The following is a 62,183-nucleotide window of genomic DNA, read 5'->3' as shown; positions in this document are numbered from 1 at the left end:
CTCTAATGTGCTGAGATAAAGGGGTGCGCACCTCAGACACTCAGGTGCTGTGGGTAGGTTTGCTCAGTCACTCACCAAGTATGAATTGAGGCCCTAGAATGTGCCGGGCCTGTCATAAAACACCCCTTCAAGGAGCCATTTGGACTTGATTTCTCCTCCCCAGCTAATAATAAGGATGGCTACCATTTAGTTTACATACAGGAAGCTGAACTCTCAGAGAGGCAGAGTGACTTGTCCAAGATCATCCAGCGGGTAGCTACCGCCCATAGGCTTCATCGAGAGGCCAAGGCCTAGCTGAGCTCCAGAGGCATCCAGGTTGAAACGGGCCACTGCATCTGGGTTCCTGACCAGCAGGCCTGGGTGGGGGATGAGGACCTCAAGAGGAGCCCCCTGCTCCTAAGAGGGCTGTTGGGGGCAGCTGAGGTCGGTACAGTAGCGAATCAGCCACCACATCCGGGGGCTGGCTGGGGCTGGGGAAGGAAGTCTGAGGCTGGGGTGAAAACCACCACCTGGGGAAACAGCCCGGAGCCTGGAGGGATGAGGGGGGGATGAGGCCACGTGGCGCCCGAACAGGGCTCCTGTCAGCCTCACCTGACAGCCCTCTGCCCACCTGCGCCCTCTGTCCAGACAGGCGGGGGACTGCCACTGTGAAATCCTAACCGGAGTGTGTACTTCTCAGGGTTTCATCCTTCCTCAAGTGTTCACGGGGCCCTGACAGGAGGCAGGCTGTTCTGGGCATTGGGGTGTAGCCCTTGATAAGCCAGGAGGTGGGCATTACTGTCTGGCTTTCTTTTCTGGGGATGCTGAGGTCCAGAGAGGTGCCGGGACTGGCCCAAGGACTCCTGGCTGGTAGGGGTGGAGGCTTCCAAGCAAGCAGAGGGGGTCCCCAGAGACTGGATACAAATTCTGATGACCTGCTGGGCCCTGAACAACCTGCTGGGCTGCCTCGAGCCTGGCCTCCATCTCTCATCCTCTGTAACACGTGTCATGGTCTGTCCTCACTCTTTGAGGTTGTGAAGACCCAGCGCAATGGCACCTGAAGAGCTTAGTGCAGGGTCTGGCTCCCGCTGAGGGAATAGCCAGCCACCGTGACTCGGCCACCTCGAGCAGGGAGAGGAATCCCAGCAGGGTGGAGGTGTTCCAAGGGGGCAGGCCCCAGGCCCTAGGCAGGCCCTACACTCCATGCAGGCAGGGAGGGGAGGGGGATGTTTGGTACTCTGGGTCAGCACGTCGACTTCCTTACCAGCTTCGCTAACATGCTGGGGGTGGGCAGGGAACGAAGAGTCTTGAGATGAACTGTCATGTCTATCATCGGCCAGTCAGGGCTCTGCCCCCAGGCTGCTGCTGGAGCCCCTGGGAGGGAGCACTTAGGGACCAAAAGGAGGGGCACGGGGAGATTCGGTCCTGTGCCCCCACTTCCGTCCCTCCACCCACACCCCGCCCAAGCTCTGCCCCCCCAACCCTACCAGAAAACCCCAACCCATCGTATCTCCTCTCCAAGCTCCACCCACCCCTGGCGGAGCCAGTGACTCCTCCCTGAAAGTCCCCAGTCCCCTCGACAGTCAGCACTGCCACCCATCTTACTCCAAAGGGTTTATTGAGACAAGTTTCACGTACAAGTCAGGGCGGAGAGGATGGGGCTTATAAACAGGAACCTGGGAGGGGGGCCTGGGGGCACAGGGTGGAACCCAAAACAGAGTGAAATAAATAGAGGAAGAGAGTGAAGGGTCAGGAGCTGAGACGGACAGACTATCACACAGTGATAACAACATGGGGGGGGGCTCCGTTAAAATCCCATTTATTTATACAGATATACAGGGTGTTACGGGGGGCCCAGGGGACCCCACTCCACCCTCCATGCCCTGTGGAGGGACAAGAGGAGGCTCTCTCTCCCTCCATGGGGGTTTGGGGGGCTGCCCTTGGAGAAGTGTCGGGGGAGGTAGGGTCAGGCGCTCCCCCGAGGGCATCACCTGCTCCCCAGGCAGTTACTGGCCCTGGCGGCGCTGGGTAGTGTCTGGAAAGCTGTGCTGAGGGAACTGGAGGGGAAGGGGATTACTGGGCACGCTGGTGGAGAGGGAGGGAGGCCCCTGCAGGGAGGACGATCCCGGCCTGCAGCTGGCTCCAGGGCCCCAGCAGACCCAGAGCAGGGGCGTGGGGGGGCCTCCCACTCGGCTCCCACCCGGGGCCAGGGAGGTGGAGAGGAGCGGTCAGGGGTTCCAAAGAGAACTCGGCACCTTCTGGCGTCTTGGAAAAGTTGAGCCCCAAGGACACCCAGCCCTGGTTGTGCGGCCCCCAAGAAGGAGGCTCAGAGACCCGGAGTGGGTGTCAGGGTGAAGAGGAAATTCCCAGAGACCATGCTGGAGGGCGATTCCTGAAGGAGGCCGTGCCCAGCAGGAGGCCGGGGGAAGGGCCTCCTGGGGAGAGGGCGGTTAGCACCACCAGGCCCCAAGGCAGGCAGGAGGCGGCCGGGCCTCGGGGCCTCCAGACCAAGGCCAGGAGTCACCTGCGGGAGACAGAGGGGAGGGGAGACTGGACCATGATCCCCAGGGTGCCAGAGGTCAGGCAGTTCCAGCTCCTCCTCTGAATGCCTGGGGGCCACCCTGGCAATTCTCGCAGGGCATCCCAACTAGGGTGTCGGGATTTGGCACCCTCCGGAAATACCAGGCGGAGGGGTGAGGGCCCTGCGGGAGTGAGGGTGCTGGGGGCTTCTGCCCTCCCAACCCAAGCCTCCCTCCCGTCCATCCCCTCACCTCAGTCCCACTGCCCGGCCCTGCCCCCCAGCCAGCGTGGCAGCCTGGGCTGGGGGACCAGGTGGGCATCATACGAAGACCTTGGCCAGGGCGTCGGCACCTGCACTGGCAATGAGGGCCTTGCTGGGGTGGCAGGCGACTGCGTGGATGGCCTCCTCGTGCTTCTTGCGGTGGGCCGTGATCTCCTGAACGCACGTCTTGTTGTCCAGGCTCCATAGACGCAGCGAGCAGTCGTGGCCTGTGCGGGTGTGGGAGCAGGAGGGGCTGTCGCCCAGCAGCTCTGGGTCCCCCAGCTCCCCGCCCAGACCCACCTCCAGAACCCGGCCTCCCTGGAGATGGCTGTACTGCCCTGGGCCAGCCCGCCCTCCGCCACCACGGCTCGTGCCTCTGTGCGTGTACTCGTTTGCTGACATCCCAGGGCAAGGTGGGCTCTGGTCAGGCCAGCGCACCCCCTTTATCCCCCTGGGGAGTCTCAGCCCCTTCTCTATCCACCAGAGTCCCAGCCACGCCATCGACGAGCAGCCCCGCAGTCACTGGGGCTTGGTGTCCTTTATCCACAAATAGCAGGTGCCCCAACTGCTAACATGTCTTGTGGGGATTGAGAGTCAGATAGGCCTGAATATCAATTCCTGCAACCCGCTGGGCTGTGACCAAGTGAAATGACTTCTCTAGGCCCAGTTTCCACATGTGCGCAGTGGGGGCTGCAGTACCAACCTCATCCAAATGCAACGGGGCCATGTGGGAACACGCCTACGGTGGCTCTGCTGTTGTCCCCACTCCCCTGACCACTCTGACCAGCCACAGAGGGGCGCCTGACCCCCGCTCAGACAGCACTCCCACCAGTGCCCCGGCCTCAGGGAACCCCCGAGCACTCCTCTCCCCCTCCTGCCGGGAAGGGCACGCGCCCTCACTCCTGAGGGGCCAGGAGGCTCCCGACTTACTTCCTGACATCAGGAAGACACCATTGGGGTCCACGGCGAGGCAGGTGACCGCGTCCAGGTGGGCGACCATGGAGTGCACTGATTTCCCTGCAGGGAGACAGGGTGGGTGGCAGATTACTTTTCCACTCTGTGCCCAGCCTGGAAAGGTGCAGGGGCTAGTGGGGACATTGAGCCTCCAAGGTGGACCCTGGGAGGTCTCCATGTGAGCCGGGCTGACCCCCGCCCCCCACCAGCACAGGTGAGCGGGGGCCAGGGAGGCTGGGCCTCACCTGTGCGGTTGTCCAGGAAACGGATGCCTCTGTCGTCATGGGCGGTGATGGTGAGGGGCTGGCTGGGGTGACTTACCACCTGGTTGATCTGGGTTGGGCCTGAAAAGAAAAGGAGAGAAAGAGGAAGAAGTCAAGGGGAGGGCGTGGAATCAGGGAGACCAGGAGGGACAAAGACGAGAGGAGAACCACCATCCCATCCCTGTCCTCTGCCGAGACCTCGAGTAGGGCTGGGCGCCCCGGCAGCTCCCTCCCGGGCCCAGGGCTTCTTCACCTGTGCCATGAACACTGCGTGGCCCTGGGGCGAGCAGGAGGGGTGATGACCGTGAAGGCAGAGCTTCCGCTCCACCAAGCAGTCCCCCGGAATGTCTCTCCCCCCAGCCCTCTGGAGCTGCCCATACGGGCACAGTGACTGGGACTTGATCTCCATCCTGTTCAGAGGCCCGGAGAGGGCAGGGCAGCCACCATCCACTGGGCAACAAGTCACCAAAGCCCCAGGAGAAACTGGGGCCCTGGAGGCATTCAGACCTCAGCCCCTGGCCCTGGGCTCCCCCTTACCGCTGTTCGCCCGGGAGTCCAGCGTGAGGAGGGCACTGCCAGCCTCCAGATCATACAGGACAGTGTCGCCAGAACGGAAGGAGGCCACAATATGGGCAGGCTCGGTGCTGGTGAAGGCCACTGAGGTGGGGGTCCCGTGATCTGAAGGCGGAGGGGACAGAAGGCTGCCAACAGCTCCGCTCCTGCCCTGGGGCGGGAAGCCTGGGCCCTTGTCAGGAGTCACCCTCCTCTGGGGGCCTCCACCCCCAGGTGTCACGGCATTCCACGGCCCCACGCCTCGCCCCTCACCGCTGGCTGTGGAGAAGGTGCAGAGGCAGGTCGGGCTGCTGCTGCTGGGGTCCCAGATGCGGACGGTGCCATCGGCAGAGCAGGAGGCCAGGCGCTGGGAGGCGGGACTGAAAGCCAGGCCCCACACTGCGTCCCCATGGCCCTCCAGGACGTGGCTCAGCACGCTCGGGTCTGGACCCGCAGGAGGGAGAAAAGGGCTGTGTCAGGGCCGCCGGCCCCGCTCCAGCTTGGACAGCCCTGGAGCGCCAGCTTTGCCAAGTCACCCCCCAGTCCTCGTGCCCTCAGAGCTGCTCAGGCTCTGACCACGGGCCTGCTGTTCTGCGAAGGTTTCAGGCTTTCGGCGCCCTGACAGTAGAAGCTCCAGAGGTAGGGATTATCTAGCTCCCTGCCATTCCCCCAGGCCCGTGACACTGCGTGGCACGAAGCCCTGCTCGGGACGTACCTTTTAGGACTTAGTTAAGGGGACAAGGGCCAAGACTTCTGCAGCCTGGCCCCTGGAGTCAGCCCCACCCTCTGTCCCTGCGGTATTTTCTTGCCCACTCTCTCCTCCAAAGCCCTCTGGTCATTCCCACCATGGCCTCCCTGGTCACTCGGGTCCACGTGGGATGCTCTGGCTGGGCCCTGCTGACACCCAATGTGTGACAGCCTGCCAGGTGAAGAGCAGACACTGCCTGGGGCTGACCCCTGACTTTTGACAGGGTGACGATCATGAGAGGAGACACAGATCCCCAAACTCTGCCCCGACACGCTGCGGCATGGAGCCAAGTGTATGATCAAAACCATTATCAAAAGAGGTGTCAGAGGGCAGGGACATGGACAGTGAACAAAGGGGACGGTCTGCTCACCTCCACTTAATATTAAACCCTGCAGCCCGGCCCAGCTAGCGTCTCCACCTCCCTTGCCCTGCCTCCTCCGCTTGACCACGCAGATGCAGGCAGAGACCAGAGTGCTGCCAGGGCCCACCATGCCTTTGCCTGGCTTTGTCCCAAAGCTCCACCCCAATGAGCTTCTCTGAGCACCGCTCACCCATCACCCCCTCGCTGCCTTGTCCCATCTGACCATCGGTCATGTGCTGAATCACCTGGGCCCTGGCTTTACCAGAGTGGGAGCCCTTGGCGTTCCCTCCCGAGTTCTCGAAGTGCGAGGCCTGGGTGATGAGGAACCAAGAGGCCCTGGGGGGAAGGCGGGTAGGGGAAAGGAAGACGGGAGGGAACTGTCCTCACCGTAACCGTCGTAGGGGTCCATGTTGAGGTCTGGAATCTTCCAGCTGTGGATGCGGGCATCTGCCCCACCACTGTAACAGTATTCACTGTGGCTGCCCACGGCCACGGCCAACACAGGGCCCCTGGAGGATACCGAGGTGGGGTAAGGGGGGGACCAGACACTCTGGGCTCACCTCGTTCCCTCAACGGAACCTGAAGGTGCGCTGCTAGCATATTTCAAGGCTGCTGAAAAGGAACCCAGCATCTGGACCTCCAGTTGGGCCACCCAGGCTAGCTGCCCAGCCTCCCCGACTCCTCTAAAGGCTGTGCTGAGAACTGGCTGCGGGGCACTGGAAGTCTGCAGGGTGCCAGGAGCAGGTGGGGTGTGTGCAGAGGGCCACGGGGACCTGGAGCCTTTTGGCTGCCCTGCCATCTGCCCTGGCCCCCGGGATGGCAGTGAGTGAGCCGAGGGCAGGCTGCCAAGGGGGTGAGGGCACTTCCCTACCTGTGAGCCCGGAAGGCATGGATAGGCTCCACATCTAGCGCGGCGTTCCTGTGGGCAGGCAGAGGAGCCGGGGGTCACCCTGCACCCCCATGCCCAGACATCCCCACCCAGCCCTCCACCCTGGGGCTGCTGCTCTCACTTCTTGGCCGTGACCGCCTTCTGCAGGTTCCAGAGCTTGAGCGTGCCGTCCTCGGAAGCAGTGAGCAAAGCCGACTGACTGTGGTGGAAAGCCAGGGAGCGGATGCCGTCGTAGTGGGAGCGGAGGGTGAACTTGGGGTTCCAGGTCTTCTTGAAGGCATCTTTGCTGTCAGACAGCTGGGGTGGGGGAGCTGCCTCAGGGTCTGCCCGGCCCGGCCGGTGGTCCCCACACCCAGCCCCACGTGGAGTGGCGCGCGGCACACATGAGCTTCTGGCCTGGGCCAGGCCGCTTCCTTCCCGCCTGCCCACAGCGCCCCCTCACTCGCTCAGCGAGTTCCTGCAGTGCGCAGGGCCCATGCTAGCTTCTGAGGAGGCAACAGTGAGCCCAAGCCCTGGGGTGTCCCTGTTCAGAGGGAGCCTGGGGGAGATGGTCAGAGATCGTCTCCATTACAGTGACGATTAACAAGCAGTGCAAAGAATTTCAGATGCATTGAGAGGAGGTGCCAGGCAACCCGTCCTCATCTGTGGGGGTCAGTAAGGCTTTCCTGAGGAACTGACATGTGATCAGGACTTAACTAGGTATACGAAGGGGACAGAGGGCAGAAACCGAATGTGCGAAGTCCCTGAGGCAGAAGGAGCAAAGGCGAATCTTGAGCTGAGAGGAGGTCAGGGATGCAGCAAGTGAGGGAGAGCGGCAGGGGAGGAGGCCTAGAGGGCTGGCCCACACTCAGGAACCTGCTGCTCCTTCTCAGGGACGGGGCGGGGGGGCGGGGGGTGGTTTAGAACAGGGGAATGGCCCAGGTTTTTCTGGCCACTCCACGGCGGGGGTGCTGGACTGGGGAAGAGGAGAGTGGCTGCGTAGAGAGGCGGGAGGAGGTCCCCAGGGATGTCTCCCAGGGAGCGGTGAAGCAGACCCAACGCCGGGAGTGGAGAAGGGGACCAGCACATGCGGCAGGGAGACCAGGGAGCAGAGTCCACAGGCCTCTGGGGGAGAGTCCCTGAGACACCACAGAGGGCCTGCTGGACCGTGGTGTCACTCTCGAGGCGGGGGACCCGGGGAGGGCCCCTGGGGAAAGGCAAGCCTCAGTGTCCTGCCCTAAGACGGGGTGCACCTTGACAGACCCTTCATCAGGGCTCTGTCCCTTGAGGTCATCGCTTCTGCCACAGCTGTTCAGGACTAGAGGGCCTACCCCCTCATGAGCATGCAGCCCCGGGTTGGGGGGGGTGTCTTCATTTCATTTTCGGGGAGCAGAAGAACCCTGCATCTTCAAACTCAAACTCTCCCAACCCCCCCTGCCCTGCCCTCCCAGAGTGCCTAACCCCTGCCCTCCCAGAGTGCCTAACCTGGCTGAGATCACCAACCACCTGGAGTCTCGCTGGAAGCTGCGGTAAGTGTTCTACCACAGGAACAAGCTCACACGCGCCAGCTTCAGAGATGCCCGGAGAGCCAGCGGCCTGGCCACAGGTCTCAGGGCTCAGAACACTGGCCCTAAGGTCTCTCTGCGTTCCAGCCCCACTGCCCCGCCAGACTCCACTCATACCAGACGGGCCTGATTTGTTTTGTCTTGTGGCTGGAGGTCACCTTCCCGTCCACAATCCCCGCCTCCTGCACAGACTCCTACCTGCTCTGCCCCAGCCCAAAGGCACCTGCTGCTTCTGATGCTGTATTTGGACTCAGCACCCCCTTTGCCCCTGCTTCGCACCCATGGTGGGTCCTGGATTTGAAGTGCATGGAAGGCTGGGGTGGGAGGGAGCGTCGCTGAGAGAAGGAGCCTGGCAGCGTGACCGAAACCCAGGCTCCAGAGCCTGCTAGGCCAGGCACCTTGGTGACCCCGTCAAGTCCCAGCGCCTTTCTGCATCGGCACCCCTGTGACACAGGGTGAGCTGGCGAATGATCTCACATCGTCCTGCTGTGTGAGGGGCTGGGTGCAGGCGGGCACCCGGCCAGAACTCAGCCAGTCTCGGCACTGTGCCGGACGCCTGGGGGGGCCCGCGAGGGGTGGGGCACCCCAAGGACTTACATCACAGCTGAGGTCGTTGTCGTTGGTGACGGTGAGATCTGCCAAGTCCCCCAGGCTCACCTCCCCGCCCCCGATAGTGTCCATGATGAAAACGTCTGAGGAGAAGCCAAAGGAACCTGGTAGGGGGAGGGGAGGGAGGGGGCAGAGAGGGGCCGGGAGAGAGACAGAGAGACAGAGAGAGGCGGGGAGAGGTGAGAAGGGAGACAGAGAGACAGGGAGAGGACAAGATCAAGAATCACAGCTGGAAAGAAAGAGACAGGGAGAGTCAGACAGACAGACAGGGCAGGACAGACAAAAAGAGAGGGAGACAGAGATAGACAGACGAACTTTTGGGACAGGGAGGCTGCAGACCAGAGGCTGGGCCTCGACCCTGAGGACACAGAAGCCCGGGGCTTAGCTCTGCAGCCTCCCTCTGCCATGGGCCCCTCAGGACTGGGCCAGGGTGCGGGGACCGCTTACCTTCGTGGGATCGGGGCTGGGGGGTGCCGGGAGGCGGGCCAGTCACTTTAGGGGGCAGCCCATCCACATCCCGAAGGTCAGCCAAGATCCCCTGGAGTTTGACCCGCCGGCTTTCTGCAGGCACAGGGTGCAGGCGGGCATGCGTCACTGACCGGCCACTCAGCCACGTGGGGAGGGTGCTCTCCTGCCACTGTGGGGGGGCCTGGGAGCCCTGGGCTCCGAGTGGGGGTGGGGGACAGGCGGAGGAGACAGAGAGGGGACCCTCCATGGCCTCAGTCCCCCACCATTCTACGTGACCCCAGGGGCCTCGGAGCTCAGTCACAGGACAGGAAGCGCTGCCCCTCTGCCTCCCCCATGCTGGGTCTGCATCCTGTTCCCCCTCCCCTCCCCACCCTCCCAGGTTAGCCAACTGGTCGGGGGTGGAGGGCTGGAGGCCCTGCCTCAGGAAGAGCCGGGCCTGCCTGTGACTCCCTGAGATTTTTCCAGGGAAGGGAAGAGGGCCTGGCCACAGCGGTGCAGCCTCCGGCTCTCCAGGGCCACTCTCCCCTCAGGAAGTGTATCCCTCCGGTGGGGACCCTGGGGCAGGAAGCAGCTGCAGGCTGCAGGCTGCGGTGTGCGCCCGCGGTGAGGAAGGCCAGCCAGGAAACCCCCAACTCACCCAGTTCGTGGTGGGTCCCCTCTCCAGCGCATCGCCGCGGGTCCGGAGAGCCCTCCCCATCCTCTCCTGAGCCCAGGAAATCAAACTCGTTGATGGCGTCCTCTGAGTCGTCCTCCTCGTCTTCGTCCTCCATCTCAGGAACCAGGGCCTTGGATGGCAGCTGGGGTGTGGAGACCACCAGAGAGGGGTCAGGGGCTCTGGCCCAGGGCGCCAGCCCACTTGGTCTCCCAGAGCAGAGAAACCAGGGTTCCTGGCCGCGGCCCCAGTCCCACACCCTGACGCTGTGCTCCCCCTACTGGAAGCCCTCGGGGCTGCACCTCTCTAGGGCTCCGGGGCATGCCAGCCCCGCAGCCTGGCTCTGGAGACCCCTTTGGCTGCTGCCCGCCGCTGTGACCCCCACACAAGGCCCTCCTCCTTTCGCTCAGGCTGTTTCTGCTTCCCCGTGCCCTGCCTCCCAGCCCAGTACACTTCTCATGAAATAACGTCAGATAATATGACAACCTGTTCCGGGGGCGAGGGAAGCTATATTTGGGTGTACGGGCGTGGAAGGAGACACTACAGAGGGAGATCAGATCCGTGGGTACAACAGTAATGACGATGAACACTTAGCCCAGTGCCGGCCTCTCTGGGTTACTCAGTGCACTGAATCAGCTTCGCACATACGATTTCACAACCCCATGAACAGTTATCACTCTTCTAATTATTATTCCCATGTTACAGATTAAGGAAACTGAGGCTGAGCAGAGTGAAGCCCCTGCCCCAGGTCCAAGCCATTCCACATACATCAAAGACAAGTTTTGGGGTGTGAGGTTATCTGGGGGTCTCCAAGTCTTCCTGATAATTTCCTATACTGGCTGCATTTTTGTTTTCTTATGTAACAACCACGAGCTACTTTAGAATGAGAAAACACCCCAGTTCCTCCTTTCTGAGAAACAGAATGCTGGGCGAGTGAATACAGAGTCTTCTGAGTTTTCCCACAGTCGGTCGTAACCAGGGCTGAGAACCAAATCCTCTCGTTTTCCTCAGTCCACAAGCGTGGACCCCATCCCAGGCCTGTGAACTGAGGGGCAGCGTCGCGCCTGCGTTTCTCCACATGGACACCTTTGAGACACAGCCTCACGCAGTGACATCTCGCACGTAATCCTTCAGCCTCCCATTTCCTAACCGTCACTATGTGTTACATCAAGTGCCATCCGGGAGGGCGCTGCGTACTTGGCGCTTCACAGACTGTACCTACGTCGCTTGAAGAGAGTTTCACAGTTTTCAAAGACTGTTTGGATTATCTGAGTTCTGCTTTCAGTGCTGGCTTAGGACACAGCCCAAACTCAGCACTGGGACTCCAGGACCAGTGGGCTCAAACACCACCTCTTCCAGGAAGCCTTCCCCCTCCTCAGTGTCCCCAGCCTGGGCCCAGCTTCAGTCAGGCTGTGGATTCCTCCGGGGCACAGGTGACTCTGTCCCAGAGGCTCAGCACCCCAAGCTGGGTCTCGAGGGTATGAACGTGGAGGTGGTTGTGTTAGGGCATTTTGAGCGGCCAGCCTCCAGCCTGTGTGGGAGGAGGGGAATGGGATGTGACTGCCTTCCCCTTCCTTTCTGGGGGAAAATCTAGGGTCAGACGGCCTGCCCAGAGAGATGATGGTAGGGCTCGGTCCCTGAGAGGGGCCTTGCTTCTCTCTCACCGCCTGTGACCGTCAGTGCCACGCGCCTGCCTGGTGTGAACTCATTTACTTTATTTTTCAAATGTACAGACTTTATTTACTTATTCATTCATCTTTGGCCCTGCCATATGGTGGCTTATGGGATCGCAGTTCCCTGACCTGGGATTGAACCTGGGCCGCAGCAGTGAAAGCACTGGGTCCTTTAACCACTGGACCGCCAGGGAACTCCCAGGACTCATTTTAATGAATTCCTCAACAACTGAGAAACAGACGACCAGCCTCTGAGGCTGAAACCATGACAAAGAGAATCGCGTGCCCCCGGTCACAGAGCCAGGCCAGTGGCCACTCTGGGAGGCACTCATGGGCGGGTCTCCTGAATCTCGGTCTGGTCACTGAAGGCCAGCTGGTGCAGAGAGAGGGCCTGGGGAAGCGTGAGGTCCTGCCCAGCGAGCCGCCTGACAGGGCATGTGGGACAGACATGGGGACAGAGGTAGCCACCGCTACAGGGAGCACACGAGCATTTCTAACATGAGTGCAGGGGAAAGGGGAGGTTTCCCAGAGGGGGCTGAGGTAGACCTGAGAAAGGAGTGGAAATCCACCAGGGGGCAGGAGGGACCAGGCATTCTGGACTTGGAAAACTGCTCTTCCTGGAACCCCAGGGCCAGGGCTCCGGCTCCGGGTGTCCGTTCCTCTCAGCGTGGTCACTGAGTGCCTGACCTGCATGGGACCCTGCGCTGAGCCACGGTGGGCGCCCTGGATACAGAGTGGAGGCCAGGACAGGCCTGACACCAGACAGGGAGGACCCAGGGTGGTCCCGGTCAGGAAGGGGCAGCCCATAGGAGATTCCTGACCCTCTGGGGAGAAGGGGAGCAAGGGCAAGTCAGAGAAGGCTTCCTGGAGGAGGGGGTGTCTGAGGTGAGTCTGAGGAGGGAGGGCTGGAGTTCAGGTGGGAAGAGCCGGTCAAGGAAAGCCCCCGAGGCTGCCTTCCTCACAGGCACCCCCTCATGGGTATGTGTCCCTGCCCATGACTACCTATAAGCTCACTGCTGGCCACAAGTTCCTCCCTGCAGGGACCAGACCTCTGTGTCTCCATGTCCTTGCTGCCAGCACAGAGCCTGGCTCACGAGGCCTACACTGACAGGTGAGACCAGGCCCTGGCAGTTCAGGAGCAGGGGTGAAATGTGGTGGGAGCCCGACCTCCAGGCCAAGCTGAGAAGACCTGGACTCTACCCTGTGGGCAGTGTCCCTGGGCCTGGGTCCTGCCACCAACAGCAGACCAGACACTCACATCCTACGAAGTGCCCCTCAAAGCCCCCCAGCCTGACTCTAGGCTAAGTCCAGGGCCCAGCCACATCCCCTAAGGGTGCTGGGGAGGGAACAGAAAAGACCCACACAGCCCCTGGCTTGGGGAGCTCACAGTCTACTGCGGGAGACAGAGACAGGGGTGCGTCAGAACATTTCCAAGTCCAACTATGGTTGGGCTGGTGGGAAGGAGAACGCACCATGAGAGGGCGTCTCGGGGCTGGCCTGGCCTGGTGATTTAGGAAAGGCCTCTTGGAAATATCAGAGCCCAAGGAGGAAATGTGCAGAGAACGACGGGGGTACAGCTGGAGAAAGGGTTACCCTGATAAAAAAGACCGAGGAGCTTCAGAAGGGGCATGGCTGGGCAGGAGACGGGGATGTGGGGAAGGGATGGACCAGTCCTCAGAGGAGCCCGAGAACACCCCAGGAAGCCCTCTGCATAGAGTGGGGTCCTCCTGGGTAACGGGCCCCCCAGGCTCGCACGCTCACCTTCACACGCTGCTTCTTGTGCTGCACGCTGTCCAGCTCGTCGTCCTCGTCACTGTCCTCGTCCTCGCAGTTCTGCAGGAAGGGGATCTGCTCCAGCACCGAGCCGCCCAAGCGCTCTTTGCTGTCCTTGCCGGCTGCGTTCCTGCCCAGGACAGGGAGGCAGATGACAAAGCTCAGCTGGGAGCGCGCGGAGGCTGGGGGGCCGGAGCCTGACCCCAGAGGAGCCTTGACTCTGACCCCGCACAGGGCTTGGAGCCCAGTTTCGGCCAGACACACCCCAGTTGGACCCTCACTGAGCTCTGACCCTCCCCCCCAACCTTGACCACACGTCCCCGGCGTGTGCCGAGTCAGACAGAGAGCTGATCGAGAGATCACCACTGACTCCGCAGCCCGTGTCACCATGGCCGAACCACGAGCACACCCGGTAGAGAGTGGCAGGGACACACCCGGCAGGAAAGCGGAACCGGTCACCCTGGTCACCCGCTCGGGCCCCTCACAGCCTGCGCCCTCCCCAGCGACAGACGGTGCTGCCCGTCCACCTCCGGGCCTGCTGTTTAGTGGCTCCCTTGGGATGACCAGTTTTAGCCAAGGAAGTCATTTGCCACCAAATGTGACTCCAGGGCAGAATTCGAAGTTCAGATAAACGCGGCAGGAGGCTGCCACCGGGCTGGTGCTCCAGGCGTTCTTGTCCTGCCCAGGCGGACGGGTACCACTCGGTAGAGATGCCCCCACCCCTGGGCTGCCGGTCCAGCCCCCAGCCCTCACTTCCCGGCCTCCCTGCTCGGGGTTTCCTCCTCCACGCTAGCGCCTCCACCCAGCCCCCTGCTCCTCTGGGGGCCTCCACACATGGAAGGGGCTCCTTCCTCGGTGCCTCAGTGACTGCCCAGACCTGTGGGTTTCAAGCCTGCATGTGTGCTGGTGAACTGGAGATACATTTACGAGTCAAGTGCTGCCCCTACCCTCGCCACGGGGGCTCACACAGGCACTTCACACTCCACTCGTTCTGAATGGCCCCCTTGAAGCCCCCCACCCGTCTCCTCCATCTGAATCAGCGCTGCTCCCAGGTGCTCAGACCACACCCTCCAGTCACCAGTTTCTTTGTCTCTCCCCCCACAGCCAGTCCTGTCATTATCGTCGGCTCCCGCTAAAAACCCGCTGAGAAGCGGACCGGCTTCACCCCTCCATTGCTGACGTCCACTGTCCCTGGCCTGGACGTCTCCAGGAGTCTCCGACCCGCGCTCCCTGCTCCCAGCCCGGCCCTCAGTCAGCCTCTCCATCTCGAAGAAGACCAAGCCTATCAGATGATGTCACACCCTGGCTCGAAACTGCAAGCCTATCTCCAAGCTCCTTATCGTGGCCCGTGAGGCCCGCTGTGATCGGACTCCTGAGATTTCAGCCTCACCACAGACCACAGCACCACGTGCTGGCAGCACTGCCGCCACGCCGGCCTCTGCCTGCTCCTGGGCGTGCCTGCCCTCTCCTGTCCTGGACTCTTTACCAAGAACACTCCTCCCAGCTACTTGGCTGGCTCGGCCTCCACTCCATGCAGTTCTCTGCCCAAACATCATCCTGTCCTAAGCAGTACTGCTTCTCCCATGACTCTTTTTTTCTTTTTTGATGTAGATCATTTTAAAAGTCTTTACTGACTTTGTTATAATACTACTTCTGTTTTGTTTGGGCTTTTGGCTGTGAGTCATGCGGGATCTTAGCTCTTGACCTGGGAAAGCCTTAACCACTGGACCACAGGGAAGTCCCCTCCCATCGCTTTCTCACTCCTCAAATCATCAGCAATTTATTTTCTGACCAACAACAGTTACCGATGAGAGAATGAACACAAGAGAGCTCCCTGGGGGGCAGCGACCACGTGTCGTGCTATGCCCCCCAGGTCCTGCCTTCAGCAGGGACTCGGCGTTTGCTGGGGAGCACGGAGGCCAGAGCCTCAGGCGGAGCCGGGCTGGAGGGGAGCTGTGGAGCACAGCAGCAAGGAGGTGAAGCCAGCGGAGGGTCACCCAGGGGGACCTGCACATCTCATAAGGAAGGGACAGTGGGTTCCGGAGCAGAGGAACCCACGATATATTTCAGGAAGGACGCAAACCCCAGATTATGGACTGGCCTCATGGTTGAGCTCCTCCAGACCTCAGGGCTCACCTCTTGATCTGCTCCTCGATCTGTTTCACCAGCAGCGACTCCCCACCGCTGAGTCCCCCGGGGGCTGGCGGGGCCCTGAGGCCCCCTTCGCTGGGCTCCGCGGCCCCGTTGAGCTCTAACGAGCGGCCCAGGAGAGAGCGCACACGCTTGGACCGCATGTCCAGGATGGTGTCGGTGTAGCCAACCTCTTCCAGGTACCTGCGGCGAGGCGGAACCGGGCGGGGGTTGGGGGGAGGGTCAGGCACCACATGGCTTCTTTCTATACCGCAGGGGCAGATGCAAACTGGGCCAGCCTTTTTGGAGAAGCAACTGAAGACAACACACCGAACTCTCACATAAGCATTCCCCTGACCCTGCTGCTTCCCCTTCAAGACGACTCCTGGTGCAAGCCTTTCTACGTGGGCATCACGCTGTTGCAAACGCTCACAGAGACAATGTACATTTGGGGAACCTACAGGCAGGGGCCGATCCACACGTTTGCTGACAAGGACTGTGGAAGTAGACGGCTGATGGGACATTAGGCACAGGATAAACGAGGCAGAGTGCCAAATGCTCAGTGCGTGCTCAGTCGCGTCCGACCCCTTGCGAGCCCATGGACTGTAGCCTGCCAGACTTCTCTGTCCAATACTGAAGCAGGGTGCCGTCCCTTCTCCAGGGGATCGTCCCAACCCAGGGATCAAACCCATGTCTCTTAACGCCTCGTGCACTGCAGGCGGATTCTTTTTTTTTTTTTTTTTTTTTTTTTTTTTTTTTTTTTTTTTTTTTGCAGGCGGATTCTTTACCACTGAGCCACCTGGGAAGCCCAAAGAGGAGAGGGCCATGCTAAATAAATAATAGCACAACGAAAATTGTAAGTTAAGCGTTCCTTACAGTTCAAGTGTAAGAAAAAAAAAGAACGTGCCTCTAAGGATAGACCACACACAAACACACATGTGTATCATGCCCTGCACCAGGCCTAGAACGAAACACACTGAACTTCAGAGCAGTGACCTCCTCTGCAGAGTGAAATTAGGGATGTCAGTAGGAACTTCTGTCATTTACTCTACACACGAGCATTTATTACCCCCGCGATTACAAAACCTGAAGCCAGGTGAGATTGGCCTAAAGGCTAAAACAACGGAAAAAAATTCAACTACGGGTATCTGTGGCTTCAAAACACTGGAGACAGGAGTCCCTGGCTGGTCCTCAGGGGGCGCCCGCAGAGCCTTTTCTGTTGACCGTGACACTGGCCCTTGGACAACAGCAGACACAGCATCTTGGGCGTGTGCGTGTGTGTGTCTGAGGCTCCCCTGCCCCCACCACCAGGGAGAGGCGAGGAGGTGGGGTGGAGGGAGCTGGGCTCTGGGGACGGGTTCCTAAGATCACACATCAGACCCTCCGCTTATTAGCTGGGACCTTCTGCAGCTCTCTCCGCACCTCGTTTTTTTCACCTGTGAAAATGAGGGGAACGCTAGCAGTTACACTGCCTGAGGATTTATGTAAGGAATCCTTGGGTACCACGCATTTAGCTCAGCGCCGGGCATGTAACAGGTACCTGGCAGGCGTTGCCTGGGACAAGCCTTCTGTCATCACTGTTCACATGCCCTTTAAGCTAGCAACTATGCTCTCTGACGTTCAGCGTAAGGAAATCAAGGATACGGACCAATAACTTCCTGGTGTTTGTCACACTGTCTATTAAAAAAATGCCTTCAACAAAATACACAAGAGGAGACTGGCTACAGGAAGTTATGATTACCCACATAACAGACGATTACATAGATCCTGAAATGATGCAACATAACTAACTTACGTGGAGAAACGTTCACAACACTTAACAAAAGCAATGCCTTATGAAACAATGCAAAGGGGGAACCCCTGCTTTTATAAAACACACACACACACGCACAAATACATATATACAGAAGAGAAAGCCTGTGTGTCAAAATGTTTACAGGGGCATGAAATTCCCTGGGTGGTGGAATTATGGGTGATTTTCGTTCTTTTCTGTGTTTTCCTGTTTCCCAAGTTTTCTAAAACACACATATCTCTTTAATTAAAAACAAAAAAAATTTGACATTACCCCTTGTGGGGGGAAAGGCACTTGGGATTGCTTTCCAAGCGTGGGGGTCCCCCAGGGCTCCCTCCTGCCAGGAGTCTTCCCGCGCTCCGCCCCCACAGGGTGACGAGCCCTCTCGGCTGTGGCCAGCAGGGATCCTGAGAGCTCACGGTCCCCATTGGGGACAGGAAGGACTGTGGCGTCCCCAGGCTTATCTCCCTGGCCCAGCCTCTGCCCTGGCCCGGTGCACACTCACTGTCGGAGAAGCTGCCGCCCCTCCTTCCACACCAGCGGGCTGTTCTCCAGGGTGACTGACTCCACGGGGCCATTGGAGACTGCAGGGTGGAGAGAAAGGAGGCGGGCTGTCTCGAGGGCATCACCCAGGCGCCCACCACCTCCTCCACTGGCCCTGTCCTCACCCTCAAACCCGTCCTCACCCTCAAACCCAAGTTGGTCACTGCAGAGCCGCTTGCTGAGAGGGCCTAGAGCCTCCCTCTCCCCCTGCCCTCCTCCTCTTTAGTCTCTTTGGGGAGGTCTTCAGACTCTGTTCTGCTATTTCCCCACACAGGAAACGGGCTGGGCTCTGAGCGAACAGGCAGACTCGAGTGTGTCCCAGTCCGCCCCGGCCGCTTCCTGGCTATGTGGCCTTGAGCAGGTCAGTTTACCTCTCTGAGCCTCAGTTTCCTCATCTGAGAACGAAGTTAACAATCACAGCACCCACCTCTTGGGACTGCTGTGAGGACTGAATGAGGCAGCCTGTTTACTTTCCTCATCGAATATTTATTGGGCATCTATTATGTGTCTGGCTAGGTGCCTGGACTGTATCAGTCAACACAGACCCCATGCTTGTGGAAGGCACTCTGGTCAGCGTCCCACGTGAAGAACAACGGTCACCTTCAGCCTCACCTTGTGAACACACCAGGCTCTTCCACATCTCCACACTCCTGTACCCTCCTCCCTCCACCTGGAACACCCTCCCTACATCCCCGATGGTGGACTAATGCCTCTTTCTAGGAGCTCTGACTCTCAGGGGCCTCGTGTGTCTGTCTGCCTCCAAGAGGGACAGCGGGCAGGACTCCCCGGCCTTCCCCGTCCCCTGCCCCCTGCTCCCCCAGCACAGCCTACGGGGAGGGCACCAAGAGTGAGACCCACTCCAGCCCCCCACCCCGGTCCCGGCCAGGCCTGCTCTCCGTGGAGCATGGGAGACTCAGGGGTCCATCTCTGCTCTGTCACGCTCGGTTTGCAGGGTGCAGGCATGTGGGGAGGATCAGGCTGGCGGTGGGTACCTGGTTCCGACAGTTCTGGCTTCTTCTCCCCCTGGTTCAGGTCTGTCCCGAATTTCAATTTATGGTATTTGGCCCTAAAAGGTCAAATGATGAACGAATGAGAGGCACCGAAGAGTCGACAGGGCCAGCCCTTACCTCCAGAATCCCAGAGCCCGGGTTCTCGCCCTCATCCGCCCTCCGCCCTGCCCGACTGGGAAGCAGCTGTGGCGGAGGCGGTGGCACAGATGGCAGTGTGGCGAGCCCACCGCTGGGAGTTGCGCACACTGGGCTGCTGTCCCAGCTCTAGAGTCCTGGAAGAAGTCCTCTCCCTCCAGAAGCCTCACCTGAACCCATCGAGCCCCTGGAAGGGAGGGATGAGATGAGGACTGTGTGGCGTCTGCCACGCGGTGGGCCACCGCCATGATGAAGCCGTTGCCCACTGTCTGCCCCGAACCCCACCCACGAAGTCCTGTTCTGCCCCCTTCTCCTGGACCGTGCGGTACTGAGTGATGGAGGAGTGGATGCTGATCCCAGGGGCTGGATCCCTGAAGGCAGGCAGGCCGGGGCGTGGCAGGGCTCACCTCTCCTGCTTCAGTGCATACTCCAGCATCTTGATCCGCCGCACCAGGTCTGTCTTGAGATTCTCCTGCCCCTTCCTTTCTCCCTGGAGGAAGGCCACCTGAGCCTGCGAGCAGACAGAAGGGAACGGGGGACGGCAGGGCTCAGGCTCACTGACCTGTGCCCCTCACTCGCTCAGGGACAAGCAGCTCCAGCCCCCCCCAACACCAGCCCCCCAGGGACTAGCAGCAGCCACTTCTTCAAGCGTGGAGACCCTGAGCCAGGGTTCAGCGGAGCAGTGAGAGGGCAGCTGGATCTGTTTCCCTGTCACCTGCGATGCAACGACTGAAGAAAGACTAAATGGGGACAGCTTGGGGCTCCCTTGGCCCCCACCTTTGGGAAGAAGGTGGGGGTGGTAGGTATTAAGAGCCCTGGGCGCTTCCTCCCCCACCCCGGGCAGGTGCCGTCCCTGAGGTTGTTGGGGGAGGTGGCGTGGCACTGTTTAACCAGAGCTTCTGTCTCTGGGGGGTGCGGGAAGCTGCTTCTGGAGTTTAGGGACAGGAGTGGGCGGCTCGGCTCGGCTCCCGCTGCAATGCAACAGCTTCGCCACCCGACCTCCGTCCTGCTGGAGTCAGCCCAGAGGAAGGGAGACATGCCACAGACACGACCCCGGGTCCCTGCCAACCACTTCACACCGTCTGCTGGCCCAGGCTGCTCCCATCTTCTCTGGCCTGTCCACAGGCCTTTTGGAGACACAAACGGTCTTCGAGGCAGGCTCCTGGCCCCCGATCGTGTTCCCAGAAGCCCAGTGCCAGGGCCCTGAGCGCGGTGCTCCTCTCTGTCTTCCCCTCAAGCGCTCCTCTGACCCAGGCTGGGACCGCCTGAGCTTCAGTCCTGGCTCAGCCACTTCCGCGAGGCACCATCTTAGGCAGGTCAGTGGCCCTGAGCCTCCACTTCCCCTTCCAGAAGATGGGGCTCGGGAGAGTGCCTGCCCCTCACGTATTAAGCTGTTCTCAGTCCAAAGCCTGGCACAGACAAAGGGCTAACAAATGCCAGCTCCCACCTCTTGCTATTTTTATTCTCTCAAAATACTTATTTATTTGGCTGCGTTGGGTCTTAGTTGTGGCATGCAGGCATGCGGGATCTTTCCTTGTGGTCCACAGGCTCCTCCTGTGGGCTTAGCTGCCTCGCTGCATAGAGAATCTTAGTTCCCCGACCAGCGATCAAACCCACATCCTCTGCTTTGGAAGGCAGATTCTTAATCACTGGACCACCAGGGAAGTCCCAGGGCCCAGTTCTTCACGGGAGCTAGGATCCCTGAGACCTGAGACCATGGAGCAGAGGTGTCCGTGGCTGACAGGCCTCTTGCCCCCCCAGAAGCTGCGTCATCCTAGAGCCGACCCTCACACATCACGTGCTTGCTGAAGAACTTCTGCAGCTCCCTCAGGAGCCCCCAGACACCTTTGCCAGGTGGTGAACATTCCCAAAGCCTTATTCCAGGGCTGTCCGTGGTTGGCGGCCTCTCAGATGCCCATGAACATGCTTTCTCCTCGCCCTGGGGCTCGAAGCACCCTGACCTCTGTGCCCCTGGCACTTGTGCCCAACACGGCCCTGTGCTCAAATGCCTCCTATCAGCCGCCTCCTGCTCCAGGGACCAGATCTCTCCCTCATGTCAGCAGAGAATCAAATGTGGGCTGAGTACTGCCGAGCACTGGCCTGAGCGCAGGGCCAGGGAAAAGGCACACTCAGACACCGCCGGTGGGGCCACAAGTTCACAAACCCCTCCGGCAGGCAATCTGGCCACATCCACAAACATGTTAAATACACATTCCTCTTATCCTAGCAGTTCCACTTCTAAGGAGTTTACCCCATGAGTATAATCGCAAGGGTAGACTTCCTTCCTTTGCATATATTAACGCACAACAAAAGTATCTTTTATTCACTCCACAAATATTTACGATGTATCAGATACAATCGTGGACACAGAACTGAACAAGATCAAGTTCATATTTTAGAGGAGGGTGTGGGACAAGCAGTGAACAAATAAATACCTGTCGCAGGTGTGCTACGGAAAATAAACCTCACCTGTCCACTGAGAGAAAAGGACTCCTCCCAAAACTTCTTTGCCCTACACTTTAAATCAACACGTATATACATAAATACCTAAGGCCAGACAGGCAGACACATACGTGATCAGCATCTCGGGACTTTGAATTTATGTCCTTTGTGGATCTTCTCAGCCACCTAAATCAATGCTGTTTGTGAGTTTTAGAAGGTGAGGGGAGTGGTGGAGAAGACGAGGTTGATCACCAAACACAAGCCCCAGGTCCCCGTCTCCCTGTGCCCTCGCCCCTCTGGAGTTCCATCCACAAGTTTCTGCTGCCGGGTGCCTGCCCCGCCTGCTGAGGCCACAGGCGTTCCCCACCTGTGCCCGCCCGTGACGGGACAGGTTCAGGGTGCGGGGCTGGCGGAGTAACAGAGAAGATGAGCGCCTCCTGCCCCCACAGAGCCCTCAGTCCAGGGCACGGGCAGGGCACAAGCAGCCACAGCTAACACACGACTCGACTCGGACCCCAGGAGGGAGCACAGGAGGCTGGGGAGGAGGGACACCTATGTGAAGAAGTGACACTTCAGCTGAGACCTGAGCCTGGTTAGCAGGCAGCCAGGGGTGGAGCGCGCAGCTGGTAGAGAATGGCAAACTCTATAAAGGCCGGTATGGCTCCATCCAAGAATGCGTAAAAGGGTTAGTGAGGGAAGTCAGAGAAGCTTGTCAGCCTTACAAAGAATCACAGACCATGCAAACAAGTTTGAAATTCACCCTAAGAGCACACGGGAAGCTATAGAAGGGCTTTTTCAGCAGACGAGAGATATCAGCAAACCTGCATCATCTGAAGGTAATTCTGCAAGCTGCGATGTGGAGAAATTATAGCTCAGGGGGCAGGGGGCAGGGAGAGGGCCAAGCTAAAGGCCCAGAAACCAGTCACAGAAGGAGGCAGATCCCAGGGAGAAATGACGGGGGCTCAAACTAGGAACAGGCAGGGGGGTGAGGAGTGGGTTTAGGGTACTAAGAAGGTGACCCTCACCTGTGGGGGAAGAAAGTGGAGGGGGAGAAGCAGGGTCAGAGTCATGCCCAGACCTTGCACCTGCTCACCCCCCACGGCCCCCCTTGCTCCACAGCAAGCCCTGAGTGCCCATCAAATGACGATGCGAGAATATCACTCTGCTCTGTGGTCCTCTTCCCAGTTCCTCCGGCAAAGAAAGGAGAAGGAGAACCAGGAACACATGGGTGAAGTGTCCTGAGCTGGTGGAAAGCCACAGAGAGGGGAAGCGCTGGGCGCCAGGCCCTCCCACCCTGTGCACACCAGCTGTCACGGCCACGGCTGCCTGACCTGCTGGGGCCTGCGGCAGGCTGGCAGGTAAGGCTGGGACCTGGAAGTTCTCTACCCAACCACCACCTCCACCCACTGACACTGAGACAGGGCCGCTGCCTCTCCTCCAGCTGTTTCCTCCCCATCCAGGCGGCACCGGAGGAACCCAGCTATCTCAGTCCTTAGCCCTTGCTGACTCTCCCCATCCCAAGCTTTCTGTCCCACCCCTCCCGGTCCCTTCAGTCCCATCTGGCCCTGTGTTTCCTGCACTACTCCACTCCCCTCTCCCCAGGCTCTGGCAGGGTTGAGTCCCTGTGGATCCCTCAGAACCCCTTGTGAGGCTGCCAGTGGGGGGGGGAGGGACCAGCTCCCCATCTTCTCCACCTGCAGCAGTCTACTCACTGCCCCTGCTTGTCCCTGAATGTCCAGTCAGACGCCCCCCCTACCCCCTCGAGGTTCCTCTTGTCCTCAAAAAAGCTCACTGCCCTTTGCAGAAGTGCCACAGCCACACCACTGAAACCTCAACTGTGTGCAAACCTCTGTAACCCCCTGCGCAAACCAGTCTTCTCCGTTAGCCTAGAAGTTTCTGAAGGGCAGAAACCTCACCACCTGCTTCTCAGAATCCCCCCACGATGCCAGCTCCCTGCTCCCATCTTCTGGGTGCCTCCTGGCAGGACCTCCCAAGAAGCTGCCTTTTCTGCCATTCCCCCACACTGATTGTCTAGTGCCAGGAGCAGCTGCACGAAGAAGCTATTTGGAGAAGAGGTATTCAGGGTTTATGGGGAAAATCTGACGCAGTCCAGGCCTTGAAGGCTCTCGCGGGAGAAGTCACACCTCTCTAAGTGATAAATGCTCAAGTAAAAGTGTATAAAAAGAGGTGCTGCTGCAGGGAGTGTAAATGTGGGATAACTTGGCAGAACCAATCACCAGCTTATAAACATGTCTATTCTACCACCCCACCTGTTTATTCCGCCGTACACTCACACAGGAGGGAATACAAGGACAGTCCCTGCAGCCACTTCCAATGGGCAAAAACTGGAAACTACCTAAAAATCCATTAAGGGGCAAAAACTAAATGAGCGATGGTGCAGACACTCGCAGAATGTAGTTTTCAAAAATAATAAGCGCTCTGTGTGCTTGTATGAAAGAAACACAAAGATATACAAGTATGTGAAAATAAGTCACAAAATGATGCCTGAAATAGGATGCAAAAGGCGGGAGGAAAACAGGACGACAGAGAATGACGTGGTTGGATGGCATCATCGACTCGATGGACATGAGTTTGAGTAAGCTCCAGGAGTTGGTGATGGACAGGGAAGCCTGGCATGCTGCAGTCCGTGGGGTCACAAAGAGTCAGACACGACTGAGCGACTGAACTGAACTGAACAGGATTTCATATATTACACACACAGAGCTGAATTCCTTTTATAGCAATAATAGGGTTTGGGGGAGTGGATCTTTCCCTTCTCACTCACTTGGGTGTGTGTGTACATCTATACACACAGGCACTTCTGAGATCCTTGAAATTTACTAATGTAACAGAACAATAACAACAACAAGAGTACAAAGTAACTGATGCTGGAGCCTGGACAAAGGACAGCCCAACTGGGCACAAACCACAACTTTCACTCAGACTCCAAGAAGGATCACTAAGTGTGAGAGCACACGCATCTTTCCTCTTGCTAGTCTCAAAGATGAGGCAGCGCAGTGGTGCGTGCTGTAGGGTACGATGGCCTGCTATAACCGCGTGGATGATCCTGGGAAGGTCACTGAGCTTCCCCGAAACAAGCTTGTCATCTGTCCTGGGCGTATAAGCCATGGGCTTGAAAGCCCACAGACCACCCCTGCCACCCATAGGCTGTGACCCTCGATATATTACTGATCTTGTCAAAGTCTCCACTTCCTCTTTTGATTATTTTTGAAAAGGAAAGGAAGGGGAATAACATCCTTCACCCTCCCAGAATGCTGCAAGCATTAAATGATACCACGTATCTGCCGTGCCTCATACAGTGTCTGGCCCATAATATGTACTCAATAAACAGCAGCTGCTATTATAATTGCTAAATAAGGGCAATGTCCTTGGCCCTGTCTCCACAATGGGGGTATTGAGAAGATCTAATAAGACGTACCCTGGGCAAGCATTTGGGAAGTGGAGATGGGATACCATAGCAAGGGGTACTTACATAAGGCTTTCTCTCCCACCCTAACCCCAAGCCTCAGCCACCACAGAGCGAAGATCCCTACCGGGGTGGGAGAAGTGTGGGATGCTCTCTTTAGTCATCCTAGGGAGAAAATTCTAATCTGGTTATTTACTTGGGTCCCCACCTCAACCAGATACGAAACAGCAACTCAGAAGGGGAAAGACCAGCTGCTAGAAGGAGATACTGACTTCTGCTAACAATGCTCCAGCCCTCCAAATCCTCCCCACTGGGATACCCAGGCTCCTCAGGACACTCGGCCAATCGACCCACACTTCTCAAGGTCACAAAACCCAGCCCAGCTCCTCAGCCTATTCCAAACATTTCAGGACACCTCTCTCCCAGAATCTACTCCACAAACCATAGGATCCCTTCCCAGAAACTTCCACAAACACCTCCCACCCCAGGATCCTTCTGAAATGTTTCCTCTGGCTGTCTTCCTGCTCTACAAAAAGGCTCCCCCTTCCATGCCCCACGTCCACCCCCCGCAATCCTCCTCACTCTCTCCATCCCATCGCCCCTCTCCACTGCAGGCCAAGTTTGACCCTCCCCTACTCCAGTTCGGGGGTTCTCCATCTGACATCCCACACACCTCCCATCTCACGGCGGGGGCCCCCACCCCTCCACATCCCCAAAGAGTTTCGGCTCTCCCTTGTTTTCCAACACAGGCTCCTGGCTCACGTCCTGGCTCCATCCGTGCTTCCAACCCTGGGACCCGTCTCCTGCACTCGGAAGGCAGGCCTGCCAGGGCTCCCCAAAGTTTCCTCCTCAGAGGAGAGGACACACACCTTCATGCCCCCCACCTCCCGCCCGGAGACCTTGCTCGCATCCTTGGAGTCCTCAACACAGCCGTCATTCAGTCCCTCCAGTCCAAACGCTCCGAAAAACACACCCGTCCCGGGCTCCCTGACTTCCTCTCTCGACTCACACGGGTTCCCCGCCCCGCTCTCGCCCCGGCTGATCCCAAGTCACCCTCGACGCCCCCTCTCACCCACCCGGGGTCCATCGGGCTCCACTTCGAACGCGCACCTGGTCGGGGAAGGAATGGGGAGTCCCTCGTGCGGCACCCTGGGAGTTTTTTGCTCACTCGTATACAAGGCCCCTCCATCCTCTCCCAACACCCTTTGCTGAGTTCTCCTGGGGTCCCCTTGGGGCCCCTCGGCCACTCTCTCAGGAACCTTTCTGCCGGTCGGTTCACTCCCACTTCCACTTCCAGCAGGTTCGGGTCCTCCGCGCCGCCTTCTCCGGGCGACGGCGCCGGGTCCCCCTCCCGCCGCCAGCCGCCCGGGTGCCCTCCGGACGCCCCTCGGCCGGCCCCTCACTCCTGCTCCCGGCCGGTCGGCGTCCCCTCCCGCCCCCCCGGCCGTCCCGGCGGCCATTGCTCCAAGATGGCGGCGGCGGCGGCGGCGGCGGCGGCGGCGGGTGAGGCCGGGCCGGGTTGGGCGCCGGGCCGGGCGGGCGGGGGTCGGGGGTCCCGGGGCGGTGCTCACCTGCAACTCGGCGCGCTCGGCCTCCCAACGGGCCTTCTCCGCTTCGAAGCGCGCCCACTCGTGCTGGATAAAGTGTAGGATCCCGGGCAGGCTCAGGGGCTCCGGTCCCGCCGCGGGACCGGGGCTGCCTCCGCCGCCGCCGCCTCCCTTGGCAGCCGGGCCGGGCCCGGGGGCGGGGGCGGAGACCAAGGCCGCCCCCGTCGGGCCGGGGCCCGCGCCGGAGCCCAGCGGGCGGCAGGAGGAGGCGGCGGCGGCGACGGCGGCGGCCGCTCGCTCCTCCATCATGGAGGCCCCGGGGCCGGCCCGCGCGCCCGCTGTGCCTCGCGCGCCTGCGCGGCCGCGCCAGCCCTCGCGCGCGCGCTCGGTGGGGCCAGGGGGGCGGGTGACGGGAACGAAGTCGGGCGCGCGCCTCGCCCACCCGGGTCGACCCCGAAGGCGCGCGCGTGGGAGGGGGGCGGGGCGGAAAGGGGGCGCGAGTCCGGAGGAGGGCAAACGAGACCCAGGCTCCGCGAGAGGGTCGCCTCTGGGAAACGCGGTACTTGGGGAGGGGCCGCTTTCTACCAGCCTCCTCCCGTTTCACCCCAAAGAAAGATTCTAACTCTCTCCACACCGTAATAGCACTCTCCTCCACAATCACTGTCACGCTTTGAGGGAAAGAACGACCACCAGGGGTGGTTTCAGCAATGGCCCCATCCTGATTTCTGACCCAGGTCGGTTGTCATGGTAACTCCTCCCAGTCTGGAACACCCTTAGCCTCCCCTCCCTTCCACCTCTGTGGTTATGAAGCTCCAACTCTCTCCTGGCCCTGCACCAGGAAGAGGTTGCTAAGGTAACCCAAGTCTCTGGTGGTCCTTATGCCCCCACCCTCATCGGTTACTATGCAACCTCACCTAGCACTCAGGTAGAAAGGACCCCAGCCCCAAGGACACTGCTGAGGGAAGCAGCTCTTTCCCAGCCCCTCCCCCAGCCACCCAGTTGGCATTACCATGGTAACCATCTCCCCCTTTCCCATCGTGGGAGGTCTATGGACCAAACCAACCAGGTGTTTTTATTTAGAGGAGGAGATGCTCTGCTGCGAAGTAGTTGCTATGGTTACAAGGCCTGGCCCATCCCCAGAGAGGTGAGAAACAAGCAAAGCCAAGTCCTGGTTACTGTGTTAATGGGGGCAGTCCCCCTTCCAGTGACCCTAAGGCCCACCAAGGTAAAGGACATTTTAAGTGTCTCTCAGGATGGAATGGGTCTAGGGAAGGGGTTGTCATGGTAACACCTGCTGTCACTTCTAGCTTTACCTTTCTAAACACATTTATGAAAGAAGGGGTGGTTATATGTTGCTATGACATCCTTCCCATCTCACTTTTGTAGGTAAGATGAAATTGTGTTCTATTGTGTGAAATTGACTGATTTGGGGTCTCCTGGTTTCTCCTTCCCTCAGCGGTGCAGCTGAGCTGGGCTGGAACCGGACCCCTGGAGCGCCCTCATCCTGCAACCTAAGAGGTAAGACACCCCTCAGTGTCACCAGCACTCATGTGGAAACTGCCCTTGTCCCCACAGGTTTCTCCACACATCAGATGTTTTCTTTATCCATCACATTACCATTCTACAGATGTAGCCATTGAGACTATTGAGTATAGATCCCCTTAGACTATTTTGTGGGCAATGGCAGGACAGTCTCAGCCTAACAATCCTCTCCTCACCTGACCACCTTTTCTCTCTCATGCCCCCTTTTGTTTTCCTGCTCTGTCTGTAAGTTGTTTGCAGGGGTTTTGCCTGTCTTCCAACCTCTGGAAGGACCTGCCCAACAACTGTCTGGTTCATCCCGTGTCTCCAGAACACAGAGGACACTTAATAAATACCTGTTTGTTGAGTAACGAGTTAATTAATTAACGGGCCATATTCAGCATTGAAAGCACCTGTTAGGTGAGGACTGGGGAAAGAGGGTTGTCTCACTGAAAATGGGCTGAGAGTCAGACTGTCTTTGTGGACCCAAAAGAGACAGCCAAGTTTATTGGCTAAAATCACAACTCTGAAGCCAGCTTCCCCATCCAATCCTGGGTTTGCCACTTCCCCGCTGTGTGACCTGGAGCAAGTGACTTCACCTTTCTGTGCCTCAGTTTCCTCATCTTTTAATGTGATCAAATGTGAAGATTAAATGAGTTAATATCGGTAAAATGCTTAGAATATGGTCTGGCATATCGTGAGTGGCTAGAATTGTTGATATTATTACAATCCTGTTATGATCTTTCAGAAGCCTCTTTTCATCCACTTTGCCCCGATGTTTTTGAGTCCTTACAGTTGGGGAAGCCAAGACCGATCTTGTCACGGTACTGGATGAGTCCTCTCTCTTTCTTCACTGGTCCCATCACCTCCTCGTTTGGCTCTCACACCCACTGGTCTCTGAGAAACCAGCTTCTGTCCTGTGTCCTATTGGGTGCCTCCTGGCCCAGAGTCAGGCAGACAGTGCCTGGTGAGAGTCAGGACCCGGGGATGGAGACCTGGATTCTGCTCCCTCTGGCCTTCCTCTCTCTGGGGCACAGGTTCCCCATTTGAATAACAGGAATCAGTCATTCTATCCACGCAAATTTATTGAGCACCTGCAGTGGGCAGGGTACTGAGCCATGTTCCGGGTATACAACATAAAACAGACAAAACAAGACACAAGATAAGTCACATCTACATGAGAACTACTAGGAGAGGAAAAAAGACATAGCAAGTATGGGGGTGATAGGGTGAGGTGTTTTAAGTAGGTTTGCCAAAGGAAGGGCCCAAGATCTGATGGCTGGCGGGCGGGGGTGGGGGGCACGCAGCTGCTGCCAGGCTGGGAGAGCGTCCAGGCAGAGGGAACATGTAGTGCTGCAGCTGCGGTCTCCCGGGTGTATTTGGAGAATGGTGGTCCACGTGACTGCAGCTGAGTGGGAGAGGTCAGGGACCACTTGGGGCCTTGTGGGTCCCAGCAAAGACTTTGGCCCTCCGTTTGAGTGAGTCTCCAGCCACAGAAGGTTTAAGAGCAGATGCAGGCAGGACAGGATCTAATTCAAGGTCGAACAGGATCCCTCTGGGCTCCGAGTGGGACCCAGACCATAGAGGACAAGGGTGCAGCAGCAGAATGGTCTCTTTATTTTTTTGTAAGTGAAGCCAAGCGGTCCTCAATTTTTAATTTTTACTTTTTGGCCACACAGCAGCATGTGGGATTCTCAGTTCCCTGACCAGAGATCGAACCTGCATTGGAAGCGCAGAGTCTTAACCACTGGACCACCAGGGAAGTCCCAGGATGGTCCCCTTAGAATTGTTAGAAGATTCTGAAACCACCTAAGGGTCCGTTCTGTGCTTCTGTGTACCTGAGTGCTAAAATTCGCAGGTTTTTAAGACCCCGAACATTCTGTGGTTTCAAAGTTTCCTCCCCCTACTGTAATGTGCGTTGTCCAAGCTCAGGAGTCTTATGTTGCATGTCCACGGCTGGGTCCCCAGTACCTAGGCCAGTGCCTCCTGTGTTGTAGACTTCCACAAATAAATGCTGAAGGGTGGAAGGAAGGAGGGGTCCATGGAAGGTCCAGAAGGCAGTTCCTAGGTCCTGAAGAATAACAAATCACTCTGAACGTGCAACTCAGATTCTTAAGCGCCATCTGAATTGGATCAGAGAAGGACAAGCAGGCCTGGATGGCTGAAAGGGATGGGAGGGTATTCCTAGTGGGTGAAAGAGAGGAGACAGGAAGACCAGGGCAGGGCCCTTGGTACATGGCCCCATTGCAGCCCTGAGGACCTGAGTGGGCTACACAGACACACAGGAACCGTGCCCCCGGTCATCATCTCTTCACCAAGTACATTTTCAGTGTCCAGCTGCATGCAAGGAACACAGCGGTGATCAAGACAGCCCTAGCCCTGGCTCTGTCCTCTTGGGGCTCACAGTCTAGTGGGGGCAGACAGACCCATTCCCAGACAGTGGCAAACCAGAACGGGCAGCCCAAGGGCTCTGGGAGCCTAGAGGGGATTTCTCGCCCAGCCAGTGGTTCAGGGAGGGCTTCCTGGAGGAGGGGGGCGTCTGAGCTGAAGCCTGAACATAAGCAGGAGTTCAGAAGAAGAGAGGCATGGGGAGAAGGTGTTCAAGAAGAGACTCTTCCAGGCGGGAGGAACAGGATATGCAAAGGCTTAGAAATAAGCCTGTTTGGGAATTCCCTGGTGTTCTAGTGGTTAGGGCTCTGAGCTTTCACGGCTGTGGGCCTGGGTTCAATCCCTGGTCGGGGTCTGTTTGAAGCAAAGTCCAAAATGGTTTAGGCACAGAATTTGAGGAAGTGTGGCAGGAGACGGGGCTGGGATGGTGGGCAGGCAGGCAGGTCACACCTTGTGGGACATTATGAGAAACTTAGACTTTCTCCCCAGAGCACTAGGGAGCCATGGCAGATTCTGAGCAAGAGAAGGAAAGGTCAGTGTGTGCTTTCTGCAGACCCCTGTGGCTGAGGGAGGCTGAGTGGGGATCTGGGTGAACCTGGATTAAAGCAGGAGCTGGGGGAATGGGGAGGAGGGGTCAGAAGTATTCAGGAGGGAGGAAGATTAGCTGGGTCTCTAATGTCCCCCTTTCTGGGAAGGATTCAACCTAAGACGATCCTTCAGTGGGGAAACTGTTTCTGAGTATCTGCTCAAAATGGGGCGAGTTAGTTATTCCTTCTATGCTGGAAACCTGCCCAAGCTTCAAGTTGTGATGGGGCTAGGGAGACAGCGCCACCTGGGGGTTACCTGGGAATGTGACCAGTGAGCAGACCGTAGGGGGTGCTTTATGGAGGACAGCCTTTCCTTTGATGCAGCGGACTCTACTATTTGGGGGTGGGGAGAGCAGCTTCCCAGGTGGCACTAGTAGTAAAGAACCTGCCTCCCAATGCAGGAGACGTAAGAGACGCAGGTTCAGTTCCTGGGTCGGGAAGTTCCCCTGGAGAAGGAAATGGCAACCGACTCCAGTATTCTTGCCTGGAGAATCCCAGGGACAGAGGAGCATGGCCAGCTACAGTCCATAGGGTCACAAAGAGTTGGACACGACTAAAGCAATTTAGCATGCACATACACTACTTTTTAAAAAATGATTTTTTAACTGTGACAAAAGACAGATAGCACGATTTGTCATCTTAACAGTTTTCAAGCATATGATTTAGTAGAGTTACGTATATTCATACTATTGGGGAAGCAATTTCCAGAACTTTTTCGTCTTGCAAAACTGGAATTCCATTCCCATTAACTAACAATTCCAACTTTCTCCTCCCCCCATGGTCCCTGGCAACCACCATCTACTTCCTGTTTCTGTGAGTTTGACCCATTCCATTAAAAAAAATTAATTAGTGGCCAACGTTACAAATTGAAATTTCTGACTTAGGAAAACTTCTAGCTTTTCTTGCAAAGCCAAAACCATCTGGCTGATCATCAGGAAAGAGATGGCCAGATGGCACAGGATTTGAGAAAGTGAGGAGACAGTAGGGCAGAGAGGCTGGGTGGCCACGGCTCTGACTCCAGGGCCACCGTGTGGGAGGGAAAGGAAGGAAAGATCTGGGGTGAGAGCAGGGAATGAAGGGGTCTGAGCATTTGTAACCGAACCCGAATCTGAAGAAGCTGACAATGAATAAAAGGGTGGGATTGAACAAGGAAGACGGGAAGGTGATTCATTTGATAAAAACTTCCTGAGCATCTGATGTGTCCCTAGCTCTGGGCTGGGTGGCCATGGGGACCCAACAGTGACCAAGACAGGCTCCAGACCTCCCTCACACAGCCTGGTTCCTACTCATAATGAATTAGAGTGGTAAGCTAGAGTAGGAGAACGCCAGGGAGGCTGAAGGAGACCAGAGGGGGTTGCATGACCCAGCCTGAGATCAGGGAGGGCTTCCTGGAGGAGGCAAAGTCAGACCTGAAGTCAAAGAAAGAAAGGGCTAGGAGAGGAAGACAAGGCTGAGGATGGGTGGGGGAGTTTCTGACAACCAGCTCCAGTCTCCCCTTTTATTCCTCCCACCCCAGGATACCCCGGAAGCCCAGCTAGGGCCTGACTTCAGCCCCATGCGGCTCACCCGCTGCCAGGCTGCCCTGGCAGCCGCCATCACCCTTAACCTTCTGGTCCTGTTCTACGTCTCATGGCTGCATCACCAGCCCAGGAGCTCCCGGACCAGGGGCTCCCGCCGTGGATCTGCCCCAGGGCCCCGCGTCACCATCTTGGTGCGCGAGTTCGAGGCCTTTGACAACGCGGTACCCGAGCTGGTGGACTCTTTTCTGCAGCAAGAGCCCGCCCAGCCGGTGGTGGTGGCTGCCGACACGCTCCCCTACCCGCCCCTGGCCCTGCCGCGCATTCCCAACGTTCGCCTGGCACTGCTCCAGCCCGCCCTGGACCGACCCGCCGCAGCCTCGCGCCCGGAGACCTACGTGGCCACCGAGTACGTGGCTCTGGTGCCCGACGGGGCGAGGGCTGAGGCACCGGGCCAGCTGGAGCGCATGGTCGAGGTGCTCCGAGCGGGTGGCGCACGCCTGGTGGCCGCTCCCGTCGCTTCGGCCAACCCGGCCCGGTGCCTGGCCCTGAACGTCAGCCTGCGGGAGTGGACCGCCCACTACGGCCCAGCACCGTCCGCACCGCGCTGCGACGCCCTGGACGGGGACGCCGTGGTGCTCCTGCGCGCCCGCGACCTCTTCAATCTCTCGGCGCCCCTGGCCCGGCCTGTGGGCACCGGCCTCTTCCTGCAGACCGCCCTCCGCGGCTGGACGGTGCAAATGCTGGACCTGCCCTTCGGCGCGGCGCGCCAGCCTCCCCTGGCAACGGCCCACGCGCGCTGGAAGGCGGAGCGCGAGGGGCGCGCGCGGAGGGCGGCGCTGCTGCGGGCGCTGGGCATCCGCCTGGTGAGCTGGGAGGGCGGGCGGCTCGAGTGGTTCGGATGCAACAAGGAGACCCCGCGCTGCTTCGGGACGGTGGTGGGCGACACGCCGGCCTACCTGTACGAGGAGCGCTGGACGCCTCCGTGCTGCCTGCGGGCGCTGCGCGAGACGGCCCGCTACGTGGTGGGCGTGCTGGAGGCGGCCGGCGTGCGCTACTGGCTGGAGGGCGGCTCACTGCTGGGGGCGGCCCGCCACGGGGACATCATCCCATGGGACTACGACGTGGACCTGGGCATCTACCTGGAGGACGTGGGCAACTGCGAGCAGCTGCGGGGCGCTGAGGCAGGCTCGGTGGTGGACGAGCGCGGCTTCGTGTGGGAGAAGGCGGTGGAGGGCGACTTCTTCCGCGTGCAGTACAGCGAGAGCAACCACCTGCATGTGGACCTGTGGCCCTTCTACCCCCGGAACGGGGTCATGACCAAGGACACGTGGCTGGACCACAGGCAGGATGTCGAGTTCCCCGAACACTTCCTGCAACCTCTCGTGCCCCTGCCCTTTGCCGGCTTCGTGGCGCAGGCGCCTAACAACTACCGCCGCTTCCTGGAGCTCAAGTTCGGCCCCGGGGTCATCGAGAACCCCGAATACCCCAACCCGGCGCTCCTGAGTTTGGGGGGAAGCAGTTGAAGCTGCCGCGCCTGCTCCCAGCGTCCGGAGAACATTCGGGCACATGGCGCTGTCCTCTGCTTGGTGCAGCTGGCGTTTGGTGGGCGGGCCAGGAATGCGAAACCGCCCAGCCCGGGATGTCAAGGATGCGCTCTACCCAAGAGTTCCAGAACCCGGGCTCCGGGGCTGGTACAGAGTTTTGGAAAGAGAAGAATATGAGTGTAGGTTCTAGAGCCAGACTGTCTTGTTGAACTTTTTCTGTGCCTCGGGTTTCCTTAGGTATTCCGCGCGAACCCTTGGGGTCTAGCGCAGAGCCCAGGACACTTGGCTGTCGGGTTGCTTTCGCCACTAGAGGGCGCCCTTGTCCTACCTTGGGACCAAGGCGCGTGTAAGCCCAGGACCTGTGTTCCACTGGCTTTCAGGTCTCTTGAGCCTTTGGTCTTCTCTCTGGTCTCTTGCGCCTGGCTGGACAGGATAACAAATCCGCAACACCGCCACCCCTCCCTTTTTTTTTTTTTTTTTCCAGAAAATGACCTCCTTCCCTTCTGGGCGAGCCCTGGGGGATGATGCATGCTGCTCTTCACTCCATCTTGCAGAGAAGGAAGCAGGCTCAGAGCTCAAAGGTGCAGATATGGTTCTGGATCCCAGACCCAGGCCCCTGAAATGTGTTACCTCATTATTTTGGCTCTCTGCACCTGTTCCCCCACTCACAATGCAGGGTGAACAGTCATAGCTCACATTTACTGAGCACTTACTGTATATCAGGCTTCGTTCTCAGCATTTCACACGGAGTAACTGACTTATCTCTCACCTCCACCGTCTGAGGTGACAGCTGCTATTATTTTGATTTTACAGAGAAGGAAACTGATGAAGTCACTCATTCAAGGTCAGACAGCTTGGGAAGTGTCAGAGTGGGGGACTCGAACCCAGGCTGTCAGTCTGGAGACTTCACTGCCGTGGCCCACATCATCTTTGCTGATGTGGTACCCCAAGCTGGGGGCTTGGGGAAGCCAAACCACTTAGCAGGTGATGCGGTGGCAGCCTTCCTCTGGTGACTGGGCGCCTCAGAGGAAATCCTGTTTGGGCGTGTACCTCCAATATGTGTATTTATTGCTAAATTATATCCAGGCACTACTGGCATTCTGTATATTAGTAATACAGCTCAAATTATTCCATTTTTAAAATTAAAAAATAAATAGAGAGGGCTTTGTTGACCAGCCTTATCCCAGTGACATGTCCTGCACACGCCTTGGGTATGTGCACTTGGCTTTGAGAGCACAGGCTCTGAAAAGGGAGAGGCCTGGGTTCAAATCCAAGGACGCTGCTTCCTCCCACTATGAACTTGGGCCACGAGGGACTCTGCTTCCCTGCACCTCAGTATGCACCTGAGAAATAGGTAACGGTGATCCTCAACCTGCAGAAGTAAAAGGGTTGTGAGTCAGGAGCAAGTGTGGCTCTTGTCTTTCTTTGTGACCTTAGACAAGTCACCGCTTCTCTGAATGGGTGGAGGGATGGGTGATCTTGCAGAAGTGTGAAGCCCTTGGAGGAGAAGGCTTCACCATCAAGAGAAGATAAATGCCACTTCAGCCCAATCTCCTGAGGCTCAGGCATCCCAAGCCTGACTTCTTATAATGCAGCCTCTGTTTCTAACCACTGAACCTGCCAACTGCTGGCAGTCAGTTGGGTTCCCAGGGAACATTCTGAAAACTTACAGGGCTGATTCAGGTTATCAGTGCAGTTGGATAGTGTTCTTGGCTCTCTGCACAGTCCAGGGAAATGTCTCATACACAGGGCACCTGCACACAACAAAGTAGGGGCCCTTGTCACATGCTCTTTCAAAATGTCCAATCAGGCATTCATGAAGGACTGGTGATATTCAAAATATTTTGCAACTGGTATGGTAATATAAATATATAAATCAATATATGCATCACATTTTAAAAATATTTTTTAATTCTAAAAATGATCAAAATTATCTATATATCCATACTTCTTGTTGCCAAGAACCTAACTTGAAGCTCAAATCACTTAAATTATTGTAATGGTTTTGTTTCATTTAGAAATTGTTAGTGCAACTTCTTGATTGACACAGCTGTATATGCATATATACATAAAATATATGTACATATATATATTTAAAACAACCTTTTCTTAGCTGTGGTTTGAGAAGGGAGCCACATCAAATGCTTCTAGCAACTTTCCATTAAATGAGAATCATTAGAAACTTGAGATCTCAGTAGATAAAGAATTTCTCTTAGACTCAAACTTAGTGTGTTGGTATTTTTTTTGAACTCTCTGCAGTTCCTGAACTAACAGCAATTACATATGAGACTTTTCTAGCCCTTAAAATATTGTGTAATCACTTTGTCTGTTCAATATCTTTATTATCAACTAAGTAATGGGATGACAGAAAACCCATCACAACAACTAACTTGAACTAATAAGTTTGTTGCAATATGTCTTTTTGAATTTTACTGCTTTCCCAATTACTCTTATACTGTTCACCAGCCAGAACAGAAGCTTTTTCAATATTTTAACAACCAGCCCATCCACACTAGCACAAATGAACGAAATTTTAGCCTTACTTGGAAAAACCTGGTTAAGAATTATCCAAGCCCAGAACTAGACTCTCCTTGGGCAAAACAAAGTCCTTTTTGGATGGTTTTAACTAGTTCTGAATTTTCCAGGAAGTGCAACTACCATGTAAGATGAGGGAAGCTTGTATCAGATTTTGTTCAAAGCTTGCCCAGGGATTGTCAACAATATAAAAAAATCATGTTCCACCTGGTTCTCAGTAACTTGACACCTACATTGCGTGTTTACAGCCGACTAGGGAGCTGCCTACTTTACAGGTGTAAATGTTTGGTTTCTCTCAGCTTCTGGGGAGGTGGCCCCACATATCCGCATATTGAAATACACATTATAAATTTTTATCCTTCTATTACAGTTTTTCTGTATTTGCTTATTTTGGCTGCACTGGGTCTTCCTTGTGATACACAGACTTCTGTTATTATGGAGCACGGGCTCTAGAGCGCTCGGGCTCAGTAATTGTGGGCTGGCCTAGAGTTAGTCACTTAGTTGTGTCCGACTCTTCGCAACCCCGTGGACTGTAGCCTGCCAGCCTTCTCTACCCATGGAATTCTCCAGGCAAGAAACCAAGGTAGCCATTCCCTTCTCCAGGGGATCTTCCTCACCCAGGGATCGAACCCGTGTCTCCTGCATTGCAAGCAGATTCTTTACTGTCTGAGCCACCAGGGAGGGAGGGTGGCCTACCGCAATGTAGGAGCTTAGTTCCCCAATCAGGGATCAAACCCATCTCCCCTGCATTGGAAGGTGGATTCTTAACCACTTGACAACCAGAAAAGTCCCAAATTCCTATTCTTTTATTTCTCCTTTTTCTTACAGTTTGTGCAATATGGGATTATTTTGTGTGTGTGAAAGGATTTGCTTTTTAAAATTTTTATTTCTGATCCAAATATAGTTGATTTACAATGTCATGTTAATCACTGCTGTGCAGCAAAGTGATTCAGTTGTACACACACACACACACACACACACACACGTTCATTTCCATTATGGCTTATTGTAGGATACTGAATCTAGTTCTCTGTGTTGCATAGCAGGACCTTGCTGCTTTTTGGAATCATTTTTAATATCAGGTGTGAGTGGGTTATATTACCTATGAACCTCATTTCAGGAGAATCAAGAGGACTTTCCCAGAGCTGACATGCAAGTCAGCACAAGCACTGGTGTGGCCATGCCTGTAGTTTAAACACAAAAGCATTAACTTACGGGTTATTAATTCACTGGTAAATGGTCCCTGCCAAGAGTCCCTCTTTTTTAATTTAATTTTTGTGTCCCTGTGTGGCATAGGGGATCTTATTTCCCAGACCAGGGATGGAACCTGTGCCTCCTGCAGTGGAAGTGCAGAGCCCCGACCACTGGACCACCAAGAGTCCCCTATTATCCTGGCTCTCCCTGGGGACCCCCTCCCTGGATCTCCCCCTGACCCAACAGCCCAGGGTTAACGATAGGCACGGTGGGAGGAAAGGGGGTCCATGTCTCACTGGCTGTCAGATAGGCCAATGCATTTACTAAGTTGCATCTTTTTTGTGTATCACCACTGGACATTATAGAATATTTGCTCTGAAAAGTGAACGGCACACAAAGACATGTTTACAAATGCACTTTTATGCACGGCAACTCCCAACTGGAAACTATGCAATGTCCTTGAACACGTGAAATAAGCTGTATACATCCAGACAATGGACAGCGGGAGGAATGAACTACTGATACCTGTGAAAACATGACTAAATCTCTAAAGCATTATGCTGAGTCAAAGGAGCCGATGCAAAAAGCTCCATACTGTACAATTCTGCTACTGTGAAATTCTAGAAGAGACAAAAGGAATCCTTAGGGATCAAAAGCAGATAAGTGGTGGCTGGACCCAGGGTGAAGGAAGGAGCATGAGGAAATCTGGGGAGGCAGTGGGAATACTGTGTTTTGTGGTGGTGGTTTTTCCTGAGTGTAAGTGTCTGTCAAAACTCATCCTTCAACTCCCCTGGTGGTCCTGAGGTTAGGACTTGGAGCTTCCACTGCACGGAGCACGGGTTCAATCCCTGGTCAGGGAACTAATATCCCACAAGCCTTGAGGCAAAATACAAACCTCCTCCCATTGTGTGCTTTGATTGATGCAGTTTATTGTATGTAAGTTATACTCAGTAATGTTGACCCCCCAGAAAGCAAAATTTGGCCATTACATATTCTTTATATGTACGTGTATTTTCTACATCGATTGTATACGCAATTTATTACATATGTAGGTGTTTATCTCTTTAAACAGCCATCCCTCATCACCCAAATCTAAGCCATTCCCCTAAAAGCACCAAATAGAAAATTGGGGAATAACTATTTCAAGTGAGGAAAATAAGACACCTCTATCTCCACCCCAAAACCCCAAATGATTTCCCTAAATATCATTCAACACTCTTATCAAACACTTCTATAACCATCCACTAAGGATTTTGGCATAATAGAAAACATTGAAAACAATTTTTCAACTCAATGGATTCATTAGTGGCTATGTTTGTGCGCAATACACAATTTTGCACAGAATCAGGTACGAATCTTTTTTCTGGGTCACACAGCAATGATCAGGAGATGTAACTAAATAACTTCCTAGAAAGGTCAAAGTTACAAGATAACATTTATAATTGGATCCATATTGGTGGTGCCTCCAGGCACCTGCAGAAGTCTACATAGCAACCCAGGGAGGGGAGGAGAATATCAGTCATGAGTAACACGCTTCAACAATGCACAAGACAGGATCCTGTTAGAACAGGTGAGTCTTGATTGCTGTCTTCGCATCACGGACTCAAACAGGACTGCCAACAGTTACACAGCAAGTTTTTTATTCAAACAGCAAATTGGGGTTTAAAAAAAAAAGAGCAAGCCATTATTTTAGGTAATGAGAGTTAAGATATCAAGAGGTAGGGACTTCCCTGGCAGTCCAGTGGTTAAGACTTTGCCTTTCAGTTCAGAGGATGTGGGTTCCATCCCTGTTGGGGAGATAAGATCCCACATGCCTCGGGGGCCAAAAAACCAAAACAGAGGCAGTATTGTTACAAATTCAGCAAAGACTTAAAAAAAAAAAAAAAAGATACCAAGAGACAACTGCGTTCTTATGGAGGTGGTTACAGTGGGAAAGGAATTTACCACTGGTGGTACATAACTTTTAAATAGACTATAACATACCTAGAGGAGATAATACCCACATATTGTGTACCAGTTAATGTTTTTCCAACTGTTTACATCTGTGTAACCATCAGTCATATCAAGATACACATTTGCTGTGTCATAGAAAGTTGCCCTCAACTTCCTTGGTGGTCCAGTGGTTACAACTCTGCGCTTCCAAGGCAGGGGGCACAATTTCAACTCGTGGTTGGGAACTAAGATGGCACATGCCCTACAGCTTGTTTAAAAAGAAAGTTCCTTTCTGCCCTCTCCAAATCGATAGATCCTCATGTGAAAGTGAAAGTTACTCAGTCGTGTCCTACTCTTTGGTCATGCCTTGCTCTTTGTGGGTCGCAGTCCATGGAATTCTCCAGGCCAGAATACTGGAATGGGTAGCCTTTCCCTTCTCCAGGGGATCTTCCCAACCCAGGGATCAAATCCAGGTCTCCAGCATTGCAGGCAGATTCACCAGTTGAGCCACAAGGGAAGCCCAAGAATACTGGAGTGGATAGCCTATCCCTTCTCCAGCGGATCTTCCTGATCCAGGAAATCAGTCACCACTGTTCTGAGTTCTCATTATAGACCAGTTTAGCTTGCTCTAGACTTTCATATGGGACTTCCCAGGTGGCACTAGTGGTAAAGAACCCACCTCAGGTTCGATCCAAGAAAATCCCCGGAGGAGGGCATGGCAATCCACTCCAGTATTCTTGCCTGGAGAATCCTATGAACAGAAATGCCTGGTGGGCTATAGTCTATAGGGTCGCACAGAGTCGGGCATGATTGAAGCAACTTAGCACGTAGACCTTCATATAAATGGAATTATAAGGCACTTACTACTTCCGGTTCCTTTCAAAATGTTATCTGTGAAATGCATTGCATTGAGTGTATCTATCTATCTATGTTTGCCCAGCAGCCTTCCGTCACATGATTGTACCCAGTAATCCAGCTGATGTTTCTAAGTTTTGGCAATTACGGAGAGCAACTCTAAACATGTGTGTACCAGTTTTTGCGTGACTAGGAGCTTTCCTTTCTCTTGGGTACATTCCCAGGACTGAGACTCACAAGCTCCCTAGTTAGGTAGATATTTTAATATATGCTTTGACATTAAAACACCCTGTTTTCACCATCACCCAGTGATTTTCCAAAATGACTAGACCATTTTGCATTCCCACCAGCAACAGCACGGGCTCTACCCACTTCCACATCCCCGTCAGCACTTGGTGGTGGTTTTGATTGCTGCCATGCCAATCAGTGTGAGGCAGTATCTCGTGGTGGTTTCCAGTGGTGTTTTTTGATAAGCAGATACTTCATTTCAATGAAGTCCTATTTGTCATGTGTTTTCTGTTGTTTTCTGCATGGCTAGCATTTTTAGTCAAATTCTTACAAACATCTGATGAGATATTCCTGACAATTTTATTGTTATAAATGTCCTCAGAGTAACAGCAATGTGTTATCAGTCTCCCTTCAGGGTTCCCAAGGAGTGTTTCCTATTGTGGAGGGAACAGAGAGCCTGGGGACAGGGTGGGATGTACCATGGAGAGTCACAGCCACACACACACACACACACACACACACACACAGACACACAGACACACACACACACACACAGCTACAGCCACCGCAATAACCAGCAACCTGTCAGAACATCCTTCCTCTCAGAGGGCAGAATTTCCCATGATGCCCTGTGCCCTGAGACAGGAAGGCCAGGCAGGCTGCCAGGATGGGGTGTGGAGACCATGCTACTTCTCCATCTTACATGGTTTCCTAGCCTTGGGTGGGGGCCAGGAGTTGAGGACTGGGCAGATTTGGAGACAGTCACAAACACACACACACATTCACACACAAGCAACATACACCCCAGCAGCAAGGCCTCCTGGATCTGAAGTCAGGGAGAGAAGCTGAGGCCCATGGCTCCCGAGTGTGTGGGCAGGGCCCTCCAAGAGGCCCTGTTTGTCCGTTCATCCATCCCCCATGATTCCGATGTCCAGAGTGTCCCCCATTGGGGCAGGGAAGGTCCCTACGGGGATTCACATGACTGATTCCTTCTCACAGGTGTCAGCATCCCCAGCAGGTCCCGGGCAGCCTTTGAGGAGAGGATTCCCCTCCTCGCTGGGGACCGGCAGCGCGGCCAGGGGCATCTCACTCTTCACCTGGATCAGCTCCGGCACGGAGTTGCGGTTCTCTGTGCGATCCAGGTAACTCTGGAGGAGTCCCGCCCCAAAGGCATCACCTTCCACGTTGAGGACGGTACAGGACCGGTCCCTGAAGGGGGAACAGTGACAGGGAAGTCAGTGGGAGGGGACAGGTCAGGCCCCAGCCCCGCCCCCCCCAATCTTCATAATCCCAGGTGCCCCAGCATGCAGTTCTCTGCCTTAGAACTTCAGAGATCTCCTCCATCCCCCCTGGATCCCCAGCGATCCTTCTTCCAGTAAAATATAAGATTTGTTCCTTCTGGAACCTCAAAAAGTCACCCTTCCCTTTCCTGGGGACCCCAGAAGACCCTTCAATGCTTCTTTCTCCTTTTGGAATACTACATTCTCCCTCAGGCCCCCTGAACTCCCTAGAACCCTAAGGATCTTCTTCCTTCCTCTTTTTATACATTTTGTGTAGGTGTGTATGCCATCAAAAAAAATTGATATAATTCAGATATCACAAAACTCACCCTTCAAAAGCATACAACTCAGTAGGTTTTAGTTTTTTTTCAAAGTTAGGCAATCACCACTATTTAATTCCGGATTATTTTCATCACAGCAGAAAGAAACCCTTGTATTCATTAAGCAATTATTCCCCATTTCCTCCCACCCGGCAGCCCTAGGCAACCACTAATCTTCTATAGATTTGCTTCTTCTGAACAGTTAATATAAATGGAATCATATACAATGTGGTCCTTTGTGTCTAGTTTCTTTCACTTAGCATAATATTTTCAAGGGTCATATGTTATAGTATGTATGTTTTTATCACTGCTTCATTCCATTGTAATGCTGGGTAATACTCCATTGTATGGACATATGACACTTTGCTTATCCATTTATCAACTGATCAGTATTCGGTTTGTTTCCACCTGTTTGCTATTATGAATGGTGCTGCCATGAACAATCATGTACAAGGTTTTGTGGCCATGTTTTCAATTCTCTTGGGTTTACACCTCAGAGTGGTATTGCTAAGATACATGCTAACTCTCTAAGTTTTGAAACCAAACTGTCTTCTAATCTTTTAGGTTCTTAATACTTCATCATGAGAGCTAACAATGATGTAACACTTACTCCTTACCGTTCTAAGAAAGCTGCTTGTATTAAGTTATCTAATCCTTCAGGAGAAACTATTCTCATTTTACAGATGGAGAAACTGAGACACAAGGAGATTAAGTTTTTATGTGTAACCTTATGTGTAATAATCTTACACATCTTATGTCCAAGGTAATAATAGCCAGCAACAGCTGATCTGGGAGCCTGGTTGAAGAGTCTGCTCTATTAACTACCAGGGCATGCTACTTTTGGGGGGTTCCTCTTGGAACCCCAAAGATCCCTTCCTTCCCTCTGGTGGGAACACTCCAGGTCCCTTACCCCTTTCTTCTAGAATTCCTTCCTTCCTCTCCTCTCCTGCTCAGAGGCTATCAATGACCCTCTTGCTCATTCCCTTCCACAGGAGTACCCCTGAGCAACTCCTGAAATCCCAAACCCACACTCACACTAGCCAGTCCACGGCCAAGATCAAGGAGATGTCATGAACCGGCAGGTTGACTGCCTCGAGGATGATGGCCAGAGTGAGCACCCCTCCAGCTGGGATCCCCGCTGCGCCCACACTGGATGCTGTGGCCGTTACCCTGGAGGAGGAGAAGGGAGGTCACGGGGAGGTCCCTCGGTAGTGGGAGAAGCTGCGGGGGTGCGGCGGCTCCGCCTAGGTTTTCTCTGTTGTCAAGGGAGGGGTCAGGTGGTTCGGGGGTCCTCGCCGCAGCCACCCCACACTCACAGGATAGTGATAATCTTCACGAAGTCCAAGGACCGGTGGTTGAGCTGTGCAATGAACACTGCAGCCACACACTGGAAGAGCGCGGCACCGTCCATGTTGACCGTGGCACCAATGGGCAGAATGAAGCGGCTGATATGTTTGGCCACTCCATTCTTTTCCTCCACACACTTCATCATCAGCGGCAGCGTGGCGGAGCTGCAAGGGACCACAGTTCAGAGTCAGCGCTGGCTCCTTGGGCGGGGCCAGCTGGGACCTGCCCACAGCCCAAGCCACGCCCCTGACCAGCCCCTGGGTCAGGCCCCGCCCACAGCACCTCAACTGGGGCACAAGCTCCGCCCACCAGCCTAGACCCCGCCCCTGCTTCCCACACCCCCAGCCCTCCCCCCACAGTCCTCAGCCCTCCCCAGCTCTCCATGCCCTTCTCTTCCCAGAGACGGAAGGCATTAGGGATCCCATAGAAGGAAAGCACTCCAAAATAGAGAGTCCAGGACCCGCAGGGAGAGTGCCGACCACTACTCACCAAATACACATAGACTCATACCTAAATTCTGAGTGCTCGCTGACTCACACCCCTTCCCTATCTACCTGTAACAGACCTCGACTAAGCTGCTGTAGGGAGGGTTGGGTTCCGAGGGGACAGGGCCAGCAGATGGACAAACTACCCAGGAGAGGTGGGAGGAGATTTTGAGAGGTTGGATCCAGGGTCCTAGAGTCCCTCAGGGGTGGGCTTGGGAGCGGGGAGGGCTTCTCAGAAAGGGAGGAATAAATCTCCAAGACAGTAGTTTCTTAAGAAGAGGGGTTTTCCCGGACCTTATGAGAAACATACCGAAGTATGGCCTCTGTGCCCAGATCCCACGTCCCACAAACAAAATTCCAGGGGTCTTTAGACAGCAGATGCCCACTCCAGATCCGCTACTCTTAAAAACTCTGCCCTGGTCCGCCCCAAGTTCACACCTGGAGGAGGTCCCGAAGGCAGTGGCCAGCGGCGTCATGATGCCCCACAGGAAGCGGTAGGGGTTCTTTCGGGCAAAGAGGAAGTAGATGAGGGGCAGTGTCAGGAGCCCATGGATGGCGTGACCGAGCAGGCAGCACAGGATGTATTTGCCGAGACTGGCAAACAGCAGCCCCACATCCTCCATCTCCACGATCTTGCCGGCCACCAGGAACAAGATGCCCACAGGGGCATACCTAATTACCCAAGAGACAGATTGCCACCTCTGATCACGTGCTCATCCAGCACCAGGCACTGTGCTGGGCACATCTCAGCCTTCCTCAAAGTCAGGAAGCGCCCACTGCATCGTGGGCTGACGTTCGGACACCTCCCCTGTCATCTGCCACTCTCTCCCCTTGAACATGGTGCCACTGGGATGTAAAAGAAGTTTGGGTGGTTCCATCACCACTTGGAGTAGTGTCACCCACCAGATCTGCACTTAACACGGGACCAGGAAAGAAACACCCACCACGCATACCATTTACATTTTCTGGGGTTTGTTACAGCAGCTGACATGACTTAAACCAATATACTGTCTCTCCATGAAAAATAAGGATCATGACTCGTGTCTTAATGACAGCTCCCAGGTATGAAGCATTTATGATGTGCTGAGCCCTTGAAGAGGGATGGAATCTTCACCACAACCCCATGAGGGAGCTTTTATTTTGAGACTCTTGCAGCTATCGTTGCATTAAACAAAATCAAATCGGTCTATAAAACAGGGACCCATAATGCTACCAACTTCACAAGACCTGTGGGAGGATTAAATAAGATGCCAGTTGAAATGAGTTGAAAGCTTTCTGTACCCAATAAGTGAAGTCTATAGACTTCAGCTAGGCTTCCCTGGTGGCTCGGTGGTAAAGAAGTTGCCTGCCAATGCAGGAGATGCAGGTTCGATCCCTGGGTCGGGAAGATCCCCTGGAGCAGGAAATAGCAACCTACTCCAGTATTCTTGCCTGGGAAATGCCATGGGACAGAGGAGCCTGGAGGGCTACAGTTCACGGGGTCTCAAGACTCAGACTCGACTTGGCAACTAAACAACAACAACTAGACTTCAGCTGGGATTTATTCTAACTCCTGGAGTGAAGATCCCAGGGGTTGCTCGTGCCTCCCCACCAGGAGGGCTCCCATCATCACCTCGACTGTCTGATCACAATGGCTATTTGTTTCCAAACCCCTTTTCCTCCACTTTTTTTTTTTTAACATTTATTTGGCTGTGCTGAGACTTAGTTGCAGCATGTGGGACCTAGTTCCCTGACCAGGGATGGAACCCAGGCCTCCTGCATTGGAAGTGTGGAGTCTTAACCACTGGACCACTAGGGAGGTGCCCCCCTTTCTCCTCTTTAGTAACAGAAAAAAAGCATCATTTCCCAGCCACCTGTGTACCACGGTTTGGCCAAATGCCCAAACTTTAGCCACCGGGATGCGCCCAGAAATTACACCATTACTTGACAAATATTAGCTAAGCTTATTTACTGTAGGCACGCTATGGATCAGGCACTGACCCAAGAACTTTACACATATTAACTCACTCATGCCCGGTACTATCAATTCCATTTTCCACATGGGGAAACTGAGGCACGGCAGGATAAGTAACACGTCATAGGGCACAGAGCTGGGAAGTGGCAGCACCAGGATGGGAACCAGGCTGTCCAGCTGCAGAGCCTACTCTGACCCGACTACCAAGTGTTTCTACTGGGTTTCCCAGGTGGCTCAGTGGTAAAAAGAAAAAAAAAACAACGGCTTGCCAGTGCAGGAGACACAGGTTCGAGACCTGGGTCAGGAAGATCCCCTGGAGTAGGAAATGGCAACCCACTCCAGTATTCTTGCTTGGAAAAATCCCGTGGACAGAGTTGCCTGGCAGGCTCCAGTCCATGGGGTTGCAAGGAGTCGGACACGACTGAACGACTAAACAACAAACTTTTTCTATTCGTTCCAACAGCAGCTTTGTAGATCTCAGCTACACTGGAATCAAGGTCGGGATGGGAGATTTGGTAAAAACGCAGCAGCCCTAACCCACCTCCTGATTTCTTTTTTTTTTTGGCCATGCTGCATGGCATGTGGGATTCTTGTTCCCCAACCAGGGATTGAACCCTCACCAGCCTGCAGTGGAAGCACAGAGTCAACCCACTGGACCGCCAGGGAAGTCCCCCACCTCTTGATTTCTGACCTTCTGATCCAGGAGGGGTGCTAAGAATCAATGTGACACCATGTGGGGACACGGCACAGGGAGGTGGCAAGGGTGAAGCCAAAAGCCTCAGCATGTGTTTTCTCCCCTCATTATCTGAGGCCATTTAACAAAAGCTCATACATATTAATGATAATCGTAGCTGACATTAAGTGGATGCTCAGTAGGTGTGAGATATTTACAACACTTTCTAAGGGCTTTACTTACGCCTCAGTCACTTGTTTCATCTTCATGATAACCCTATAAAGCAGGCACTATTTTCGATCATTGACCCAAAGGCAAACATTTGATGACATTGAAATCTGGAAAACTGAGATGTGTTAGCCAGGCTGTGGCCACAGCCCGGCTGTCTTTTTGACACCTTCCAGTGCCAGATCGCACTAGTGGTAAAGAACCCGCCTGCCAACGCAGGAGACATAGGAGACTCAGGTTCGATCCCTGGCTTGGGAAGATCCCCCTGGGAAGAAGGGAAAGGCTACCCACTCCAGTATTCTGGCCTGGAGAATTCCATGGACAGAGGAACCTGGTGGGCTGCAGTCCAAAGGGTTGCAAAGAGTTGGACACGACTGAAGTGACTTAGCAGTAGGGTCAAAAAGGTTCTGGGATCAGTCTTAGCTCCCATGGGATACAGCACTGTCATCTTATAGATAAGGAAACTGAGGCACAGAGAGAGTAAGTCACTTGTCCAAAGTCACACAGCCAAGGGAACCGTCAATGCGAGATTTGAATCTAGATCATCTGGTTTGAAGGAACAGATGTCCCCATTCCCATCACTTACCACATGATCCAGGAGACCAGCACCATGGTGGCATCATTGAAGGAGTTGAAGAAGCGAATGAGCAGCTCTCCCTCGGGCCCCAACTTCCGCAGGGCCACACCAAAGACGATGGCAAACACCACCAGGCCCAGAATGTTCATACCCTCCACCTCGCCCCCAGTAGGCACCTTTGGGCAAAAACAGATAGGGTCAGGAGGGGCCATTCAGTCAACCTGCACAGGGACTGGGGGCCTGTCCTGAGCACTGCTGGGACCCAGCAGAGACAAGACCATTCCCCGGGCCCCTTCCTCCAAAGGTTCATAGTCCAGGTCCAGGGACCACCCAGAGTGGGCAAAGGAGAACCCAGCGGAGTATGGGAACTGAGGAAGGTGGTGCTGCCAAGCTTGGAGGGGGATCAAGGAGGACTTCCTGGAGGAGAGGGCTAAGACCTGGAGACCAGGGGTGAACAAGGTAAAGCAGGGAAGGGGTAGAAGGTTCTAGAGAGGTAACAATATGCAACAACCTAGAAATGACTAACTCAGGCATTCAAAGAAGAGAAAGAAATTCACTGTGGCTGGAGTAGAATGGGCTGGGTGGGCGGATGGGCAGAGGTGGGCCCCACAGGGCCCCGTGGACTATGGCGAGGAGCCTGGACTTTCTTCCGAGGGCACTCAGGAGCATGAGAGGGCTTTAGGTGGAAGAGAGGAGAGGTCAGTTTCACACTTTGGAAAGTCAGGCTGAAGGGGGCTGGGGTGGGGGATGGTGGTGAGAAGAACCCAGACCAGAGCATGGCTGTAGGGAGGAAGAAGGGCAAAATGGAGATTCCAGGAAGGCAGAAAAGACAGAAATTGGGGAGGGGCTTCAGAGAATTTAAAACAGACTGCACCCCAAATGCTAGAAGACCCAGAGGGCAGACAAGACAGGGGTAAGAACAAAATGAAAAAACCCACAACGATGGGCCAAGGTGCACCCCCCCGCCCACCCCAGCCCTTCCCACCTCTCACCTTCACCGGGGTGCCGTTGAACAATCTCTCCTTATAGGAGGTAGCGTACTGCAGGTGGGGTTGGGAAGAATCAGGGTCAATTGTCATTGTCAGCTGTCATCGAGGCTCCCCCACCCCACCCTGGCTCTGTTAATACTCAAAGCCCGCCCTAGGCATCCCTTATACGTGATTTCATTCCATCCCACCAGCAACCCCACTGCAGTAGGACCATTCATACTCCCATTTTCCAGAGGTGGAAATTGTGAGGGTCACAGAGGTAAAGGCAGCTGCTCAGGGTCACCCAGCTAGAATTAGAACCCAGACAGGGCTCAGAACCCACATTCTCATGAGAGGCATGGATGGGTTTCATTCATAGGTCATCCGGGAGCCCCGCACTATGGCTATAAATAGGTAGGCATGTGTGTTTTTCCAGGCGCCACCCAAAATCAGGCATCCAGTGGCTGTGACTGCCTGTCTTCCTCCCTGCCCACCCACCCAACCCCAAGGGAAACCCCAGAGGACTCACTGAGCGGAAGGCTGCAGACACCAGGTTGGAGGGGAAGATATTTCTGCAGAGAGAAACGTGGGCGGGGTGGGGGGAGGGAGTATTAGATAAGGCAGGAGATCAGGGGGTATCAGGGTTACTGGGTTGGGTTCTTGGGGTGAAGGGAACCTTAGAGGCCCCATTTGTACCCAGACATGGTCCCCAACCATGCCTCAGCCAGGTTTAGCCACGCAGAGATGGACCTGGCCCTGCACATTTTTCCAGGGTGTGGGGAGTCTGAGCTGGACTCCTGGGGCCCCAAGAGACTGGTGTTCTAGCCCCAAGGGAGTGTTGATTGAGAATGATGAATGCCAGCTTCCCATGCTGGCTGGGGCAGGGTTGCAGGGCCTGGGCTCCACCCCTGTATCAGCCTCAATACCCTAGACATCTTGCATCAGCCACTTCCTCCTGCAGGCCTGAGGAAGGGCTGGCCCTGGGGGCTGGCTGGTGGGTTGCAGGGTGTGGGGAAGATCTGGGTGTGTTGGTGAGAAAGTGACAAGGATTGGCTGTGCTGTCGTGAAGGCATCTTTATGTGGCCATTTTTGTGTGAGGGTGTCTGGGTGTGCAGACAGCATGCATTAAACCCCACGTAGCGTGTGAGGGAGTCAGACAGCAGCCCCCTGTCTTTCAGGTTAAGACAAAAATAACAGCCAAGGTGACTATGGGCGTTGGACTAAGTGCTGTAAATAAATCAACTCATTTCATCCTCCCAACAGCCCTTGAGGCAGGGCCCTATTATCTCCATTTGACAGGAAAGAAAACTGAGGCACTGACAGGTGAAGAAACTTGCAGAAGTGGCAGAGCTGGGATTTGAGCCCTGCCGGCTGGCTTCACAGTCCTAACCACTCAGTAACCTCAAATCCTCCCTCTCACCAAAGCCAAGGGTATGCAGCTGTTGGTGGCGGTTGGTAAACAGTTTGTCAGGTGCTGGTCTTCAGCTGGGGGGCGGGGGCGCGCGGGTTAGTGTTTAGACATGTGTGACCCTGAAGGTGTATGTGAGTGTCTATGTGCTCTTGAGCTGTGTTTAGGCAGTGTTTCACTTGTTGGTGTGATCGGCAGCATCAGTGAGCGGCTGTTTGTGCTAAAAAGGTGGCAGTGGCCAGTGTGTGTGACAGTATAAGCCCATGTGTTGGTGAGATGGCACAGCCGCGAGTCTGCGTGCCTGTGTCCAGCTGCTTATAAAGCTGGGCGGTTCTGAGATGTTCCAGGTCAGGTGTCGAGTGACTGGCCAAGTGTGTTACGTGGATTTGGCACAACAGCAAAGCTTGTACACGTAAAAACAGCCTTCAGGTGGCTGTGCCTGTCTGCAGGTCAGCCCGTACTCACCCAGGCCAGCCAGGGCTGCGTCGGGATGCAGCTATCTGCCTGAGCCAGGAGGTGCTCACCCACGTTAACTTCTGGACACCAAGCCTTCCCCCAATATCAGCCTGCGCTGATGCCAAGAGGCCAGGGGGGGAACCCTGGTCCGTGACTCATCATTTCCTTCTGCCACATCCAGGAAGTCCCCAACCAACCTGGAGACACTGAATCAGCAGCCCTCAGAGGCAAGGCCACGCGGACCCAGCCCCGCCCGCCCTCCTTAAAAGGGAGACGAGCCATTCTTGAGGAGCGGGGAGCAAAAGCCCGAAGCAAAAGAATCTGCCCCCTCTCTGGGCAGCCTAGTGCCAGCGGAGGGCAGCCGGGGACCAGACAGAGCAGGAAATGGGATGGAAAGGCTGCGCAGGTGGCAGCACCAGGGTCCAGCACAGATGAACTGGGCGGGGAAGAGAGGCTCAGAAAAGGACCTGGCTTTATCTGGGTGCACATGGTGGGGGAACCACGTGGGAAGAGGACCTGGTTGCGGGGGGCAGTCCCTCCAATCTCAAGTCCTTCAGGGCCCCCTGATGCAGGGCTCCCCAAACTTTTATCCGGACAGGGGACTTAAATCTTTATCCAGAAATCTCATCCTGGGGCCCTCCAGCAAGCACTCAAAGATTCCCTTCCAGTATCCCCTCAGCATCCTCCCCCTTCACAGCAGAGACCTTCTTTGGCCCCTCCCTCAACACCCCCTCCCCACCACCCCAGCCGCCAAGCATCACTCCTAAAACTTCCACACCTATCACTCTCCTGTGGGGTCCTGTTTATTACCCAAGCCCTCACATTTAGAAACCTCCAGTGCATTCTCACCCTCCGTACCCTGACCCTCCCCAGAGCCCCCCCCAACTATTCCACCCCGTCTTCCTGAGGCCCTGGGGATGTTCCGGGCCCCCCACCCCAGGACCCCAAACTCCTCTTCCGTCCACGTGGCGACTCCCCTCCCCACCAGGCTGAAGCACCCCTACCCCCAACCCCTCCACCAGGTAGGGCGGGGTCTGACCTCACAAGATCCAGGAACGAATCGAGCACCTCCTTGCTGGGAGCCTCTTCCACCGGGCCCATGGCCCCGACCGACGTGTTGATGGCGGCGAAGGCGGCGCCCGGCTGCAGCGCGAGCGCCAAGCCCACGCCGAGCGCCGACGCTAGCAGTGTGGTGACAAGGAAAAAGAGCAGCGCCCAGGCGCCCAGGCGCCCGAGCGCGCTCGGATCCAGGCTCGCAGCGCCGCCGATCAGGCTGCACACCACCAGCGGCAAGATGATCATCTTTAACAGGCGCAGCAGCAGTTCTCCCGGAAAGGAGAAGGCTTCCAGGCGCGCGGGGCCCAGGGCAAGCGCGCCGCCGGCCCCCGAGACCCCCAGCCCCAGCGCCACGCCGGCCACCACGGCCACCACCGTCAGCAGCACCAGCAGGTTGGCGCGAAGGCAGCGACGCACCTGATCCCAGGAACCGCAACGGCCGCCTTTTACCGAGCCTGCGTCCTCTATGGGGACCAACGCCGAGACACCGTTGGCGGTGGGCTCCGCCGCCGCGTACCCTTTGGGGTCTCCCTTAGGCGGATCGGCCACCATGATGAACGCCCCAGGGGTCCTTAGCGCCTGCAAGCTGAGAGCGCTTGGGGTTCCTTCCCAGCACGCTGACGTTTCTTAAAACTTTAACAGAGCCCGGAGGCTAGAACTTTCAAGAATCCTTTGCAGTTGTGAGTTCACAGCGGTCAAGTTCCTTGGCTCTTAGAAGCTGAAGTGTTTGCGATTCCCTTGGCTGGGCGCTGGGGTTCCTCTGTTCTCGGTCTGTGCCCGGCGCTGAAAGCTGGGAGGTGGGAGCGCTGGCGTTCTTGACCGTAGGGGTTAAGAACACGGGAGTTTCTCGAAACGCGACCCTGGGGTCCTCGGCTCCGGAAGGGTTCAAGACGCCCGGGCGGCGGAGGTCTTCAAGAGGCTAGGTCCTGGTGGCTCAGATCCGGGACGCCTGGATCCGGGAGGCGGGGACCTGGCGGTTGGCGGGGTCCTGGAAACAGAAGGCTGGGGAGTCTGAGTCTGGGGGCCAGAAGACGGAGCTCCGGGAAGAGAGGGGGCCAGGTTCTTGGGTCCAAGAGGGAAGATTCGAACCCCCAGGTGCCGAAGGCGGCGGCCCGAGACCCCGGGAGTAAACAGCTGCCAGCCTACACCAAACCTCCCGCGTGCGCCGCGTGGCTCTGAGAGGGTTTGGCGGAAGCTGGTGGGACTAAGAATCCCGGGGCGAGGCCTGAGAGAGCGAGGGACCAGCGCGCCGCTGCCGATTGGCTCTCGCGCGTACAGGGCGGGACTTAAGACCGGGGTGGGGCCAAGTCCCCCCAAGGGAAAGCGAGGTGACAGAGTTTGCATTCAGGGGCGGGGTCTGGGTGGGGCGTGGGGGGTCCGCAGGGGCGGGGCGTTGGAAGGAGGTTTGTTTTTCCCGCCAAAGGCAAGAATTGGGGCCTTTAAACCACAAAAATCCCTGGAGCCAAATCACCTAGAAAGTGCCAGGTAATCCGCCGGGGGTTTATCGTGTAAATCTGTTTAGCTCCTTCCGCCCTAAATTCCGGTCTTTTGTTCCTCGTTGTCACTTCCTCGGTCTCAAAGTAAAATACAGATCCCTCACGTGATTGGTGTAAGATTTAAATAAAATGGAGTAACTGAATGATGTTAATAATTTTCAGAATAAAGGTTCTCAGTTCAGAGCTCCACACGTGTCGATTAATGGCAGTTATTAAGATTATAATCCACTTCCCCCTAGGTAGGTAATTTGCAATTATCTATTTTAAGTGGTAATTCAGTTTAATCTAAGGCTTTTGCTTTCACCAAATATTTTCTTCTTTTTATTATGAAAATGTTCAAGCATACAAAAAAGTTTAGAGGATTTTACAGTGAACATCCATATAGCCTAGACCTGGAGTCTAGAGTTATTTCACCATACTTGTATATACAATTTCTATCCATTTATCTTTCTCTAGCCATCTACCCATTCCAGTCCATCTTAGTTCGCTGATTCCTAGAATGTCGACGTTCACTCTTGCCATCTCCTGTTTGACCACTTCCAGTTTGCCTTGATTCATGGACCTAACATTCCAGGTTCCTATGCAATATTGCTCTTTACAGCATCGGACTTTGCGTCTATCACCAGTCACATCCACAGTTGGGTATCGTTTTTGCTTTGGCTCCATCCCATCATTCTTTCTGGAGTTATTTCTCCACTGATCTCCATTAGCATATTGGGCACCTACTGACCTGGGGAGTTCATCTTTCAGTGTCCTATCCTTTTGCCTTTTCATACTGTTCATGGGGTTCTCAAGGCAAGAATACTGAAGTGGTTTGCCATGCCCTTCTCCAGTGGACCACAATCTGTCAGACCTCTCCACCATGACCCATCCGTCTTGGGTGGCCCCACACGGCATGGCTTAGTTTCATTGAGATAGACAAGGCTGTGGTCCGTGTGATCAGATTAGCTAGTTTTCTGTAGTTTTAGTTTTAGTGTGTCTGCCCTCTGATGCCCTCTCGCAACACTTACCGTCTTACTTGGGTTTCTCTTACCTTGGGCCTTGGGTAATTCCTCTTGCCGCCACCACCGCTGCCGCCGGCCCCAGCCCCCGGCCTGGCCTAGCCCCTCTCGACTGTCGCCCCCGGCCCTTGGCCCCCAGCCCCCGGCCCCGCCTAGGCCCTGTCAGCCGCTGCCCCCAGCCCCCGGCCCTGCCTAGCCCCTGTTGGCCGCCGCCCCCAGCTCCCAGGCCCCGGCCCGCCCTAGGCCCTCTCGGCCGCCGCCGGCCTCCGGCCCGGCCTAGCCCCTCTCGGCCAAGTCTATGCCCCGACCAGTAACACCGAAGAAGCTGAAGTTGAACGATTCTATGAAGACCTACAAGACCTTCTAGAACTAACACCCAAAAAAGATGTCCTTTTCATTATAGGGGACTGGAATGCAAAAGTAGGAAGTCAAGACTAGAACTAACACCCAAAAAAGATGTCCTTTTCATTATAGGGGACTGGAATGCAAAAGTAGGAAGTCAAGACTAGAACTAACACCCAAAAAAGATGTCCTTTTCATTATAGGGGACTGGAATGCAAAAGTAGGAAGTCAAGAAACACCTGGCGTAACAGGCAGGTTTGGCCTTGGAGTACAGAATGAAGCAGGGCAAAGGCTAATAGAGTTTTGCCATGAGAACGCACTGGTAATAGCAAACACCCTATTCCAACAACACAAGAGAAGACTCTACACGTGGACATCACCAGATGGTCAACACCGAAATCAGATTGATTATATTCTTTGCAGCCAAAGATGGAGAAGCTCTATACAGTCAGCAAAAACAAGACCGGGAGCAGACTGTGGCTCAGATCATGAACTGCTTATTGCCAAATTCAGACTTAAATTGAAGAAAGTAGGGAAAACCACTAGACCATTCAGGTATGACCTAGATCAAATCCCTTATGAGTATACAGTGGAAGTGACAAATAGATTTAAGGGACTAGACCTGATAGACAGAATGCCTGATGAACTATGGACAGAGGTTCGTGACATTGTACAGAAGACAGGGATCAAGAAAATCCCCATGGAAAAGAAATGCAAAAAAGCAAAATGGCTGTCTGAGGAGGCCTTACAGATAGCTGGGAAGAGAAGAGAAGCGAAAAGCAAAGGAGAAAAGGAAAGATATTCTCATCTGAATGCAGAGTTCCAAAGAATAGCAAGGAGAGATAAGAAAGCCTTCCTCAGCGATCAGTGCAAACAAATAGAGGAAAACAACAGATTGGGAAAGACTAGAGACCTCTTCAAGAAAATTAGAGATACCAAGGGAACATTTCATGCAAAGATAGGCTCGATAAAGGACAGAAATGGTATGGACCTAACAGAAGCAGAAGATATTAAGAAGAGGTGGCAAGAATACACAGAAGAACTGTACAAAAAAGATCTTCACGACACAGATAATCACGATGGTGTGATCACTCACCTAGAGCCAGACATCCTGGAATGTGAAGTCAAGTGGGCCTTAGAAAGCATCACTACGAACAAAGCTAGTGGAGGTGATGGAATTCCATTTGAGCTATTTCAAATCCTCAAAGGTGATGCTGTGAAAGTGCTGCACTCGATATGCCAGCAAATTTGGAAAACTCAGCAGTGGCCACAGGACTGGAAAAGGTCAGTTTTTGTTCCAATCCCAAAGAAAGGCAATGCCAAAGAATGCTCAAACTACCGCACAATTGCACTCATCTCACATGCTAGTAAAGTAATGCTCAAAATTCTCCAAGCCAGGCTTCAGCAATACGTGAACCGTGAACTTCCAGATGTTCAAGCTGGTTTTAGAAAAGGCAGAGGAACCAGAGATCAAATTGCCAATATCCGCTGGATCATCGAACAAGCAAGAGAGTTCCAGAAAAGCATCTATTTCTGCTTTATTGACTATGCCAAAGCCTTTGACTGTGTGGATCACAATAAACTGTGGAAAATTCTGAAAGAGATGGGAATACCAGACCATCTGACCTGTCTCTTGAGAAACCTGTATGCAAGTCAGGAAGCAACAGTTCGAACTGGACATGGAACAACAGACTGGTTCCAAATAGGAAAAGGAGTACGTCAAGGCTGTATATTGTCACCATGCTTATTTAAATTATAGGCAGAGTACATCATGAGAAACGCTGGGCTGGAAGAAACACAAGCTGGAATCAAGATTGCCGGGAGAAATATCAATAACCTCAGATATGCGGATGACACCACCCTTATGGCAGAAAGTGAAGAAGAACTAAAGAGCCTCTTGATGAAGGTGAAGGAGGAGAGTGAAAAAGTTGGCTTAAAGCTCAACGTTCAGAAAACTAAGATCATGGCATCTGGTCCCATCACTCCATGGGAAATAGATGGGGAAACAGTGGAAACAGTGTCAGACTTTACTTTTTTGGGCTCCAGAATCACTGCTGATGGTGACTGCAGCCATGAAATTAAAAGACGCTTACTACTTGGAAGGAAGGTTATGGCCAACCTAGACAGCATGTTTAAAAGCAGAGACATTACTTTGCCAACAAAAGTCCGTCTAGTCAAGACTATGGTTTTTCCAGTGGTCATGTATGGATGTGAGAGTTGGACGGTGAAGAAAGCTGAGCACCGCAGAATTGATGCTTTTGAACTGTGGTGTTGGAGAAGACTCTTGAGAGTCCCTTGGACTGCAAGGAGATCCAATCAATCCATCCTAAAAGAGATCAATCCTGGGTGTTCATTGGAAGGTCTGATGTTGAAGCTGAAACTCCAATACTTTGGCCACCTCATGCGAAGGGTTGACTCATTGGAAAAGACCCTAATGCTGGGTAGGATTGGGGGCGGGAGGAGAAGGGGACGACAGAGGATGAGATGGTTGGATGGCATCACCGACTCGATGAACATGGGTTTGGGTAGACTCCGGGAGTTGGTGATGGACAGAGAGGCCTGGCGTGCTGCAATTCATGGGGTCGCAGAGAGTCGGACATGACTGAGCGACTGAACTGACTGAGCCATCTACCCATTCACCTTCTTTGGATACATGTCAAAGTAAGTTGCAAATATCAGCGCACTTTCTCTCTAAACAATTCAGTATGCATTTATTAATCAGAGTTCAATATTTATATGCAGTCCTCTTTATTATTATTATTATTTGGGGGGGCATGCTTCCTGGCTTGTGGGATCTTAGTTCCCTGACTAGGGCTTCAACCCACGTCTTGGGCAATGAAAGTGCTTAATCCTAACCACTAGACCACCAGTGAATTCCTTGTACAGTCCTTTTTCACAAAATGCACAAACTATTAGTGACACCTGCTGGTTTTTGACAAATGCATATGCCTGATTTCACTGGAATCTCCATAACTGCTTGGTGAAGTTGGGCCCACTAATATACCCGTTCTCCAGACGGGCAAAACTGGGGCTTATGGCCAGAGGAAGTCACTCACTTTGAAGCCATACCTGAAGGAAGCTGAGAGTTGCAAGCCTGCCTCTCAAGACCCTAACCTTAAAGGGAATCAGTTGTGATCCCCTACCTCTCCTGGCCATATTGAAATCCTACTTCCTTCCCACCTGGCCTGTTCTCTGATAACATATCAGGTGTTCACACTTGTAAAGACTATTGATAGTGATCAACTCAGAGGCTTCCTTCTGAAGCAACTGTGGGGCCTTAGGCAAGTCACCACCTCTATAAGTCTGTTTTCACTTATAAATGTGTAAAATGGGAAGAATAATAGTAGCTCAGACCTCCTTGGGTACTGAAGATCAAATGAGACCCTACATTCAAAGTATTTAGATGGGGTACAGGTTAACCCCTAATAAAGTTAACTACGACTACTCTTATTGTTGTCACTATCTTTCTAAAATATTTGTTGTTGCTGTTCAGCCACTCACTCATGTCCGACTCTTTGCAACCCCATGGACTACAGCATTCCAGGCTTCCCTGCCCTTCACTATCTCCTGGAGTTTGCTCAAACTCATGTCCATCAAATTGGTGATGCCATCCAACTATCTCATCCTCTGTCACTCCCTTCTCCTGTCCTCAATCTTTTCCAGCATCAGGGTCTTTTCCAATGAGTTGGCTCTTTGTATCAGATGGCCAGAGTATTGGAGCTTCAGCATCAGTCCTTCCAATGAATATTCAGGGTTGATTTCCTTTAGGATTGACAGCTTTGATCTACTTGTTGTCCAAGGGACTTTCAGGAGTCTTCTCCAGCACCACAGTTTGAAAGCATCAATTCTTTGGCGCTCAGCCTTCTTTATGGTCCAACTCTCACATCTATACATGACTACTGGAAAAATCATAACTTTGACTGTTTGCCATCACTATATTGGCACAGTGATGTCTCTGCTTTTCAATACGTTGTCTACGGTTGTCATAGCTTTTCTTCCCAGAAGCAATAAATAAATAAATATTATTATTTTATTAAAATATTTTAGTATTTATGCTATTTATTTGGCTGCACCAGGTCTTAGTTGTGGCATACGGGATCTTTGATCTTCCTTGTGGCACGTGGGATCCTAGTTCCCTGACCAGGGTTTGAACCCAGGCTCCTTGCTTTGAGAATGCAGAGTCTTAGCCACTGGACCACCAAGGAAGACCCTATTGTTGTTATTGTCATTATTATTGAAGAACATGGTTTGGGAGTCCCCAATCAGCTCCAGATGGTGTTGGCCCCTGGTAGTGAGTTATTCCTCCTGGTCACTTGGTTTCAGCCAGCCCTAGCCCTTGACCTGCCTGGACAGGAGCTTTGAGAGCTTATGATGACATCTGGCAGGAACTGAAGGGGCCAAACTGAGCTGAGAATTTGCCCAGGACCTGAAAAGGCCACCACCCAGACACAGGTGGCCATATGGACCTCCTTCCTGGGTCTCTTGGATGCTCTCCCCTCCCAAATTCTCCCAGATTCCATGCTTCCTACTTCAGAAAGCCCCTGTCCCTCACCCCACTTTCCAAGTCAAAAGTCTTATTCATTCAACACACTCACATTAAACTCCCATATGCTCGGCTCTCTGAAAGCCACACAGACTGGTTCGAATCCTGGCTCCACCACTTATCAGCTAAGCATCAGTTTCTTCATTTGTCCTAGAGTCACTGTGAGTGTAAATTTGGTGACGTACACAGAGACCCCGGATGCAAAACATTCTGTTCATTCCAAAAATACTCCTTGGGCCATTACTAGGGGCCAAGTGCCGTTCAAGGGGCTGGGGATTCCACAGAAAGGAAAAAATTAAAAATAAAGCCCAGGAACTATATTCATTATCTTTTTTTTTTTTGGCCATGCCATGTGGCTGGCAAGATCTTAGTTCCCCAACCAGTGGTTGAACCTGGGCCCTGGCAGTGGAATATAAGTCCTAACCATTGGACCACCAGGGAATTCCCTCAATATCTTACAATAACCTATAATGGAAAAGAAAACTATATATATATATATATATATATATATATACATCTGAATCATATACATATATATCTGAGTCATATATATATATATCTGGATCATATACATATATATCTGAGTCATATATATATATCTGGATCATATATATATATATTTGAATCACTGTTGCATATCAGAAACTAACACAACATTGTAAATCAGCCATTCTTTAATAAAAACTTTTTAAATAAAATTAAAAAATAATAACTCCTACAAAACTCCTCACTAGCATTCTAGCGAAGGGAGATGAGGAAATGAACTTGGGTTGTCAGGTGGGAATAAGAGCTGAAGAAAGAGAAACCGTTCATTACCCGGCAGAGACAGAGAGAACAGTACGGGATGGACCACTCTGAGGAGGTGACATTTGCCATGAGATCTGAATGACAAGAAGGAGCCCACTGGGACAATCTGGGAAGAACTCTCTTTTTTAAATATTTAATTAATTTATTTGGCTGCCCTGGGTCTTAGCTTCCACACGTGGAATTTTTGATCTTCACTATGGCCTGTGGAAACTTTTCGTTATGGCAAGTGGGATCTTTGAGTCGCAACATGCAGGATCTTTAGCTGCATCACACGGGCTCTTGTTGTGGCACGTGGGATCTAGTTCCCTGAGCAGGGATCGAACCTGGGCCCCCTGTGCAGCAGTCTTAGCCACTGGACCACCCGGGGAAATCCCCTGGGAAGAAAGGGAGGAGCAGGTCCAAACCTCTAAGGCAGCAGAAGAGGTTTCTGCCCTTGTGTGGATGCTATCAAAGGTTTTCAGATCTTCACTAATCTTTGAGATCAATCCTGTTTTATTGACTTGGAAGCAGACAGGGTAATGAGGTTTGTTGTGGCCCCACACCTGCCTGGGCAGGGGATTTGACCTCAGGTGTCCTCAACCCTTGTCTGATGCCCCAGCTATCCTACAGTTGGTCCCCATCCCAAGCAGAGCTATTTTCTTCAAGGGACCATCGTTTATTCTGATCATAGCATTGAGCCCTATGGTGGGCGGTGCCAGGGATCCAGGAATGACCAAGATAGTCCTAATCCTATCCTCTGGAGAATCATAGTCCAGAGGGGGTGACAGACACACCCTCCAACTGTGACAACACAGAGTGAGCAGAGCTGGGATGAAGGACCCCAGAAGGAATGCTTGACCTGGACTGGGGGTCAGGGAGGGCTGCCTGGAAGTGGAGGCATCCCATTTGGGATAGGGAGGGGTTGGACCAAACCCAGCGAAAGAGTGAAGGGATGAGTACATGAGAGGAGCCTAGAATGTTCAAAAGCACAGATCTAATCTAGTCACCCCAGTAACTTCTCTCAGGACAAAGTCCAAGCTCTTTAGCCAGGCATCTGTCTATTCAGTAATTCATTCCTTCAGTCATTCAACAAACCATATCCAGTGAATGGAACATTTTGTTGTTGTTATTGTTTCATCACTAAGTCATGTCCAACTCTTTGCAACCCCATGGACTGTAGCCTGCCAGGCTTCTCTGTCCATGGGATTTCCCAGGCAAGAATACTGGAGTGGGTTGCCATGCCCTCCTCCAGGGGATCTTCCTGACCCAGGGATGGAACCTGAGTCTCTTGCACTGGCAGGCAGATTCTTTACACTAGTGCCACCTGGGAAGCCCTGCTGACCCACTGAGAGGCACCAAATAGAATGAGACAGATGGGGATCTGGGTGAAGGGCAGGTTTCAGTACCAAACCAGGTGGTCAAGAAATATTGCTAAGGAAATAAAGGTAAGATGCAGGAGGAGTATATAAGACAGGGCACCCTACCATCTGTGGGGAAAAAAACCCACAAATAATCTATGTAACAAAAAATATGTATATATACATATAATAATATGTGTATAAGGACTTCCTTGGTGGTCCAGTGGTTAAGAATCTGTAAGAATCTGTGCTTCCACTGCAGGGGGTTCGAGTTCAGTCCTGTTAGGTAGATGGGAACTAAGATCCCACATGCCTCCCAGTGAGGTAAAAAATGAAATAAAAATAAATAAAAAATATATAACAAATTTTTAATAAATTAATAAATTAAAATAAAAATATTTATAAAATAAAATATGTAATTAAATAGTTAAAATAAATAAAATAAAAATTTATTTAAAATAAATAAAATATGTAAAAATAAATATAATAAATTAAAAATATATATATAAATGTTTCCTCTGCATTGACTATCTCTGCAAGAATTCACAGAAACTGCTCAGAATGGGAACTTACAGGAAGGAAGTCTGTGGCTTTGTAGTGCAGCACCACACCATGAAACTATCATCTTCTTGTCTCATGGCTTAGCAGCTAAATGATCTCTAGCAAGTCACTCAATCCTCCAGCCTTAGTTTGCCTGACTGTGAAATGGGCTTAAAGGGTAACATCTGCCTCCAAGGTCACGGAGGGTGAACCAAGTTCATGTGTGTAAGATGCTTGGCTTGGTGTCTGGTAAATCATAGCTTCATGGTATTTTAAGCTCCAATCACCTTTTGATATCAACATTATACCTAAGGGTGAAAGTAAAAAAAAACAAATCTCTCTGTGAGTTTCCGCAGACTCACGGACTGGTGCTTCTGCCCAGGAATGTTCAGGCCCCAGGGACCACTGAGCAAAAGAGCCTGAGAGGTCGCAGGTGGGACCCAGCACCAGGTGGCCAGGCTAGGGGCCAGCAAGCTGCTGGCAGCCCTGCTGGTAATTAGAGCCCCTGGCAATGGAGAAGCAACCCAGGCCAGTTGGGCAACATGAGCGTGGGCCAGTCATGCTAGACTGGCCCACGGCCAGTGGTCTAGTCACTGGCCACCTACAGGGGTGCCAGACAGGGAGGGGAGGAAGGGAGAAGGCTCCAGAACTCAAGGGATCCTAGAATCCCAGAACCTTCAGGAAGTACATAGTGGGTCCCAGCCATGAGGGCAGGGTTTGAGGGTTTGGTTCAGGATTGGCCAGGAATGTCCCACCCCTTGTCCTCCTCAGGCTTGGAGAGAAAAGCA

At 54.1% G+C, this 62,183-nt stretch overlaps 3 protein-coding genes across 12 annotated transcripts; 1 reads left to right on the top strand and 2 right to left on the bottom strand.

The window, feature by feature from the left end:
- Positions 1–1,782: 1,782 nt before the first annotated feature.
- Positions 1,783–26,602, bottom strand: STRN4 (striatin 4). Of its 3 annotated transcripts, none has more exons than XM_081515557.1 (18): positions 26,298–26,602; positions 19,265–19,368; positions 18,705–18,778; positions 17,675–17,753; positions 15,384–15,581; positions 13,236–13,377; positions 9,787–9,946; positions 9,129–9,242; positions 8,670–8,785; positions 6,650–6,825; positions 6,511–6,558; positions 6,027–6,148; positions 4,804–4,974; positions 4,516–4,656; positions 3,961–4,059; positions 3,692–3,778; positions 2,662–2,988; positions 1,783–2,529 (listed from the first exon to the last, which is right to left on the bottom strand). In XM_081515557.1, exons 1-17 carry the CDS (start codon positions 26,580–26,582, stop codon positions 2,819–2,821), a joined length of 2,286 nt encoding a protein of 761 aa, XP_081371683.1. In that variant the 5' UTR covers positions 26,583–26,602; the 3' UTR covers positions 1,783–2,529; positions 2,662–2,818. The 3 variants fall into 3 exon arrangements, with proteins under 3 accessions (XP_081371683.1, XP_081371682.1, XP_081371684.1); XM_081515556.1 differs by having other exon boundaries at positions 1,783–2,503; positions 2,751–2,988; XM_081515558.1 differs by having other exon boundaries at positions 1,783–2,503; positions 2,751–2,988; positions 8,670–8,764.
- FKRP (fukutin related protein) lies at positions 26,188–36,056 on the top strand. 8 transcript variants are annotated; one of them, XM_081515563.1, is made up of 5 exons: positions 26,188–26,216; positions 26,916–27,007; positions 27,354–27,417; positions 27,730–27,791; positions 32,286–36,056. In XM_081515563.1, exon 5 carries the CDS (start codon positions 32,325–32,327, stop codon positions 33,810–33,812), a length of 1,488 nt encoding a protein of 495 aa, XP_081371689.1. In that variant the 5' UTR covers positions 26,188–26,216; positions 26,916–27,007; positions 27,354–27,417; positions 27,730–27,791; positions 32,286–32,324; the 3' UTR covers positions 33,813–36,056. The 8 variants fall into 8 exon arrangements, with proteins under 8 accessions (XP_081371689.1, XP_081371688.1, XP_081371693.1 ...); XM_081515562.1 differs by lacking the exon at positions 26,916–27,007; XM_081515567.1 differs by lacking the exon at positions 27,354–27,417.
- Positions 36,057–40,918: 4,862 nt separating this feature from the next.
- On the bottom strand, positions 40,919–52,506 carry SLC1A5 (solute carrier family 1 member 5). Its single transcript, XM_081515560.1, is given in 9 exon segments — positions 40,919–41,610; positions 41,612–41,786; positions 43,213–43,347; positions 43,494–43,688; positions 44,448–44,681; positions 47,451–47,617; positions 48,434–48,481; positions 48,939–48,981; positions 51,313–52,506. Coding segments are annotated over 9 exon segments (1,635 nt in total). The 5' UTR covers positions 51,882–52,506; the 3' UTR covers positions 40,919–41,541.
- Positions 52,507–62,183: the final 9,677 nt, after the last annotated feature.

Source organism: Giraffa tippelskirchi, chromosome 7 (genome assembly GCF_054371585.1).
Source record: "Giraffa tippelskirchi isolate mGirTip1 chromosome 7, T2T-mGirTip1v1.2.pri, whole genome shotgun sequence".
In the NCBI taxonomy this organism is placed as follows: domain Eukaryota; kingdom Metazoa; phylum Chordata; class Mammalia; order Artiodactyla; family Giraffidae; genus Giraffa; species Giraffa tippelskirchi.
The sequence above is the reverse complement of the archived record's forward strand: the minus strand, read 5'-3'. Positions and strand labels throughout refer to the sequence as shown.

Coding starts and splice junctions, on each gene's coding strand:
- STRN4 (XM_081515557.1), bottom strand. CDS start 26,582: ATGATGGAGGAGCGAGCGGCCGCCGCCGTCGCCGCCGCCGCCTCCTCC. Junction 6,826..8,669: donor ACAACGACCTCAGCTGTGAT/GTAAGTCCTTGG, acceptor CCCCCACCCCAG/CTGTCTGACAGCAAAGATGC. Junction 4,657..4,803: donor CACCTTCTCCACAGCCAGCG/GTGAGGGGCGAG, acceptor CTCCGCCTTCAG/ATCACGGGACCCCCACCTCA.
- FKRP (XM_081515566.1), top strand. CDS start 32,325: ATGCGGCTCACCCGCTGCCAGGCTGCCCTGGCAGCCGCCATCACCCTT.